Raw genomic sequence first — 71,610 nt, 5'->3', positions numbered from 1 at the left:
GTGGGCCCGCCCCCCACGGGGGAGCCATTGCAGGGGGGGCGCGGTATGAAAAGGGAAAAAACAAAAACAATGCTTGGACACTGCTAGCACGGGGCTCCCACACAAAACGCAAAGGAGGAGATGAAGCATTCTAAGCCACAGAATAGAAAATATGGTGAAGCAAATCTGCCCTTTGGCTTCACCTGCACAAGTGCTGGGTGTAGGAGTGTTTAGCTGATTTTAGAGTTTAGAAATGTGTTAACATAGAATGTAGAACTATTGTAGAGACACTGCCCTCAATATAATAAAGGCCTCACTGTGTCATGAACTTAGGAGTAGATTGTAGGAGACCCCTCCCCCACTTGAACTGTGAAAGTAAAACAGAGAAGAGTTAATGCTGAGTGGAAATTTCCCAGAGAATGTTTGGGTGGGGGTCTCAACATTTGTAACTGGATAACTGTGGTCTGGAAGGGAGATGGGTTTTATGACCTCTAGGAAGTCACCTAAACCCACAGTGTTTTAACTGTCACGCACACACATCCACACTCACTCATGTGCACTCACACATACACACAGGTATGCGTACACAGTCACACACGAGCACTCACATAGACACGTGGGAACGCACACATGTAGGCATTCATGTGCTCGTGCACATAGATACAGACACAGAGTTTGCAGCACACCGTGGGGGGTTTTATGATGGGGACGCCTCTATAAAGCTGGCTGTAACGAACAAAGGGGTGAAGATTTGGAGAGGGACACCGGCCTCGTCTTCCCTTCTAGAAGATGCATGCTTAAATGAGGATAAATGAAGAAGAGTAAAGATAAATGAAGATGAGTAAAGATGAATAAAGGTTTTGTGAAAATGACTACTGAGTCCGGTGCCATCTCTGGATGCTCGAGGAATAAAAAGAACCGGGGTAAAACTGATTTCGCAACATGAGGTAGGTCTCCCTGCAGATTTTCCCTTCGTCGGGAGCAGCGCTGGGCTCTCCAAATCACAGACAAACAGGATCCTACAGCTGTTTATGTTTTTGAACACATTTTGCACAGAGAGGCATTTTTTTGAAAAATGTATTGATAGCAATGTTGAATATTATTACACAGGAAAAAACAACTACATGCACAGTAAAATTCGGAGTGTTAAAATAACACTTAAAGAGTTAAATTTAACACTGGTCCCGAGTCTATTTGGTCCCATTCGGAATTGGTGTTAAATCAACTCTTTCTATAGTGTTAAAATTTTAGAGTAAAATTAACTCTAAATAGAGTAAAAATTTAACACTGAGTAACACCGCAGAGTGTTAAATGAACCTAACACTACTAGTAGTGTCATATTATTTACTCTAACATAGTGATAAATTAACTATTTGAGTAAAATTCCACTGATTTTTAACACTGAATTGAGTTATTTCAAGTTAACACTGGGGGTTCAAATAACTCTGATGAGAGTTGATGTTACTCTATACTGTGTTATTCGTACACTTTTTCTTGTGAAAAATTAGCTCTCATAGAGTAAAATTTTAAATTAATTTTACACCAAGTAGTGTTACTAAAACTCTTCCTCTTCCAGCATGAAAACCTGGTTTCTAATAATGCTTTAAAATATAAAACAAGTAAGCAAAAACCACAACTAGATAATACGTTTAACAGCTTTATTTTGATGTCAGGCTCAAAATATTAAAACATCTCATGTAGTGTACATAAAACACTACACACACAAAAACAGTCATAAAACACTTTAAAACAATGAATTTAGTTCGGCATAAAATGACAATATGGAACCACATACAGGGAGGAATCAGAAGTGCCATACTTCATTTGAAGATCAAATGGTTTGAAGTAACACAGCTCTTTTATGTTCAACACCTTCAGCACCATATTGGGGTGCATTCTGACCTTAAATGCATGATAATGGTCATCAAAACACAGGGTTTCCATCAGTTTTCCACAGAGCAATGCAATGTCATCTTTCACAACAATACTTTTGATCTTATAAAACACTGGAATCTCAGACACTACCTCTGTACAGATGATAAAGACAGGGCGGTACTCTGTACCATGATGTTTTATCCACTTAGCTGAAAAAACACTGGTAGACAACGCAGCTCCAAATTTTAAAGCAATTTCTGGACCTTCTTTCAGCTCTCCAAGTGTCACCATCTTTCCTGGTTCTAAAGCTAATCTTTCGAGGCTAAAAGACTCCCAATAAATGGCCATACAACTTTGGTGTTTCTTGGCCAATGTCATTGTAATGTTTTTAAAGCTTTTTAATTGCTTCTTAAAGAAGTTATGTTTGGCTTTGTAACGCATGCACCACATGTGCAGAATTGGGCCAATATTTCGTATACTGCGAGGGTAATGTATCATGAAGTGATGCTTTGGTAGGAGACTGAGTGTAGGAAATAACTGCTTAAAGAGCTGATGATGATCAATAATTAAATGTTTGAGGTAGATGGTCATACCTTCTGACAGCACTGGTGAAAACACAATATTGACAATTTGTAGAAGCAGAAGTAGAAGATGCCAGTAGCTATCACCCACCTGTACCAAATCGCCAAACATCAAAGGTACATTACGCAATAAGCACCAAGATTGAATTGCATTTAGTCCTAAATCATTACTGCCATCAAACAACTTTACCCTTGGTGGGCGATTTCGCTGCTGATTGAAGCCATAGTAAAAGGCATGTATTCTACCAGCAAGTTGTTCAGCACTTAGGAAGTTCTCCTGAATGTACTGCAGCACAAGTTTCACCTCTAACTGAGCAACTCCCTCCAAAATGTCATGCATGATATCTACAGAAAAATTGTTGGCTGTGTTGAAATATTTAAGTGAATTCAAGAGACAAGTGCGTTTCACACCACATACATGAGGTAGCGTAGGATCTCTTTGTACACTTTCACAGTGCTGCTTATACATATCAAGAGTTCTTAGTGCAACACCAGAATCATCTTCACAGAACACACTTTGAAAACAATCCTTCTCAAGCAGACAAAAACGACAACAATATCGAGCTGCAAATGACTCCACGAACCCAAACAGACTATGCAAGCCAAGATTGTCCCCAGTGACCTGGATTACAGTGCCATGAACCAAGTGTTTAAACATGGGAAGTTTCAGTCCCTCTGTCTCAAGAACTTTCAGATCATTGACAAGTGGCTCAAGGATTGAATTAAAGCCATAACGCTTTGAGTCTTGTGCATGAAAAAGAGCACACAAATGAATATTGACCAACAACGAATTAAAGATTGGAGGAAAATTCCTTAGTGTAAAGTATATTGCACCTAATTTATGTACACCCTTTTTAGAGCCCAGGGGATTTGCAGTTTCAAAGTCATCATAAAACAGTTGAATTTGTAAGGCATCTTTTTCTGCAGAAAATAGGGGACATCTTTTAACATAGGCAGCATCGATTAAGTCTGCATACACACCTTCTCTGGACATATTCCTCGACTTGAACATGTCGACAACATGGTGGTTTTGAAAGATAGTTTTCAGTGTTTCCAAAATAGGAACATATGCAAACCTATCGGTTACAATGACTTGATCAAAAGTCCCTGTGATCTTGTTTCTTCTACTGTCAAATCTTGTGCCAAGCACCATTTCAACAGGTTCAACAGTTGCCCATTTTTGTTTAAAGTGCCTATTTCGTTTAGCTTCTGAATTTAACAGTGTGAATGGGTTTTCAAAGTTTTTGAATGACTGCTCTAATTTCTTTTTACTTGAAGTGTCCTGTGAAGGTAAGCTCTGTAAAGCTGCATCTTTAGCCTGAGTATGAATCTCAAAAAACACTTCCTCCATTGAGGAGACAAAACTATTCACAGTAGATTGGCTTAATCCAGCTGCCCTGAGCTGTGCAACAGTAGAGGCACACATATCCAAAGTGCTCTTATTTGAACTTTTCAACATTTCAGATGTTGTGGGTGTTTCTTCTACATTAGTTGACACCACCTGCCCTGTAGTGCTAACTTCTTTAACTGCCACATCAGGCTGTAAATTAACATCAGTGTCAGCCTGTTGGTCGAAATAGTTAAGGTGTTTGGTATTTAAATGTTTTCTAAAACCTGAAAAAGTGCCAAACACACAGCCACAGTCACGCTGGGCACATTTAAGGCGAAGGTTTCTTCCAGGTAAGTAACCATGGACTAACCGTAAATGCCTAACAAGCATGTTTGAACCAGTAAACTCAGCTTGACAGACAAAACACTTCATGATGGAGAATTAACCTTCAAGCCCTAACGAAGCAACCTTGTCCTTATTTCAGCAACTCTGGGACTTTCTTTGATTTTGCCAACATCTATATTGTACACAGTGGTTTGGATGAACGTGTACATGTTGTGAAGCATGGTGTTGTAAGATGTGCCAAACACAAAATGTGCTTTAAACAGTTCATCAAAAGCACCAAGTGAAGAGGTAGACTTGCATGGTATGGCATTCTTGTCAAGAATAATGAAGAACTGGTGGATGTCATGCTTTTTCACCCCAACAGCCAGGAGGTAGGGTTGAGTGCTGGTAGTGATGGCATCAAGGTGCTCTTGGATATTTGTTCCAGTCTGAAAAGACAAATACAGACAGGCAATAAGAATCAAGTGTTTCTTAAACTGGTAATTCATACCATAAAAATAGAAAAGAAACAAACCTTCTTGAAGACCACAAGATGCCTTTCTGCTTGAGAAGCTGACACCTTTCCTGGTCTCTTCCAACCCTGACCAGATGGTGGAATCAAATGTAATAGCAATAGAATCGCTGAGAGGTCACTGTCCCAGCCTGAAAAAATATATTTGTTTTTAATAAAGTTGAATCATCCTCATCAATAACAAATTTCAATGCATCTGCATTGACAAAATGTTTGAGTAGACCCAAAATACAAAAGGACAGCTGTTCTGTGACAAACATTATATATCCTGTGAATGTTCTAATTAAAGAAATAACAGCTCACCAATGTCAGCATTAACTTCAGTGGCATCCTCAGGAGAGTCAGCTGCCAGCAAGAGTTCTTCCAGGTCACTGGTAGAAGGAAGCTTTCTGCCTTGTTGGATAATCTATCTTTTGAATGTTGTTGGCCACCTCTCCAGCAACCTGCCTGATACATCCTCACCAAACATCAGTACAAAATCCTGTTCGATCTGTAACAGGGATAGAGAACAGAGAATTATATCTGCTATCTGCAAAAAATAAAATGTGTTTACATTGTCAACGTAATGAAAAATATTCACCAAGCCTTTGATATCTTTGAAACGTGGAAACACAGACAGTATGTTGCTTGACAGCAGGGGGTCAAGGACCATGTTGTGTCGATAAACAAATGTCAACTTCATCTTCTTCTTGACTGTGTCTTCATCAGCTGAATGTTTCATCAGAGCGATTGCTTCCTTACACTCATCCTCACTCAGCACGTTCTCTGTAACAAACTGCAACTCTCGTCTGACAGTTGGTACACCACACTGGTCTTCACCCGATGATCCATCTCCTGGTGCTAGACAATATGAAATACAACTTTATCAAAACTAATAATAACATTTGATAACCATTATTAATACAGAACCACAATTTGGAACTGTATTATACGTTTCCACTGAATTATAAGTGTTACCTCCAGATGTTAATCGCCTCTCTTTAGCAGTGCATCTCTGTATGGTTTTAATCCTCCAGGCCAAGTACCCAGTGCCACTCTCGCCATCATAATAATGTTCCTTGGAGAGTGACATATACAGACATTTTGTTTATTAATTTATCAGTAAGTTATGTGACCATGAACAGTTGATAAGGACATACATTTTGGCAGGATTTAAAATTTTGATTTTAGTTGTATCAGTTATTGCTGTTAGCTACTTACATAGCCATTTTTTGAGTACGGGTCACTGAGGTAAGGGAAAAAGGTTACAATTCCTCTGGCATACATTTCTTTTACCTGCCGTGGTGGTGATGTACTGCAAGATCAAAAGGAAAAGAACTAGTCAGCTTCGCTGGAATTAATAGAGATTTAAAATAATTTGAAAATGATAGTAAAAATCACAGGGCCAGAAATAAATTACCCATTTTTTTCTGTCATGTCAGCTACCAGTATGTTGACCATTTTTCTTCTGGTTTCATCCACCAGGGACTTGGTCCGATTGTACTCATTTATTATACGTTCTCCACCAGGTTTGCTTGTGAGAATGGATTCCACCAACTGGAAAACACAATAAAAACATTCTACATGTTGATATAACCACTACAGTTCAGAACACTTAAACTACAAACAAAAAAGACACTATTAGAAGAATGTGGAAATCTGTTAACTCTTACTTGCTTAGCTTCTGCATCCAGCTTCTGACGTTTCCTCAAAGGGCTGTCTGAAAGGATGACCGTATCCTGTGAATATGATGAATGTGGCGATGATAACTGGAACCGCTCAGGAGACACTTCTGCAACAGATGTTTCCAGACCTTAAAAATAGGAGCAAAACAAATTAGTTTACATGGTCCCTCCATAGACTCATTTTATACACTCTTTGATTAAACAATGTAATAATGACACTAAAAAAAAAAAAAGACATCCAATGAAACACAAATCACTCAAACAAACCTGTTTCATATTTGATGGTTAGTACCCCGGTTGAGGGATCTGTTACTATATCCTCAAAAACATCCTCATCCAACTCAGTCCCTGAACTATCAAAAACTTTCACTCCTTCTGTTACGGCTGGCGCACCAAACTTTGCAAATGCTGGAAACAAGCACACAAGTTTGTGTAAACAAAAAGACATGACATTTAATGTTTTGTAGCTTAAAATAAAGATCATTTCAAGATACTCTTTCAAAAATGAGTCAGATAAACAAAGGCTAAATTATTAAGCGCCACTAACATGCTTGATAAGTGGTAGATTAAAAGGAGTGACACTCACATTATGCAGTTTCCCCCCCCCCACTAAATATACATTCATAACTAAGATGCTTCCAAAACACAGATCATTTTCAATTAATCATAAAATGCAGTTTGAAGAGACTAAATAACAAAAAGAACTTAAAGCCTCTTGTACACCTTTTTAATACAATGTTGGTTTCTTACCGGCAATCAAAAACTCCTTAAGGCTTGGCTCAGATACTCTAACAAATTTCTGCACACCTCCGAGTTTTGCTTTAAGCAGCATGCTTCCTGTAGACAGTAATTTCTTATAGTCAGTGCTCTTCATTGAACTACAGTAAACAGAAAATGTGAATATTAAAACAGTCCCATAAACAGCCTTGCAATGTGATTTCTTACACTGTATGTTACTTTTATGTCAGTGTAACAAGGTGTCAAGATATAATCCTCAATACAAAACTAAAATAATAACTACTACTTTTTACCATTTGTCTGACCTAACTTAGCTCTAGGGAGTCAGTATTTTGTTCATCTTTAGTTTAACATACTGAACAGTCTGGTAACCAAAATGGAAAGCAGCAGGGTAACTTTTGTCAATACCATCAACTCACAATAAATACAAACGCTGTCATCTTAAATTCAAACTACTAAAAAAATGCATTAAAAACTGAATCCTGGACATTTTGGATATTTTATCAAGCTTATAACACCTGCTGGTTGTAATCCTGTAACTGTAAAATTGCTGAAGACAGCCGAGTTAAAATAAGACAATAACCTTACTAAAAACAACCTCTATATCTGGTACCTAGGTATCAAAAAAAGAAAAAAAGAAAGATGTAACATTTAGTGTACAATTTTAATTAGTTAATGCTTGAGTTAGGTGATTTAAAATTTAACGATAACTAGCGAATTGCCCGCGCACTGAGGTTAGCCAAAATGCTAGTTAGCTAGCTAATGTTAATATGTAGATCCCAACACATGGAGGGTTTCATTTAATGGAATTTCGAACATGCTAGAACACAACACAATCACCACTACACACTGAAATAAATTTTGATAACAAGCCTTACAGTCCAACACTGATATCAGTCAACTTTTTTAGCTAATTAACAACCTTACATTAGCATACAGATAGTGTCACATTTGCTTCTGGTACAAAATGAAATATATAATAAACATGGACAAAAGGAATGTAAATGTCGAATTGTTGGTTTAATACGTAAATATGCCACACAAGAAATCAAGAAAGATTTAATGTTTTTGAAACAGAGACAATATGAAAGTGGCATTAAATCTACCAAAATATTGGCGTGGAAATTGAAAAAAAAGATAGCGGAAAATACAATTTATAAAATTAGGGACCCAAGTACAAAAGTGATAAAAAATAAATTAAATGAAATACAGGAAGCCTTTGAAAGATTTTATAAAACCCTATACTCTGAAGCCCCGGGCGGGACTGAAGCTCAGATGGATAGCTTTCTGAACTCTCTAGACTTACCCACTCTAGATGAAGAACAAAATCAAGCAATGACAATGAATATAACTGAGGAAGAATTAAAAGCTGCAATTAATAGGCTTAAATTAAGTAAATCACCAGGACCAGATGGTTACACGGCAGAGTGGTATAAAGAATTTAAAAAGGAACTGATACCTGTCTTACTGCCTACATTGAATTGGGTTTTGAAAAAGGCACAAATGCCCCCCAGTTGGAAGGAGGCAATTATTTCAGTTATACCAAAAGAAGGCAAAGATAAAATGGAATGTGGATCTTTCAGGCCAATCTCTGTTCTTAACGTGGACTATAAACTTTTCACATCTATCATGGCCAAACGGCTAGAAGAGTTCCTACCAACACTGATATGTAATGATCAAACAGGTTTCATACATCAACGCCAAACACAGGACAATATACGAAAGACACTACACATTATGGACCATATACAAAAACACAAAATCAAAGCAATTGTGATGAGTGTAGACGCTGAAAAAGCCTTTGACTCTGTCAATTGGAAGTTCCTCTACAGGGTACTATATAAATTTGGCTTTCATGATATGATTATTAAAACGATACAAGCATTATATGATAATCCTACAGCCAGGATCAAAATTAATGGATGCCTATCCAACAGTTTTACCCTAAAAAGGGGCACTAGACAGGGCTGTGCATGGTCACCGTTACTTTTTGCACTATACTTGGAACCACTAGCTCAATCCATCAGGCAAAATAAGGACATTAAGGGAATTTTTATCAAAGGGACACAATATAAACTGGCTTGCTACGCGGATGACATTTTGATTTACCTTGGACACCCAACATATTCTTTACCCAAGCTGATGCAGTCATTTGAACAATACGGCCAATTATCAGGCTATAAAATTAATATAGGTAAAACCCAGCTACTCTCATATAACTACAGCCCACCAGAAGAAATAAAATGTAGCTACTCTCTGGTATGGCAAACGGAGTGTTTTAAATATTTAGGCATAAATTTACCGAAAGACCTTACAAAACTATTCGAACAGAACTACCTACCCTTATACAAAAAAATAAAGGAAGATATAGTAAGATGGAATTTAATTCCTTTCTTTAGTTTTAATTCAAGAATTGATTCTATTAAAATGAATGTATTGCCAAGATTTTTGTATCTATTTCAAACCCTACCAATAGAGATTAACCAAAGTCAATTTAATGAGTGGGATAAAATGTTATCTAAATATATATGGCAAGGTAAAAGACCAAGGGTTCGCCTTAAAACACTACAGCTGGCTAAGCAAAAGGGAGGATGGGGCCTCCCTGACCTCAGATATTATTATTTTGCAGCACAGATGAGAGCAATAATATGCTGGTGTAACCAATCATACACTGCCCAATGGAAAACCATTGAGGAACAAATGCTGTCTATACCTATTCAGGCAACTCTAGCTGACAATAACTTACAAACCTATATAAAAAATACTGATAACATGTGGGTGAAAAAGACCCTTAAAACATGGAGAACTATTATAAAGGAATATAAACTCGAGACCAATATTACAGTTCTTAAATGGTGTGCTTACGACTCAGAGTTCAAACCTAATGAACTGGATTCTAGATTCAAGGACTGGACAGGTAAGGGCATAACAGCCCTGTGCAGTATAATGAAGGATGGAAAATTGTTCAGCTTTGACATGCTTAGAAAAACATTTTCATTAGAAAAAGAAGACTTCTATCGATATCTGCAGTTAAGGCACTATGCCGACACGAAGATGAGAAACGTAACAATGATAAACACACGCTTGATGGAACTGTTTATAAAAAGCTATAACTCAGAAACTATTGATAGAATTGTATCATGTCTCTATAAGGGTCTAATGGATTTGAAACCACATTCGACTTCATATATTAGAACAAAATGGGAGAAGGAAGGAGGGATAAAAATATTAGAGGAAGAATGGACGGCAATATGGAGATATCAGTGGATGTGTACCAGCTCACAAAAGTGGAGGGAATTTGGCTGGAAGTGCCTAATTAGATACTTTATAACACCTTCTCAGAAGTCTCATTATGATGATAACCCCCTGCTTATTGGAGGAACTGTGGAAATCAAAGTGCAAATCATTACCATATTTTCTGGGACTGCTCAATCTTGAGGGATTATTGGAGAGAAATACATAATGCCTTACAGGATATCTTTAAACGTGAAATACCTCTCGAGAGTAAGACTATGTTCTTTGGATATATACCTCAGGAATGGCCTAAATATGATAAACATTTAATAAATATTTTATTGGTGGCCTGTAAAAAGAATATCACCAGAAAATGGTTATCCCCAGAGAGCCCAAACATAAGTACATGGATGGAAATCACAATGGAAATTTATAACATGGAAAAGATAACAGCTTCTGTTAACCACAAGCTGGAGAAATTTACATCATATTGGGAAAACTGGGTTAAATATATCACGCCTCATAGGCCAGATTTTACTATTACAAACCAATAATTATGATGTATGTATATATATTTATAGGATCACCCCATACCAACACATCCGTGTTTTTTTTTTTTTTTTTTTTTTTTTCTCTTTTCTTAGGTTTGTTAGTTTTGTTTTTTGTTTTTTGATTTTCGGATTATGTGATGGTTTCAATTACTTCTATCGTTGTAAGTATTCTTCCCTTATGACTTGGATGTAAATTAAAATACTATTTCAGTATTTAAGGCAGATAACCTAAGTATGAAGAATGCTTACATGATGTACATACTGTGAATGCCTGCTTTTGAAACCTTAATAAAAATATGAATTAAAAAAAAAAAAAAAAGTAAATATGAACAACTTACCCTGCAACTGATGTGAAGAAAATGGCGTCGTGAAAAATCCTCTTGGTTTGAAAACCAGTCTGTGGTGGGAGGAGCTTTCTAGAGTAACGCTGACACTGTCTCTTTTAACTCCAGGAATCATCACCCACACTGGGGGGCGTTTTGCTCCAGCTGTTGTTATAATGACTCTATTAGAGTAAATACACTTTAACACTGCTGATTTAACACTGGGAAATTTACTGTGTGTAAAACAATCACACTGTGACGCCTCTGCCTTTGTAAATGGAGGGACAGTAACTGTGTGTAAACCTGCAGATAGAGACAAAATACGGTTGATCTGAATATCTGCCATTCTGCAATTCATCTCATGTAAACAATAACGTGGCCACAGCGTGACGTGAAAAAAGGCACATACCTTTGACGCTGCGTGACGAACTCTGTATTCCTCGTCCACACGTAAACGCAAAAAAGGAGTTTAAAAAATCTCAGTTTTCAGTGATTTGAAACGCCGTTTACGTGGACGAAACAGCTGTGTTTTCAAAATCACCCGTGTAGGTGCGGACGCAGCGTAAAAGAGTTAGTAGTTTATTTTCTTACTACCTGTAATTTATTGCAGATTACCTGTATTTGCTTAATTGTTCACTAAATGTTTGAGGTCGTTCTCTGTCATGATGGGAAAATATTCCTCTTCTTCTGCCCTTTTTCGGTGTGGTGTGCCCCAGGAGTCGGTATTGGGTCCTGTGTTGTTTTCTCTGTATATGCTGCCCTTGGGCTCCATTTTTGAAAAACATAATGTCTCTTTTCACTGCTATGCTGATGATATTCAAATCTACCTCCACCTGACTGGGGATGTTTCATCTTCACTACATCTTCTGTTTGATTGTCTGAGCGATGTCAAAGACTGGTTATCACGTAACTTTCTTACTTTAAATGAAAAGAAGACAGAAATGATTGTTTTTGATAGAAATATGCCTCTGGGACAACTGACTGGCACATTCGGGCCTGTTGCTAACCGCCTCACTGATACTGCCAGGAATCTTGGAGTTTTCATGGATAGCTCCTTCAAACTAGATAAACAGGTCTCTACTGTGGTAAAAACCAGCTTTCACCAACTACGCCTAATTTCTAAGGCTAAACCTTACATACCACACAAAGATCTGGAGAAACTCATTCATGCTTTCATCACTTCAAGACTGGATTATTGTAATTCTCTCTACTTGGGTCTACAATCTTCTCTTCTTCAGCGTTTGCAACTGGTCCAAAATGCCGCAGCACGTCTCTTGACCGGCACTAGAAAGTACGATTCTATCACCCCTGTTCTGGCAAATTTACACTGGCTTCCTATTAAATACCGAATTGATTTTAAAATTTTATTGTTTACTTATAAAATTCTTAACAATATGGCACCTGACTACCTAGCTGATCTCCTCTGTCTGTATAGCCCTCAGAGAGCGCTAAGATCATCGGGCCAGCTGCTCTTAGTGCAACCTAGGTCTCGGCTGAAGACCAGAGGAGACCGTGCTTTGCCTTTGCTGCACCCAGGTTATGGAATACTCTTCCTCTTCATATTCGCGCATCAGATTCCATTCAGTCTTTTAAATCACGTCTAAAAACGTATTTGTTTAACTTGGCATTCAAGGTGAATTAGTGTAATTTACATCTAGCTTTGCATTTAGATTATGTAATTATTTTATATTTTATTTATATCTGTAATTTATATTTTATATTTTGATTTTTATCTGTATCATGATTTTACTGGAAAGCACTTTGGTGTACTTCGGTCTTTAAAAATGTGCTATATAAATAAATTTTGATTGATTGATTGATTGAAATAAACCGCAATGAGGCAAAATATGAGACACGGACTTCAAAGTAAAACAGGAAACATAACACAAAGACGCAGACCTGACAAGGGGACACAGCAGCCAGGGGAGAGAGAGTAACTATGGAACACAGACAGAAACCAGAAGACAGAGCTCTAATAAAGAAACCAAAGACTAGAAATGATAAATAATATCAAAATCAAAGTTCAATAATAATGAAAACTCAAAACTGCGTTGATGACCCAGGCACCCTAACAGTCAGCAGCATTCATTTTGACAGAAAACTTTGATGTAGTTTTACTCAATTAATTAAGGCATCTAAATTCTTTGAGTCTATTTTTAGTTGACTGAATAAAATATAGTAGAGCTACAGTGAATCTGAAGTTGATTCAGTTGACTAAAGCATAAAGTACGTTGTGTTTTGAACCAGTGAGAGTTGCTCCTCACGGTTTATAAAGTATCTTATCTGCTTTTTCATCAAATGTGGAATGTGCACATTTGATACTATATACTTCCAGGTATTCACATTTTGTCACCTTTTCATGAGAAACAAGGAGCACGGGAGCATCTCTACCAAACTAACCTTACTGCATAGGGAGATAACTTCTGCTTGGATCACTTCCAAACTCATCCCCTCTTTCTACACATCTTAATTAGTTTTAATTGGATCTCATCACTCCAGAACATTTACATCTCATTTTTATTACTCGATGAAAGTGTCAATAAGTTTCATCATAGTTTTTGTCATCGTGTTATCACAGTTGTGTTTTCGTCAGAAAAAAAAGGTTGACAAAAACTATTATGAAAATTATTAGTCAACGAAATTAACAATGCACCAACAAAAAGACAGGAGGCAGAACTAGAGATGACAGAGTTAAAAATGCTAAGGTCTTCATTGGGAGTGACGAGGTTGGTTAGGATTAGACATGAATACATCAGAGGGAAAGCTCAGGTTGAACATTTTGGAGACAAAGTTAAAGGGAAAAGGTTCGGACATCTGCAGGGGAGTGGTGGTAGATATATTTTGCAAAGGATGTTGAATATGGAGCTGCCACGCAGGAGTTAAGAAGGTAGATTGCAGGAAAGATTCACAGAGGGTTGATGTTACAGGAAAGAATGGTAGAGATAGGGCAAGATGGAGGCAGGTGACCCACTGTGGCACAAAGAAGAACAAGAAGATGAAGAAAGGATACCAAGCTTTCCATCACTATGGTTGAAAAACCATATCAGGTCGTATCTGCTGTCATCTAACCAAACCACAATCAGTCTATATTACACACCGTAAATGATAGTGATGTGCGATACCACTGATTTCCTTTCCGATCCGATACCAAGTAATATTCAGGGTGGTATCGACGATACTGATCCGATACCGATGGGGCGATTGTGGCTCAAGAGTTGGAAGTTCACCTTGTAATCGGAAGGTTGGCGGTTCTAGCCCCGGCTTGGACAGTCTCGGTCATTGTGTCCTTGGGCAAGACACTTCACCCGTTGCCTACTGTGGTCAGAGGGCCCGGTGGTGCCAGTGTCCGGCAGCCTTGCCTCTGTCAGTGCGCCCCAGGGTGGCTGTGGCTACAATGTAGCTGCCATCACCAGTTTGTGAATGGGTGGATATGTAAAGCGCTTTGGGGTCCTTAGGGACTAGTAAAGCGCTATATAGGCCATTTACCGATACTTTGTACAAAAACTTATTTTATTAATTGTATCTCAAATTATAGCGTCATAATGATTACAGGACATCAGATTACTTGTTCTTATCACTTAATAATGCAGAGTTCATCATATAGAAATAAAAACCTGAAGTTGTGCATATTTGAACACGTTGCCTGCCTGCAGCACTAAAGAACTCCATGAGAGACGTCTGTCTCGCCCTAGCAGCACCTGTCCCTGTCCTCCTCTTCAGTTCGTCTCAACATACGCTCGTCATATTCTGTGATATGATTTACTCTGAGGTGTTTGACAAGGTTAGTGATGTTGCCACAACCATACATGCCAACCCTCCCGATTTTTCCGGGAGAATCCCGAATTTCAGTGCCCCTCCCAAAAATCTCCCAGAGCCACCATTCTCCTGAATTTCTCCAATTTTCCACCCGGACAACAAAATTGAAAAACCATATCGCAGAATTCATAGCGCGGCCCAGCCAATTCCAGTTTCCAACAATGGAGGCAGCGACTTAGTTTTAATATTACTCTTATTTCTCTTTCTGGGTCGCAAAAAAACTTTTAACATATTTTCAGAATGTAGCTGTGTAAACTTCAAATATCTGAGCCGACCGACACATCGTCTTCAAACCCCCGCAGTCTTTCGCTACTCGGGTTAAACATGATATATAAGTCACTTTGATAACTTAAAAATGTTATTGTTTGGCTTTTTCAGTGTTTTATTTGTTCGTGATTAAATTGGTTTGGCTGAGATTAAAGTTATTAGATTAGATTAAATTACATGTAACTTTATTAATCCCTCGGGAGGGTTCCTCCGGGTTTTCACACAGCTGAATAAAACTAAATAAACAAAGTGTTAGACAGTCGAGAGTTTACGTCAGCGCCCGGTTATATTTTAGAGAGCAAGAAGCAGACGGCAGAGTTTCACTCCACCGAGGGAGCTCGTGAGGTACTACCTGGCTTTCTTTAGACCGCGAAGGCCGGGTCCTCAGGTGGAAGCAGCCTCTGAATTTGGACACCCCCGCTGTTTCTGGGCCGGCCAATAATAACGGTGACATTTAACGTATTTTATCCGATAAATAAACACTGTAATAAACAGCCCTTTTGAATGTCTCCCTGATTCTGAGGTCTCAAGGTTGGTAAGTATGGCCACAACACCTCACTTTTTTGCCACATGTATGCAAACCACGTCTCAGCTGTTTGTGGAGGTAAAATACGTCCACACAATTACGCTCAGCCATTGTTGTGAGTGCGCACACCAGGGGCTGCGAGACATTTATACAGCCGTATTTCGCACATGACTATGAAAGGCGGAAGAGGAAGTAGTTCCTTTGAATGTAGGCAATTAGAATGTTATAGTTTCTTTCCACTGTGTTCTTGTTAATGATAAACTACAAATTTACCCTAAATTACTAAAATTTTGATATTTTAATGTGAGAATCGATTCAAGAACATAAATGATTGGTATCGGAGGAATCGATATTTCAGGATCGATCCGCACATCACTAGTAAATGAATGAGAGTGGAAATCACAATAGAAATACTAAACAAGAACCAGTTCATCACAGTTATCTTGTTTCTAACTTTATTGTTAAAACGGTAACTTCAGTCAGTTCTCATTTCTTTTCAAAAGCCAGACCACATCAGAAATCCTGAGCTCCTGTCGCATGCCAAATGATAGTCATGCAAAGATAGTCATGCTTTTGTTTTCATTTTATGTCTTTGTCCTTGTTTGTATCCAACTTGAATCAGTGCAAAGCAGCAATAATTCAGCATTCTACGTATTATCTCTAACAACATAAAGACATGGTTTCACCTTGGTACTGCTGGATAATAAAACATGAAATAAACACGTATGCTGTCCATTTAGCTGTAAGGTTCAATAGAAAATGCCCCTGAGTCATTGGACTTTGTCATGGTTTGTCTGAGAGACAGTTGGGAACGATACAGTCCATTGCCTTCGGATGGGTTGTCGGACACCTACAGAAAGAGAGAAAAAGAGTTTGTATCATTATAGATCCAGACCCCTGATCTTCAGTTCGAGTGAGACAAAACAAATTGTATTATGACTGCTGGAGGTTCTGGAGAACCCAGCCAGCTTCATGTTTCGTCTGCTGGAGGTTCGGGAGAACCCAGCCAGTTTCATGTTTCGTCTGCTGGAGGTTCAGGAGAACCCAGCCAGCTTCATGTTTCATCAGCTGGGGGTTCAGGAGAACCGCACCAGCCTCATGCCACATCAGCTGGAGGGCCCGAGGAGCCCGTCCAGCTTCACGCCTCGTCAGCTGGCAGGCTCGAGGAGCCCGTCTGGCCACCTTCTGTTTCACCACCTGTGGCTGCAGCGCCACCACCTGCGGCTCCCGTGCCGCCACCTGCTACCGCTTGCTGCTTCTGCGCCTCAGCCTGAGGACGACGCCTCGCCTGGTTCTGCCACACCTCAGTCTGAGAACTCATACAAACTCATTTCACCCACTATAGACTGTGTGTTGCTGCAACTTACACAGCCTCCTGCCACGTCAGCTGGAGGGCCCGAGGAGCCCGTCCAGCCACCACCTGTGGCTGCCTCACTGTCACCTGGTTCTGCCTCTGCTTCGCCTGGTCCGGCTCCGGCTTCTGCTTCGCCTGGTCCAGCTCCAGCCTGTGCTTCGCCTGGTCCGGCTCCAGCCTGTGCTTCTTCTTTGCCTGGTCCGGCTCCAGCCTGTGCTTCTGCTTCGCCTGGTCCAGCTCCAGCCTGTGCTTCGCCTGGTCCAGCTTCGGCTTCGGCTTCTGCTTCGCCTGGTCCAGCTTCAGCCTGTGCTTCGCCTGGTCCAGCTTCGGCTTCGGCTTCTGCTTCGCCTGGTCCAGCTTCAGCCTGTGCTTCTGCTTCGCCTGGTCCAGCTTCGGCTTCGGCTTCTGCTTCGCCTGGTCCAGCTTCGGCTTCTGCTTCGCCTGGTCCAGCTTCAGCCTGTGCTTCGCCTGGTCCAGCCTCAGCTTCTGCTACGCCTGGTCCAGCTTCTGCCTCTGCTCCTGCTTTGCCTGGTCCAGCTTCTGCCTCTGCTTCGCCTGGTCCAGCTTCGGCTTCTGCTTCGCCTGGTCCAGTTTCTGCCTCTGCTTCGCCTGGTCCAGCCTCAGCTTCTGCTACGCCTGGTCCAGCTTCTGCCTCTGCTCCTGCTTCGCCTGGTCCAGCTTCTGCCTCTGCTCCTGCTTCGCCTGGTCCAGCTTCTCCCTCTGCTTCGCCTGGTCCAGCTTCTGCCTCTGCTTCGCCTGGTCCAGTTTCTGCCTCTGCTTCGCCATCGTCAGGTCCAGCATCAGCCTCTGTTCCTGCTTCGCCTCCGCCTGGTCCAGCTTCGGCCTGTGCTTCGCCTGGTCCAGCTTCGACCTTAGCTCCTGCTTCGCCCTCGCTGGGTCCGGCTTCGGCCTTGGCTTCTGCTTCGCCCTCGCCTGGTCCGGCTTCGGCTTCTGCTTCGCCTGGTCCAGCATCGGCCTCTGTTTCTGTGTCGGCCTCGCCTGGTCCCGCGGCTGTGCTGCCGCTGCCCAAGCCACGTTTTGCCCCTCGGAATCGCCGGCTGCTTTCCGGGCCATCAGCTGGACTTCGTTGCCATCGGGGTCAGCCGCCTGAACTGATGAACTGTGACCTGCTGTGCTCTCGACCTCCGGGTCGGCCCCCTGAACCTTTGACCTCTGACCTGCTGTGCTCTCGACCTCCGGGTCGGCCCCCTGAGCTCATGGATTTTGGACTGCTGGACCGTTGGCCTCCTGGTCGGCCGCCTGAACTTTTGAACTTTCTTTTGTTTTGCTGTCAACCTCCGGGGCGGCCACCTGAACTGCTTCGCCATTCACTCCTGTTCTGCCGGGTTCATGGTCGCCCTCCTGGAGCTGGGTCTCGGCCTCTTGTGCCCTTGTTGTGTTTGCTCTGTGTTTTCGCTTTGTGTTTTGTGGTTTTGTTTCCAGCCCTCCGTCCTGGTCCCCCTCCGCCCACCCTGGGTGGGTTGTTGTGGTTTTGTTTTTGTGTTTGTTTTCTGGTTGTTTTCGGGCGTCTGGAATCCGCCCTTGAGGGGGGGGCTCTGTCACAGGCTGGGTCTCTGACCCAGCACTCTGAGTTCATGTTTGTATTTGTCTCATTTTGTTATGTGATTAGTTTTGTGTCATTTCCTATCTGTCTTTAGTTTGGGCAGTTATTGTTTATTGTTCCTCTGGTTTTCTATGTTTTGGGTTCTTGTATCATTCATCACGCATTAGGTTTGTTAAGTTTGTATTGTCATGTCTAGTTTTAGTGTTTCCTGTTTTATTCTGACAGTGTCATGTGTTCTTTGTTCATTGTATTTAGCTTTCCTCTCCTGGTCCTGTCATTAGGTTTATGTCAGTCAGCTGTTCCCCCATGTGTCTCCACTTCCCCTGATCACCTCATGTATGTATTTAAGCCCTTTGTTTTCTGCATGCCATTGTCGGGTCGTCTGTTTATCTCACCAGAGTTACAGTTATAGTCTTAGTCTTAGCCTGTTATTTTCCACCACAGTTATAGTTTTTGGTCTTAGTACCTCTTAGTGTTTTGTTTCTTAGTGTTTTGACAGTTTGCTTTGGTTTCCTGGTTTTTCCTTGCCGTTATCATTAAAGGATCACTTTTCCGTTAAAACCTTACTACTCCTCGTCGTCATCTGCTTTTGGGTCCTGTTTCCACACACATCGGCGCACCCCGCCGTGACAAAAACACATTTCTAGCGTTAACTAAACTTCCAAAACAGCTACCTAGATCATTTAAATTACACAACTGAAAGCATATGTGTATTGTTTGTGTATTTATACACAAACACTCATATATATTCAAATGGTTTTTTAAAAAGTGTTCATTTACCTGTTACTACCACACACCAAATCTGGTCGTTGATACTTGCTGGCTTGTGTAGCCACTAGGATCCTGGAGCATTTCTGCTGTGTTTTGGAATTTGTACATGATTTGTCTCTAGGGGCCACTGTAAATATACTTTTATTTATTCACTCCACATAAAATGTCATAAATAAATTATAAAATACAATAAAACAACTATTTACATTTCAACTTTTAACTATTTAAATTTTCAGCTTTTTCCTTTTAAACAAATTTAAAGCGTAACAAAACAAAACAAAAAGAAGATGCACATTCTCAGTCATATAGGCCTAGGGTGTTTCCTGCTTGGAATTGCATACATAGGCTTCAATGCATGAATAAACTTTCTGAATCCTTTATCATCTGCAACTGAAAATAGTTGTGGATGATTACTATACCTTTCTAATGTGACGTTGTTGTCCCTGGCTCTCTTTCTCTCTCTGTGCTACTGCGACAACCCGTTCTCACTCCCAAAGCGTAACATTTTACGCTAGGTGACAAATCATCACCATATTACGTTTTCGGCTACCCACCACGTTCCTAAATGACGACCTCGGAAAAAAGAGGAAATATGCGAACCGTCTGGACTGAATCTACACATGTTCGCTCTTTTTCTTCAAATAGCTTAGAAACACGCTATTTAACATCATTAAAGTCCTGGTTAAGGTCAGGAATAAGGTTATGGTCAGGGCTAGGGATAAGGTTAGGTTTAGGGCTGGGTTATTACCGCGGGAGCGTCATTGCACTGGATTCCAGCCATGACCCGCCGCGTACCATAAGAACGCCGAAGGTCTCCTTTCGCGTTCCTCAGGAACGCCGCGGGACGTGACAAAACGTCGACATGTTACGCCTCGGGAGTGAGAACGCTTTGACTGCGAGTGTAACTACCGCCCCTCTTCCCAGCGTAAAGCACAAGGCTCGCATGCGGAGTGAAGCCGAAAAAAGTGCGAGAGAGAGGATGGGAGAAAGAAAAAAAAAAAAATCACGGCTCCCAATTAGGAGCCGGCTCGCATCGTTCACTTCAAAGAGCCGGCTCTAAGAGTTTGTTCGTTTGGGACCAACACATCACTAGTGTCGTGGTAAATAATAGACAAAAATACACCTTTATTTAGGTGAGGCAGCAAGTCCAGCTGGCTGAAGAAACCAGGTTTTAAAGGTAGTCCTAAACAGGGGCCGCACAGCAAAACGCTTAGACACAAAATATAAAAAGGAAAACTATGGGCTTAAATACACACACATGAGATAAGCAGGGAAAGAGAACACAGCTGCACACAGGACCGGGCTATCACAATAAGAAACTTGTCATGATCCTGGGTCCTTTTGACCCAGCGTTTTGTGTTTTCTCTTCGTGATTGTGGTTGTGTTAATTCTCTGGTTAGTGTTTACTCTGTTCTTCCCGTGTGTTCCTGTATCTAGTCCACGTTTCTTAGTTTGTGTCTTTTCTTGTGTAAGTTCCTGTTTTATTGTGAAGGTCTGTGTCTTATGTGAGTGTTTTCAGTTTGCCTCCCTAGTCTCGTCATGTTAATCACTCCCAGCTGTGTTCCCACCTGTATGTAATCTCCCTGTGTTCTCTGAGTGTATTTAAGTTATGTCTTCTGTCATAGTAATTGCTGGTTCGTCTGTGTTATTTCCCTTCCACCCTTCTGTGTTGATTCTCTGGTCATTCTCCCTGCAAGTCACGTTCGTATTCCGGTTAGTGTTTTATTTAGTTTTCCCAGTTTAGAGTTTTCACCGTTCTGTTCCTCGCCACCCTGTCTGTTGTACCTTTTGGTTGCAAATAAACTCACCCTCCACTTCAGCAGCCTGCAGTTTGGATCCATTATTATTCACACGGCTTGCCCCGGCAAACTGTGACAAAACTAAACTGAAAATTTGTCTGAAAAGTCAAATGATGGCAAATGAAGTGAACTTTTCAAAGTGGTTTCCTTTTGAAGTTTTCACACCTCAGTAAATATCAGTAAAGATAGAGCTTGAATAACCAACAGAATAGTTTCTGGGTTTTTCCAAGCATAGCTGCACAGATGCACACTCACTCATTTTTGTTGCATTTACAGTAAGGTTGTGTGAGATTATAATATTATCTTACGCCATGTTATGCCCCTGATTAAGGATTGTGAAGCTATTATGTAGTTTTAGTTTGCATTCTCCTGAATTAGAAGAAGGTGATAACTATTACATGTGTTAAACTTATTTGTATTACATTAGACTGCTGATTTATTGTGAATGAATGATATTGTTTATGATGCATTATACAGGGAATGCAGAATTATTAGGCAAATGAGTATTTTGTCCACATCATCCTCTTCATGCATGTTGTCCTACTCCAAGCTGTATAGGCTCGAAAGCCTACTACCAATTAAGCATATTAGGTGATGTGCATCTCTGTAATGAGAAGGGGTGTGGTCTAATGACATCAACACCCTATATCAGGTGTGCATAATTATTAGGCAACGTCCTTTCCTTTGGCAAAATGGGTCAAAAGAAGGACTTGACAGGCTCAGAAAAGTCAAAAATAGTGAGATATCTTGCAGAGGGATGCAGCAGTCTCAAAATTGCAAAGCTTCTGAAGCATGATCATCGAACAATCAAGCGTTTCATTCAAAATAGCCAACAGAGTCGCAAGAAGCGTGTGGAAAAACCAAGGCGCAAAATAACTGCCCATGAACTGAGAAAAGTCAAGCGTGCAGCTGCCAAGATGCCACTTGCCACCAGTTTGGCCATATTTCAGAGCTGCAACATCACTGGAGTGCCCAAAAGCACAAGGTGTGCAATACTCAGAGACATGGCCAAGGTAAGAAAGGCTGAAAGACGACCACCACTGAACAAGACACACAAGCTGAAACGTCAAGAGTGGGCCAAGAAATATCTCAAGACTGGTTTTTCTAAGGTTTTATGGACTGATGAAATGAGAGTGAGTCTTGATGGGCCAGATGGATGGGCCCGTGGCTGGACTGGTAAAGGGCAGAGAGCTCCAGTCCCACTCAGACGCCAGCAAGGTGGAGGTGGAGTACTGGTTTGGGCTGGTATCATCAAAGATGAGCTTGTGGGGCCTTTTCGGGTTGAGGATGGAGTCAAGCTCAACTCCCAGTCCTACTGCCAGTTTCTGGAAGACGCCTTCTTCAAGCAGTGGTACAGGAAGAAGTCTGCATCCTTCAAGAAAAACATGATTTTCATGCAGGACAATGCTCCATCACACGCGTCCAAGTACTCCACTATGGGCAGAAATCTGTGCCATCAGAAACTGAATTTGAATAAGTTCAATTTGAATTTGAATTGCTCAGATTGAATCTGAATTGTAACTTGAATAAATGCTTTTGAAAACTGAATTTGAATTAGTCTAATTTGAAATTGAATTTATGGTTTGAAAATGATCATCACTAAATTGAAATTGAATTTTATATTTTGAAAATGAATTGATTTGCTTTGAAACTGCATTTTATCCTTTAAAAATTCAGCTCTCGAATAATTTCAGTTTCACTTCTCACCATTCAGTTTCAGTTCTACAATTCAGTTTTTTGGAACTTACATCCGGTTCCGGTTCAAGCGCAGATTAATAGAACTGCGTTTTACTAGCGGACCGAAAGTGTTACTGACGGGAATCTACAGCGTCTTGAGCTGAATTAAGACTTCAGAAGTCATTTGTCATGTCGAATGACCAGCGGATGAACTCTTAGGTTGGTAATAAATGTATTACATGTATAAGAACAAGCGTCATGTTAACAAATGATAGCCATACAGTAACTGTTATGCTTATTGTAGCTGTTAGCTAAAAACGGTAATTTAGCGTAGTTTGCCCTGAATTCAGCTTTGACAAACAAATATGATCGACTGTTTCTAGTAGAATTCCAAAGTTGTCATCTTGGACCCTCTCAGAGTACCCCTCTGTATGCTTGCAGAGACCCCTACAGTAGGGAAACATGCAAAACGGTGTCCAAACCTTTGTGTTTTAGCTTTATTTATGTCTTACACAGCATCCCAACTCTTTAGCTAACTTCATAACTTTAGCTAAAGTGAATAGTTAGTCTAATTCATTAGTGCAGCATTACTGGATCACCTCTGTTTGAAGTGATATAATGTGATATATAACTATCACTGTGTTTAACTACCATAATAATTTTTAGGGTACTGAGTGCATGCTTAATTAGATTTTTTTTTTTTTTTTTTTTAAACACACTGCTCCATTACTATGTTTGACAGGCTGAAGTTGTCGGGTCACCTCCTAAATCGACCATCTTTTACAGGTGTTTTGTGCCAGAAATGGAGTGTCCACTGAAGACTGAAGATACTGAATCTCTACGCCTTGCCATTGATCCCTCTTGTGCCTTCATCTAGACAAGAGACAAACTTAACCACTCTCATATGCTCTGAACCTACATCACCTTCCCTGACAGTCGTAGCTTGGCTCATCTGAGGGTGAAATTATAATTCCCGTCAGTACTTTCGGTCCGCTAGTAAAACGTAGTTCTATTAATCTGCGCTTGAACCGGAACCGGATGTAAGTTCCAAAAAACTGAATTTTGGAACTGAAACTGAATGGTGAGAAGTGAAACTGAAATTATTCGAGAGCTGAATTTTTAAAGGATAAAATGCAGTTTCAAAGCAAATCAATTCATTTTCAAAATATAAAATTCAATTTCAATTTAGTGATGATCATTTTCAAACCATAAATTCAATTTCAAATTAGACTAATTCAAATTCAGTTTTCAAAAGCATTTATTCAAGTTACAATTCAGATTCAAGGTTCAAGGTTCAAGGTTCTTTATTATTTGTCACATGCATAGTTATACAAGTATAACACACAGTGAAATGTAGCCTGACACGCTCCTCGACATGTGCAAAAATTGGGGGGGGGGGGGGGGGTGTAGAGGAGGAACATTATATATATATACACATATAGTATATACACTGGGTGAATGTGCAGTAGTAGCAGCAAGCAGGTGAATTCTGTACATTAATATGAATAGATATCTGACTATTTTACAGGATAGACAATATAAACATATTTAAAATTAAAGGAACTGAAATGTACATTGTGCCTTGGTTTAGAGTGTCTGGAAGAGTCCTGACTCAGTCAATTATAGATGATGTGAGAGGGCGGGTGTGTGTGTTTAGGGCACGGATGGCTTGGGGATAGAAGCTCCTCTTGAGTCTCTCTGTCCTTGCCCGGAAGATGCGGAACCTTCTACCAGATTGCAGAAGTTGGAACAGTTTGTTGCCAGGATGGGACGGGTCCTTCAGTATCTGCGCTGCTCTAGTCCGGCATCTCCTGGTGTAGGTGTCCTGAAGCGGGGGGAGAGCAATCCTGCAGCAGCGTTCTGCTGTACGGATCACTCTCTGGAGAGCTTTTTGGTCCTTCACACAGCTGTTCCCAAACCACGATGTCATGTTCTGTGTGAGGATGCTCTCCACAGCGCCTGTATAGAAAATCTTTGGAGAGACCCTGAACTTCCTCAGTTGTCGTAGGTGATACAGGCGCTGCCTAGCCTTTTTGGTCTGGACCTGAATGTGGGCAGCCCATGTCAGGTCTGAGGAGATGTGGACACCAAGATACTTGAAGGACTGCACCCTCTCCACTGGAGCTCCATTGATGATAATGGGCTTGTAGTCTCTGTGCTGACCCCTTCTGAAGTCCACCACCAGCTCCTTGGTCTTGCTGACGTTCAGCTGGAGGTGGTTGTCCTGGCACCACGATGCCAGATTCTTCACTTCATCCATGTAGGCCGCCTCATCGTTGTTGGAGATGGCACCCGACACCACTGTGTCGTCAGCAATTCAAATTCAAATTTAACTTATTCAAATTCAGTTTCTGATGGCACAGATTTCTGCCCATACTCCACAGCGTGGCTGGCAAGAAAGGGTATAAAAGAAGAAAAACTAATGACATGGCCTCCTTGTTCACCTGATCTGAACCCCATTGAGAACCTGTGGTCCATCATCAAATGTGAGATTTACAAGGAGGGAAAACAGTACACCTCTCTGAACAGTGTCTGGGAGGCTGTGGTTGCTGCTGCACGCAATGTTGATGGTGAACAGATCAAAACACTGACAGAATCCAAGGATGGCAGGCTTTTGAGTGTCCTTGCAAAGAAAGGTGGCTATATTGGTCGCTGATTTGTTTTGTTTTTGAATGTCAGAAATGTATATTTGTGAATGTGGAGATGTTATATTGGTGTCACTGGTAAAAATAAATGATTGAAATGGGTATATATTTGTTTTTTGTTAAGTTGCCTAATAATTATGCACAGTAATAGTCACCTGCACACACAGATATCCCCCTAAAATAGCTAAAACTAAAAACAAACTAAAAACTACTTCCAGAAACATTCAGCTTTGATATTAATGAGTTTTTTGGGTTCATTGAGAACATGGTTGTTGTTCAATAATAACATTATTCCTCACAAATACAACTTGCCTAATAATTCTGCACTCCCTGTTATAGTTATAAGAAATACTGTTTTCAGAGAGTCAGGACTTTGCTTTTTCTGATAGTAGAGGAGACAGAGCACATTCCACGGGAGCTTCACTCCCACCGTTGTTAAAGGCAGACAAAATAGGGAGCCAAGGCCATAAGTCAGGCTCGCTAGGAGTTAGGAAAATGTGAATGTTTAGGCTTTTACGACTAGGTGGGGGTCAACAGTGGCTATAAGAGTTTGAGTAATGCTCCACCATTTGGAGATCGATGCTGTCTGTGTGCAGTGTTCATCTCCCCACGCATGTGTTCATTAAAATCATTGTTTGACCGAAGCTCTTCTGGACCATTATTGTTTTTGTGTTCACCCTCAATATCTGAACCCGCAACAGTTGTTCTTTAAGCAGGCCTGAAATCTGATTAGTTCAGAAAAGAGAGTCAAGAGTTAAATATGATCTAAGACCCCAAGAATTTGAATGAATTGCCAAAAGTGAAAGGGGTTCAAGCTGGGTGTCCTTTTTAAAACCATTTTTTAAAAAGCACTTTTTCCAAATTGCGTTCTGCTGAACTTTGAGCCTTTTTGTGTTTTAATGTAATAATGTTTTAACCTTACATGTCAGCAACATGGTCACCAATAAAAATCAGATAACGTGCACATTAAAACGTGATTAAGAGCTGGGTATTTTACCTCTTCAAATTTCTTGGCCTTGTATTGCTCCGCACCTTTCAGGAAGTTGAGCAGTATGATGTCACACAGCACTGTGCCCTACGTAATAATAATAATGATAATAATTATAATTATAATAATAATAATTACAAGCAAGCCCCTTCAACCTCCAAAATGTCACTTGTCACCACCCCTTGGTCCACAGCTTCATTTCCATTTAGTTTCAGTTCATTTTTTCTGGTATTTAAGGCCAATAAAAATCAAAAGTCTAACCTGATTGAATTTTTGATGATCACCAGTTTAAGATCATTTTCTAGGACATGTGCAGACATCTTCAAGCACAGCTGCTATTTTCAGATTGTTCTCTAGCTGTCTGTTTCTGAACACTGAGCACTGATTTCCCCACTAACCTTGAACTTCTACTGAGAAATAAAATCAACCTCTTTTCCAACCTAACCAAAATTTTGTGTGAAGCATCATGGATGCTTTACCTTTTTGTCAATATTCATCAATTTGGGACTTTTTTTAATCACACCTCAAATGTAACCCATTATGTATTTATTTAATAATCCTGGCTTCCAAATATAAGTGGCCTAAATAAATATATTAACTTCCTAGGACCTGGCGTCCACATATGTGGACATCACATTTTGGGATATCTAGACCAAAATACAAAATGTTGCTCTACAAGGGCCTGATTTCCAATTACGAGGACATTATACTGCCTCTGTTCTATCAAAATTTAAAGCAAATATCCTCATATGTGGATCTCATTTCTCTCAGAAAGAAAAATCAGGTAAAAAAAATCTGGTAATTCTTTGTTTTTACATTAAACAGGTCCCAAACAGCCTAAATAGCAAAGAGAGTTTAAAAATGCATGCCATGAAAGAGTTCGGGTCTAAACATAGAAAATCTATTGTAAGTTTAGAAAACAACAGCAAATAAACTAATGATATGAATGTCCCTTAATTTGGAAAAATGAAGCGGTGTTGCACATGTTGGTTGTTTCATCCTGAAAACAAGCAGTTGCAGATGTTTGATATATTTTTGACTGACAACGATGACACTAATGGATCTTCTCTAATTTCAGATGCAGAAAATGCTCATGAACTCACTTTCATGAGCATTTTCAAAACATTCTTTAAATCTAAATTAGAAAGTAAGAAGAAACAATAATGGTCATTGAAGGGAATTACAGTAATAAAGAAAATTGGAAAGATTGTGGTCCAGGAACTTCTGATAGGTTTTAATATGTAATAAAAGGCTTTTATTTTCATGGGATAGGGACACCACACACACAGTGGTGCGAATACATGTTTGCCCCCTTCATGATTTCCTATTTTTTTGTATGTTTGTCACACTTAAATGTTTCGGATCACCACACCAATTTAAGGGGGGGCTGTAATTCAGGTGGTAGAGCAGGTCACCTACTACTTGTAAGGCTGGTGGTTTGTTCCCCTGGCTGGTCCAGTCTGCATGCCAAATGTCCTTGGGAAAGATACTAACCCCAAGCTCCTCTCTGATGCATCCATTGGAAAATGAATGTGTGTGAATGTTAAATAGAAAAAGCAGTTATAGTGGAAAAGTGCTCTGTAAGAACCAGTCCAGGTACCAAGATAACACAAGTACACAAAATGAAGGTATTTATTATTACGGGGAAATAAAACCCAAACCTACATGGCTCTGAGTGAAAAATTGATTGCTGACCAAAGATACCCCAAAGGTGCTACAACGACTGATCCAGCAGGTCACAAAAGAGCCCAGAACAACATCCAAAGAACTGCAGGCCTGACTTGCCTCAGTTAAGGTCAGTGTTCATGACTCCGCCATGCAGGCCATTGTTGCCCAGATGGCAGAGTTCAAAGACGAAACCCACTGCTGAGCAAAAGAACCATAAAGGCTTGTTTACCAGAAAACATCTTGATGGTCCCCCAGGCTTTTGGAAAAACACTCTGTGGACTGACGAGACAAATGTTGAAGGTGTGTGTCCCATTACATCTGGAGTAACAGTAACAGCATTTCAGAAAACATCATACCACAGTAACATATGTTGGTGTCAGCGTGATGGTCTGGGGCTGTTTTGCTGCATCAGCACCTGGAAGACTTGCTGTGGTAAATGGAAGCACGAGTTCTGCTGTTTACCAAAACATGATGGAGAATGTCCGCACATCTGTTCAAATTCCCAACCAGTTGTTAGGCTTAGGGGACAATGAACTTTTCACACAGGGCCAAGTAGCTCTGGATTTTTTCCACTTAATAATAAAGACCCCTTCCTGATTTTTGGCTTACATTTGAGGTGTAAGCTGCTTCAAAGCCACCTTCAGTTCTTAGACCAAAATTTTTTATGTCAGGCTTTCCATTTTCCTTTTTAAAGGGTAGAAAAAGATAAGAGGAAAACTTTTGCTTTTTAGAATTGACTAATCTTAACAAAACTCCTGAATTAAACATTTATAACGATTTGATTAAATCTAAACGTTAACTCACCACTCCCACTGATGTAAAGGCTGCAACCATGTTAATGAGTGTAGGGATCATGTTGAACTTTCCTGCCTGCAAAACAAGAGTATGAGTCAGGTTCAGTTTCCTGGAGAAGATCGGTACAAAAAAGTCCTGGTGTTTTGTGTTTTCTTCTTTTATTCACAAACAACAACAGAAACATGACAATCAAGACTATAGATGTATCATTTAAAAATATATTTTAAAAAATTACACACATATTTATATTCCTGTATCATTAATGTGTTTGTGAAATAAAGGTAACTGGATGTAAACTTCTTTATTCAGTGAACTGACAGTGAAACTACACACTCACATTTCCATTGACCAAGACGTCAAACCTGATAGCATAGGCTTTGACCAGAGTGCGGTAGTCAGTCCCATTTTCCATCTTAAAATACTTTGCAAATCTAAATAGAAAGAAACATCACATCATTCTTATAGTGACATCTATTCTGTTCAATTTACTAGAAGGTTCATGAATGATCAATAAAACAAGACAAAAAAACATTTCTTGTAGAGATGTAGATATGATTAGACAAAGATCAAACACTGTTTTTATATGCCACAATTAAAGCTAGTTTTTACTTAATGCTATTTGGCCACATATAATAATGGATTGCATTTATATAGTGCTTTTCAACCGCTTTACAATTCCACTATTCATTCAATCTGAATAATAAATAAAGTTGCGTATAGGGAGTCCACCAACCAGTTTTTTTAGGATCATCTATGTTAAAATTCATGGACATTATGTATTGTAAAACTTTAGAAATGATATATCGAGTGATGAAAAAGAATGTTCCACTTTGTATTCTAAGTATGTTTAAACTAAGAGATGGAAAATATGATTTGAGGGGGTCTTATAAGTTTGAAATACCTAAAGTGGAAACCAATGTTAGGTATAGATGTGCCAGTTTTGGGAGTGAAATTATGGAATGGACTTAATGATGAACTGAAGATGTGTTTTTCTTTGTCATTTTTCAGGAAGAATTTAAAAATTGGTATCATTCAAGCTTATGGAAATTTGGTTTGATGAATAACTTTGTGTTGATTTCATTTCTTGATTTATCATTGATTTATTTTCAAACTGTTATATAACTTATTTGTCAATGCTATTTATTTTCTTGGCTAAGGATTTGATTATTCCTATGGGGTAAAGGATAGGATAATTATAAGCCACAGGCTGTATGATTGAGTACTTTTATGTAAAATGATAATCTGTGTTGTTGACCGAAATAAATTTCACTTCACTCTCACACACTGGTGGAGGCAGCTACAGGTGTAGCCACAGCTGCCCTGGGGCGCACTGACAGAGGCGAGGCTGCCGTATCGCGCCATCGGCCCCTCTGGCCAACACCAGTAGGCGGTAGGTGAAGTGTCTTGCCCAAGGACACAATGACCGAGTCTGTCCGAGCCAGGGCTCGAACCGGCAACCTTCCGATTACAAGACGAACTGCCAACACTTGAGCCACGATCGTACCTTATCGTAACTTAAATATACTGCTCCAAAATACAATTAAAAGAACAGTTTTTATCAGAGTACAGTCAGTTAAACTTCTGAGGTAATTACCTGGTCAGTTGAGTACCAAAGGAGTTTATCAGTTTCAGCAGCTTTGGTGTTAATGAAATAATCAGCAGGCATAGTTTTACAGGTGGAGGCCACTGACATTTGTCCCTCCTCATCTTTTCTGACTGTTTTATCAGTATTTCTGCATTTGAATAGGGTGAGCATTGCTACTGGTAGCATGAGGAGATACTTGGACCCTACAGAGGTTGCACGGGTAGTACAACTCCTCTAGGATGGCACATCAATATGTGTCATTGCCAGAAGGTTTGCTGTGTCTCCCAGCACAGTCTCAAGAGCATGGAGGAGAGTCCAGGAGACAGGGAGTTACTCTAGGAGAGTTGGACGGGGCTGTAGAAGCCTTTAACCGATCGGGGGGACTGATATCTCCTCATTTGTGCAAGGACAAAGAAAATGAGCATGTCCAAAGCTCTACAGGATGCCCTCCAGCAGGCCACCAGTGTCAATGTCTCAGACCAAACAATTAGAAATGGATTTCATGATCGTGGCCTGAGGGCCCGACGTCCTCTACTGGGCCCTCTGCTCACTGCCTACCACAGTGCTGCTCATGCTGCACATTATGCTTTACAAATTAAAATGCACAAAAATGATGCAATAAAAGAGAAGGAATAAAACCATTAGACACAAAAACCAACTACAACAACAATGACTAAGGCTGTTAAAACAAAGAGAGGTTTGGGTCAGTGTGTGCTAACCCAAACATGTGTAGATCTAATATGTAGAGGCAGACTCTTCCAGAGTCTGGGACCTGCCACGGAGAAGGCTCTGTTGCCACCAGATTTAAGACTGTGAAATGGATAGCATTCGTTTTGACCTGGACCTCGTGGTTCTTTCTGGAGCTCAGACAGGTAAGAGCAGGCTCGACTGTTCAGTGATTTAAAAACAAAAAGTTAAATTTGGATCCTATGAGGAACAGGAAGCCAGTGTAGAGAGGCCAACACTGGGGTCACAGGCTCCTTCCTTTTAATGCCAGTTAGCAGACGAGCGGCGGCATTTCGGACCAACTGGAGATGATAAAGAGAGGCCTGTGCAGAGAATGGCAGTAATCTTCACATAATGAAGAGATGAATAACACACTGAAAGACATTAGCTGGAAGGTCTGGCTTTACCTTGGCTACCTGTCTCAGATGGAAAAAGCTAGATCGGACTACTGCGCTCACCTGCCTACACAGTTTGAAGGAAGCATCACAGCACACCGAGGTTTTTAACATTTGTCTTACAGTGAAAGGATAAAAGGCTCAACATCAAGAGGGCAGCAGGGCTGCTACAACCCAGAGTTAAGAAAATGTCATTAAAACATTCAAAAGTGCTGTCTCAGTGCTGTGTAGTGATTTAGAACCAAACGGAAACTTTTCAGAGATCTCATTAAGATCAAGGTGAGCCTCCAACTGTAAGCAGATCACTGTCTCTAGAACTTTTGAAAGAAAGGGGAGCTTCAAGATTGGCCTGTAATTAACCAGAACAGTTGGGTCCACAGTGTGATTTTTAAGAAGAGGCTGTTTAAAAAATGATGGGACACAAAGTGTCAATTAATTTCTGGATATAAAGCCCAATTATGTTTAAGGAGGTTTGGGGGGAGACGATCTGATGGGCAGTGTGATTATCTTAGGCGATGAACTACCACGGATCCTTAACTCAGGGAAACAGGCTCAAACTGCTCCAAGACAGCTGAGCACACAGGAGGAACACTGACGATTTTTTTGGCATCTTTTACTGACCAAGTTTCAGCTATTAGGTCTTGTGTCTCGTCACCTACTGCCTCACACATACTAAGCTCCAACATTATTACTTGTACTGATGATATGATTAGGCTTGTGGCTATTTGGTAAACAGAGAGACAGTCCCTAAGTATCTTTATAGAAACATACATCCTATCCTTCTTCCATCTACCTTCAGCACATCTACAATCATGTCTAAGGGTGCACCTATGTTCACTGAACCATGGCTCTGACAATGGCTTAGCGCAGACAGTCTGAGTGGAGTCCAAGATATCAGTGCAGGCTGAAGGACAGATATTAGAACAGTCCTCAAAGTTCTCACAGCTTCCGTTAATTATTCCAGAATCAAGACATGCAACAGAAAACTGAGGCACTCTTAAAGTATCGGGTGTCCAGCTTATCCAGAGAGAAGTGCAGCATTATAGTGAACGTGCACACATCCATCCATTTTTTATAGCATCATGGAACACAAACAGATTCATCAGGCTGTTGCAGTCCGGTTAGGCTTGATCTGCCCTAAATATCAGCAGGATTTCAGTTTTCACATTTCCTGCTGGATGTTAGTGAGCTGTTGTCGTGGTGCTTTGTTTTCAGTTTTTGCTTCCCTTGGCTCATCTGCTGCAGTCTAGTTCACCTGTGATGTGTTCTCCACACTTGTCTTGGCCTTTGTCAGTTTGTCTGTTCACTGTTCCCAGGATTGTCCAAGATTTAAATTCCCTTTGTGAACTTTATGTTTGTACTTGGTATCTTCATCATCAGCCAATAAACAGCTTGCTTTTTGCTGAACGCACCCCACCTCCATGCATCTGCATTTGGGTCCTCCGCACAAACACCTTGTCTGCACGCTGACTTTCCTAATCAAACCTACCATCTTGTAAATGACCGTACATTTGTTGGTTGTAATTTCTGTTGTCTAAAAACTTTAAACTGTCTAATGAATTGTGTCTTTTTCCAATTGTCAGCATTTATATTGACAGTACCTGTTCTAAAGACACTGGAATACTGATGCATTCATCAGAGGATAAATGAGCATGTGTGAGTGTTAGACGTGCTGCTTAGGCACAGCACTGAATGAATTTGTGTCGGGTGGTTAACTGGAGTAGGAAATACCTATATTAGCACCAGTCTATTTACCAGTTTCCTAACAGTGGTTATAACTTTAACAGTTACGCTGATGACACTCAGCTGTACATCTCCGTGTCTCCTGATGACACCAGACCAATGGATGCTCTTTTTAACTGTATCTTGGATATAAGATCTTGGATGGCAGAAAACTTTTTACAGCTTAACCAGGACAAAACTGAAGTTTTAATCGTCGGTCCTGAGGCTCAGAGAGAGAAACTCTTGCCTAAATTAGAGGCATTTTCACTATGTCCTTCGCTACAAGTGAAAAACCTGGGTGTTATTTTTGACTCTGAGCTTGGTTTTATCCCACATATTAAACATGTGACCAAAATTGGATTTTATCATCTAAAAAATATAGCCAGAGTCCGCCCTATTCTCTCTCGGGGCAACACGGAGATGCTGATGCATGCTTTTATTACCAGTCGCATTGATTACTGTAATGCCCTGCTCTCTGGTCTTCCTAAGAAGAATATTTCAACTTTACAACTTTTGCAAAACTCTGCAGCTCGTGTGCTGATGAAGACCAGAGGGCGGGCCCACATTACACCGGTTTTAGAATCGCTGCACTGGCTCCCCGTGTGTTTCAGGATCGATTTTAAAGTTCTTTTATTGGTTTTTAAATGTCTTAATGGTCTTGGGCCTTCTTATCTCTCAGATCTGCTTTTACCATATGAGCCCTTGCGGACCCTGAGGTCCTCTGGTACTGGCCTTTTGATTGTCCCTAAAGTCAGGACACATACTCACGGAGAGGCAGCTTTTCAGTGGTATGGTCCTCGTCTGTGGAACAGCCTGCCGGAGGAGCTCAGGGCCGCAGAGAACGTACATGTTTTTAAGAACAGGCTCAAGACCACCTTTTTAATTTAGCTTTTACTTAGCGTTTATTTATTTTATGCTTATTTATTCTATCCTGTTATTCTATTATTAATTTAGACTTTACCTAATATTTATTGATTTTATTCTTATCCATTTTTTTATCTTCTTACTCTATTTATATTTATATTTATATTGTATCCCGTTCTTATTTATTTTATCATTTTACCCTGTATATATCCTATTGTGGCATATCTCCAGTGTTTCCTCGGAGGGGGCTCTCTGCACCGGGGCTGTGATCGACCGTGGCTGCTGGGGCTCTGGGGGTCCTCTCAGCCTGGCTGGGGGGCTCCTGCGCCTCCCTCCTGCTGTGTGCCCAGCCTGGAGGTCTGTGACCGGCTCCCGGTGCAGACGGCTCCCTGTGATAGTGTTTCCTCACCTGGCTCATATGTGCCCAGCCCAATTTCACTCTCTAAGTGTGTGTGTGTGCGTGTGTGTGTGTGTGTGTGTGTGGGTGGGTGGGGTGGGGGGGGAGATATGTGTGTATTCACATCATTTATGTTAATGAGAGTGTGGGGAGTGAGTTGGAGGGTGGGGTGGGCTGCTTTTAACTATGTAAAGCACTTTGTGTTACATTTTTTGTATGAAAAGTGCTTTATAAATAAAGATTGATTGATTGATTGATTGATTGATTGATTGATTATAATTGCAGCTGAGAAAATCAGAGATTTTGATTTTTCTGATATTTATAGTAGTCTCATATTTCCTCTGTAAATGTGGAGTTTCATGGTCAGTCAGAGTCTGCATATTTCTTGGCATTAATACCTGAAATTGTAGCCAGGTGAGACAGTGTTGTTCTGTGACATAGCATCCAGTCGGGTGAATGAGTACGAGGGGTTACAGTGGTCATCCGACTTGTCCAGATCGCACATCCAGCCGATCTTTATTCCAATCACTCCTCCCTGACAGAAGTACATACAGGCTTTATTGTGTAAGTGACACAATCACTTCAGGTCCAGTCTTGCTACTTTGACACATGTAAACGACTTCCTTTTCAGTCACTGGGTTAGTTCAGCTGACTCCCTGCAGCACCTGTGGGCAACGACCTGGTAGCAGCTCCTCCAAGAACTACTTTTAAGGTCTGCTTTCTGTTTGCATTTGCACTATGAAACTATGAAGCCTCTTAAAGACTATTCACTACCAAACAGGTTGGAGGCTGACTTGTGGTTCCTAGAGTTTCTAAAAGTTAAATGGGAGGCAGACCTGTTAGCTATGAGGCTCTTCTCCTGTGGAACAAGCTTTCAGTTTGTGTTCAGGAGAGAGTCCCTCATCTGCTTCTAAAATTAGGCTTTATTAAGTTTTTTCTTTATAAAGCTTATAGTTAGGGCTGCATAAAACTGAAGTAAAGCAATAGCTAACCAGCACTCGTAAGTCAGTTTCCATCCTGGTAAAATCCCACCAAAACCAGTGGACACCCCCCCCCCCCCCACACACACACACACACACACACACACACACACACACAGGCTTGGTCTGTACATGTTCTGCCAGATTAGTGAAGTTCTGCTGGGCGTAGCGGACGACATCTCCCACTCTGAAGATCGGGCAGTAGGTGTTGTTGACCATGTCAAAGTTACACTCACTGATATATTTTTTCGTGATGTTAGGAAGGAAGTTCCCTCTGCCAACAAACACATCAATATGTCAGCCTTAAATATGACAATCATTCTAACAGTAAGATTTAATCATTTCTGGGCTCGACACTAACTTTTGTGGCACCTGCCCTTTGGACAAGTACATTTCCTCTCAGTTGGCCTGGTACAAAGTCCTTTGTCTTAAATGAAAATGTCTAAAATATTACTGCATGTTGTGGTTTGCAAATGACTTCAGTAATGTCACCAAATGATCACCAAAAAGTACATGCTACAGCTGTGCATAATGGCCACATGCCAAAGCGTCTCTGAACTATAATTGTGCCATTTTCAGATTGACTTTTACAAAAGTATAATTGTGGCTTAACTCTGAACAGATACAGTGACATGAAAAAGTATTTGCCCCCTTTCTTATTTTCAAGTTGCTTCATATTTGTCACACTTGCATGTTTCGGATCATCAAAAAATGTAATATTAGACAAACATAACTTGACTGAATACAAAATGTGTTGTTTAAGTCATGATTTTATTAATCGGAGGATAAATGTTGTTCGATTATGTACTACTGTGGTTAACCGCTTCTTTTGGAAAGCAGAGTTCACTTTGTTCGACTCAAATCTGATTAAAGCCAGAACTGTTGATTCAAGAAATTACCTGATTACCTGTCTAACAAAGTGAAGTAGCCTAAGAGTTCTCAAACAGCAGCATGCCAGTACCTAAAGAAACAGCTCAGAATCAAAGTCATTGATATCTGTCAGTGTGGAAAGGGTTACAAAGCAATTTTCAAGGGGTGGTGCAAAGATTGTATTTCTTTTGGAAGGTTTGCATCCCATTAAAGGTTTGGTATGATGTGCATTTTGTAAAATACACATCAAACATAGTGGTGATGGTGGTGTGATGGTCTGGTCACTACCAAAAAGTCCTGAAGCAGACTATTCAGCCAACAAGCTGTGCACTCGGTGCAAGCAGGACATCCAAAACACACCAGGAAGTCATTCTCTGAACACCAAGTCAAATTCCCGACTTCTGCCAGATTGAGATGCTTTAGTGTGACCAGTTATCACAAACTCTTCATTCCAAGCCTTGCTGCCAACGTAGCAAAACCAGTTATTAGGTTTAGTGGGCGATTTTCTCCACACAGGCCAGTTTTGAACGGTTTTGTTACATTTATAAAAGAAACAATCATTAAAAACCTCATTTTGTATTCACACAAGTTATCTTTGGCTAATATAAAATGTGTCTGATGATCTGAGACGTGACAAGTATGCACAAAGATGGAGACTCCTCCTGTAGCACACACTTCTCTGTGATAACGACATAACAGCTTTCAACTGAATTAGCCAGTGTGTCTCATCCTGTCAGAGCAGGCTGCCGTTGCTCAGTCTGGTGCTTGGCTAACATTACACTTTACATTGAAGCATGAGTGAAACAGTGAATTACACAGATGCTAATGCTAGCTAATTAATGTCACCTGTTGGGGTTTCATCCCTGCAAAAACAGCAGAACCCTTTCCTGCTCAGTGAAACTGATCTCTCCATCTATTCACAGTCCTTAATTTTCCCTTTAAATTGGCGGTACTGTGCAGTTATATCAACACTGATTCATATTCATTTTGCATCCTTGGCTTGAATGCAGAGCTGACAGTGTTTTGCATTGAATGCTTTGCAAATGTCAACTCCAGTGTTAGTGCCAGTGCATTCAGAGTGACAGTTATCGGGGATAAAGCGTTCTCTTCACAACTCAGTAGTCTGAATATAACATTTCTTCATTAAAGTGAGCAATAATGTGAAAACAGAATAATTTGTCCTTGTTAAACAAACAAACAGATGTTCCAGACGAGCCTTAATGTCAACATATAAGGGTGTGTGATACTTGGTGTAGTTGAAGGTCGGGAAGCGGATGCTGTTTTTGATGAAGATGGTGAAATTTTCTGTTTCCATCATTGGTGTGCTGCATAGGGGAGAACAGACAAACATGAAAACGTCACACAGAGTCACAGGAAAGACAGAATTTACTTAACATATATTTAATTAAAAAATGCACCGACTGACTGCCGGGGACGAGAACCGGACGATGTTCTCGGCTGGTGACCGGCTCGCTTGTATCATGCTTGTCCAATTATTAGCTCATCCATTTCATGCATGCACAGCACCCACACAGCAGCCCATGCAAATAGCCGTGCACGCACTGATATGTCCTTAGTGTGGAAGCTCTTCACTGTGAGTGAAGATGCACAGACCAAAGTAAAATGCAGGGGAACCACTGTGATAATGTTCATAAGAACAAACCTAATCAGATATTATACTCATGCAGCTGAACATGGTTATTTTAATTGCTAAAAAATGCAAAGTGGCTAAAACTAAAGCTGGAGCTTGAAGCCAGCCACAGGCTAGCACAAATAATCAATAAGATAAAGCAGGTGTGGGGAACTCCAAGCCTCAGGTGTGCCGTCCCAGGGGGACATCTAAAACCTGCAGGACAGTGGATTGCCCCGCCCCTGAGATAAAGGATCCAGTTATGAGGAAAATGAAAGACATGAATGAAAAAGAGAAACAGGTATCTTTTAAGGCATCTTGTAGGTATGTGATACAAATGTTGCTACATAAATCTGCTGCAACTGCTTTTGTTGGGTGAGGTAAAATAAGACGGATGAAAGCAGAAAAATCTATAACCTGCTGCAGTTTGGCAAAGTTGTAATTCTAATCATTACTTTAGCTATGAAAATAATACCTTACACTAAAGATAAGCATATTTCCTTCTAGTTATTAGAAAGAAAACCAGTATAAACACAAACTGGTTGGTCACACTAACAAAAACGTTGGAAAACAGAATCGGCCAACAAAACTCTGCATTTCTATAAAAATAAAGCTAGAAAAATATAATACACAAAACTGCAGTTTAATAGTGTTACAGACACTACAGTAGGGGTGCTGAAATATTTTTTTTAAAAGTCTATTTTCCCTCCTCGTTTACACTGGTGGACCAAAGTTAGTGATTTATAAAACTTGTCTCTGATTCTGTTCATCTGGATGTTTGAGAAACGTTTCATCTTCAGTCTCAGCTGACTGCAGGTTTCCAACCTTATAAACGGGACATTTGCATGATGACTGAAACTAGCAGCACTGAAGGAACAATGGGCTGGGAGGTCAGTTTCAACACTGACCAGTGAGCATTGGTCTCACTGGTCATGGATCATAGTGTTGCAGAATTGTTCTTGCTATCAGGATAACTGTGACCTCTCACGGTTGATCTGATATCCTCGTGTTGGTGTTGTTCCCAGATCATCATACTAAATGTTGTTCCAGGATCAACATTGCAAGTGACCAATCAGAATGTTGTGACGTCATACCTTTGCGACTTCGGGAAAAACCGGCGTAAAACAAAAAACTGTACTTAAGCTGCGTGAAACCGCCTCTGTCCGCCGATCAATGGACCCTGACCCTAACCCTAACCGTAACCCTTTAATAAACAGTAAGCAGAATTAATATTGTCCTTGCAACATTGGAATTTCATAAATTCACGAATGGCTTGGCGCGCAAAGGAATAACGTCACAACAATGTGATTGGTCACTTGCAATGTTGAACCTGGAACAACATTTTCATGATGGTCTGGGAACAACACCAACACGAGGATATCAGATCATCCGACCTCTCACACTGTCAGTGTTTTTATAAGTGTCGCGCTGACCTAGTAGGTGTGGCTGTTATTCCTCTTTTCCTCCTCCTGCCCTCTACCTGTTCGGTGCTGCTGCTTACCCATGGCCGCTGATTAGACCTTGGGTGCAATCAACAACTAAGCACGGCCTGGTGTGCGCCGCCCTGCCAGGTGAGCCACATTAGAGCAATCAAGGGTGGGCGTGCCGAGTAAACCTTTAAATGCATGCAGCAGTCATTTGACCCGGGTGCAACATACTGAGAGGACGGCAAACAAAGCACTTTTCCACTGTGAGGAAGACTTTGAACAAGACAGGCTATCGGTAAGCTCTTGAGTTCACATTTTGCTTTTGCAGATGTATCTGGGACTATGGAAGCTCAGTTGTGCAAATGTTTTACGCTTAGGGAAATAGTTGCTGCATTTAAGTTTAATTATATTGACAAAAATGAATGTTTAAGTTTGAATAAATTGTTTGTGCAGTTAGTGTTCCCACATATTTATGTTAATTAATATTAAAAATAGTTACCCCAAATCCTTGGGTGGATCGTAAAACTAGTGAATAAATGTTTGGTTTTGATTTAAAGAAAATAATTCTTTGTAAAGAAAATCCTTAGTTAAAGTCTATTAAAATGTTTGTGAACGCTAAAATGTATACTTTAAAATACAATTGTTTATAAAAAAGTGTTAAATGCAAAGAAGACACATTGTGTATATTTATTTAAGAACCACAGTTAAATTAACACAGTTAACCACATGGTAAATGGCTTTACTGAAGTGTATTTTGTTATTTCATCTGTCTTCTGTGTAATTTATCTGAATGGTTAATGAAATGTTCTTTATTTTTGTGTTGAAAGGTTTTTTACCTGCTGCTACCTACCAGCTATCAAACTAGTTGGTCTAAATAAAGTTGAGTGAAATTCAAAGTCTGGTCTTTTTCAAGTGTGGACACCTCACAGTCAGAGGAACACTTGACAGTAAAAAACCGGCCTGGCCAGTAGAGAAACCGGCCTTGACCAGTGAAGACTCCACAAAAGCTCACCACAAAGACGGAGAAGACTCCACCTGGGGGCCTGGAGGAAATTGCACACCGTTTGCCTGTCCAATCAACAACCGAGAAAACAGCATGGCTGAGTCCAAGTCACTCGAAGAGCTGAAAATAGAGCGAACCACTGCAAAGAGACTGTTTTCCAGACTCACCAACCATATAATAAGGACCCACATGGATATGTCTGTAGAGGAGCTGCAGGATTCCTTCAAGAGACTCACAGTAGAGGGCTCCAAAGTGATTGACGCGAACGAGGAGCTTGAGGCCGCCTACATCACGCAGTGTGAAGCAGAGGGCACACCGGAGCTGATGGGCCAACAGAGAGCAGACGTCGAAAAAACGGAGAAAGAATGTGAGCAGAAGTTGAAGGAGGTGAAGCACCTGATTAGAGAGACACTGTGGACATCATATGGTGAAAAAGAACTGACCCTTGCTCTAAAATCAGCAGAAATGGCGTGTGAGAACGTCACATCCACTCAGCCTGATACACCGCTGGAGGCATATGATTTTATGCTCCACCATCTAGAAGAACTGGTGAAGAAAGCTAAGCAGGCACACCAGACATGGAACCGCTGGGCTCCACCTGCTGAGAGGCGAGATTGTGATCGTCGACTGATGGAGCTCCAAACCTGCCTTCCAAAGCTGGTGTCAGGGAAGGCAGTCCTGATCAAAGCAGAGAGGATTAAAAGAGATGCCGACCAAGCAGTTGTCACAGTCCGCAACGCAGCCTCGGTCGCAGCCATAAAATTGAAAGCCACAGCTTTACCAAAGTTCACCGGCAGCCAGCGTGAGTTCTACAGATGGCGGAAGGAATGGGAGGCTCTGCAAAAGCAAGGTGAACCAACCGGGTCCGTGGAAGTAAAGAAATTCCAACTTCTCGATAGCCTCGATGATAAAGTGGCCAAAGATCTGCGCCTGTCCACATACACCTCAGCCGATGAGATCTTCAGAGTCCTCGAGAACCGCTATGGAAATCAAGCCACCATCGCCATTGAAATCATTGAGGAGCTTCAAGCTATCCCTCCTGTCCGTAGCAACCAGCCTAGAAGAATTATAGAGCTTATCCACGCAGTTGAAAAGGCCCTCTATGATTTGAGTGAGCTGGATGAAGCAAATGCCATAAAGAACCTCTTAGTAATAAAGTCTATTGAAAGCAAGCTGCCTGAGTCCCTAAAGAAAGACTGGCTTACCCACGCTGCTGATCCAAAGAATGCTGTGACTCATCAGAACCGGTTTGACAAGCTGCTCGCATACCTCCAATCTCAAGAGTCCATCTACGAGCAGTTAGACCAGCTGAGAGACATCGACCCTGCCAAGGAGAGAATAAAGTTCCCAGTAAAGTACGCCCGTACCAAGTCAGTTAAATCCAGTACTGATCCAGCAGGCTGCATCATCTGTGGGGACCCAAAGCACAAGAGAAAGCTCTACATCTGCAGACGGTTTCGAACCAACACAAAGTTACAGGAGAAAGAGGATGCAGTGCAGCAACTTGGAGCCTGCAAGAGATGCCTCGAGATCCACGATGAACCCTGCAGAAAGACTACTTACCTGTGTGGAAAACCAGAGTGCAAAGACCAGCATCATTACCTTCTTTGTCCCTTGCCACGACCCTTATCACAAAGGCCCAAGTCTGGTCCGGCGAGAGCTGAGGGGAGGAGGTATACAGAGGTTCAAGAAGAGTTCATCTCTAAACTATCGCCAGAGCTAGCGCAGGAGTGTCGGAAAGCTTTCTGCAACGTCTCATCACGAGCCTTCAACTCCATGGCAGCAGAGAGAGGTCTACTGGAGGAGACTGGTCTAAAAGAGTACCCTGTGATCCTGATGCTCCTTGACGTCATCGCCAATGATGGGCAGAGAATTGGGACACTAATTGATCTAGCATCTGACACAAACTACATAACCCATAAAGCCGCAAGTAAGCTCAACCTTCGCAGTGAAGACGTCATGCTTGTCATCCAGGGTATCGGAGGTATGAAGGTGTCTGTGGCAACCAAGCGCTACCTTCTCAAGATCCGTGTCAACACCTCAAGAGGAACTTTAAAGCCTCACCAGTTAGTTTGCTATGGTCTTGACAAGATTGCTGAAGTGACAAGACATGTTCCACCTCAAAAGCTACAGAAGATCTTCCCTGACATCCCTCCCCAAGACCTCATCAGACCCAGAGAGATCCAGCTTCTAATCAGCCATAAAGAAGGCCAGCTGGTGCCCCAAAAGATCCGTTCCATCGGTGACCTGGTTCTCTGGGACGGTCCACTTGGCAAAACAATCGGGGGCACGCACCCAGACCTCTTTGAGGAAGTCACTTTGATGGCCCACACCTCCAAAACTCACTTCGCAAGATCAATGAGAGCTGCTGCACTCAAGTACCAAGAGTTCACTAAAGACCTAGCTTCCTGTCAGCACCCTGATCACCCTGAGACTCTATCCACCACAGCTACCAGCAGCAGAGACTTTCTGAAGTGGTGGAGGTGGGAAAGCATCGGAGCCGCTTGCCAGCCGAGATGTGGAGGGTGTCGTTGTGGGAGCTGCCAGCCAGGGGGTAAAGAAATGACGCTTGCAGAAGAGAGGGAGATGGAGATCGTGAGAAATGGCCTGACTTACTCAACTGGAGATGCCCACAACAGTGAACCGCATTGGCATGCTAAATACCCATGGGTAGAAGATCCAGCAACCTTGCCAAATAACAGGAAAGCAGTAGAAGCAACATTCATCAGAACCGAGATGAAGCTATCTAAAGAACCTGAATGGAAGAAGGCCTATGCTGCACAAGTTCATGAGATGGTAAACCGCAGAGCTGCAGTGAAGCTGTCCAAAGAAGTCCTGCAGAGTTGGACTGGGCCAGTATGGTATATAAGCCACCTCATCGCGCCAAATCCACACTCTGTCTCTACCCCAGTGAGGTTGGTGTGGAACAGCAGCCAGAAGTACAGAGGCCTCAGCCTGAATGACATCCTCATCAAAGGTCCTGATGTCCTGAACCCGATAAGAGCTGTCCTGCTGAGGTTCCGAGCTGGTGTCTACGCCGCCCTTGGTGACGTCCGCAAGATGTACAACTCCGTCTGGCTGGAAGATCGAGAAGTCCACTTGCACAGATTCTTGTGGCGTGACACAGAAGATGCTGACATAGAAGACTATGCCATAACAAGAGTCAACATTGGAGACAAACCTGCTGGTTGCATAGCCCAAGTCGCCATGAGAGAAACTGCAAACCTACCTTCATTCAGTCACTTCACAGAGGAGAAACGTGTGCTGGAAGAAGATGCTTATGTCGATGACATCCTGACATCACACAATGACCTCGACCATTTGAGACGCCTAACAGCCAACATCGAGCACATCCTGAGAGCTGGAGGATTCTACATGAAGCCTTGGGTCTACTCCAGTCAAAGTGGGAGGGAGGAGTCAAAGACAGAGTTGCCTCGATCAGAGCCAAAGACTATGATCCTGCCAAACCAGCTGACGGAAGATGACAACAAAGCCCTTGGCCTTGGCTACACCATCAATGATGACAAGCTTCATGTCATGGTCGCAGTGAACTTCTCAAAGAAAAGGAGGAAAATGCGCCTTGGTCAAGACCTGCTCAGAGAAGAAGTCAGAGAGCAAACACCTGATCCACTCACCAGGCGAGAACTGCTAAGCCAAGTCTCCGGCCTATACGACCCACTCGGTCTAGTGACTCCCGTCAAACAAAAGGGTGCCATCCTGGTAAGGAGAGCTTTCCAAGAAGCAAAAGTAAAGCACTGCCTCGAAGACACATGGGACGCAGCCTTGTCTGAAGGTCTCCGAGAAGACGCTATAAAGCTTCTGGAAGAGTATGCTGACCTGAAGAAACTGCATTTCACTAGAGCCCTGACTCCACCAGATCCTTGTGCAGAGCCCAGTGCCATCACGTTCTCTGATGGCAGTGAACATGCATATGGTGCAGTGATGTACCTTCGCTGGAGCTGCAGCCATAGTGTCATTGTGAGACTAGTAGAGTCCAAAGCCAAACTGACGCCTCTCAATCACAAAGGCGATCCTGTTAAAGCAGAGATGTGTGGCGCAGTCTTTGCTGCCCGTCTGAAGACCTACTTCCAGAGACACTGCAGAATCCAGGTCAAAAAATGGTACCACCTCGTTGACAGCCAGACCGTCTTGGGTGCAATCCAGCGTGAGAGCTACGGTTTCCAGACCTTCTTCGCAAACCGCGTTGGTGAAATCCAGAGTAGCACTGATGCCCAGGATTGGTGGTGGATTCCTGAGTCAGCAAACATTGCAGACATCCTCACCAGAGGGGCCAGTCCAAATGCCCTAACCGAGGACTCCGAGTGGCAGTCGGGTCCAAAGTTTCTCCAACTTCCTGAAGATGAGTGGCTGAAGAAATCCGCCGGAGAAGTCGCTGCCCAAGCTCGAGAAACGGTCACAAAGCTACAGAAAAAGACTTTTGTTGCGGTCCTTACCAGAATGCACATCAAGGCGGCTCAGGACTCAGTACACGTAGAGTCGAGAAGACCACGAGGAGTAGCAACCCAACAGCTAATCGACGAAAGGCGATTCAGCAACCTGAGAAGGCTGATTGGGACCGTGGCGTGGGTCTGGAGGGTTGCCAAAAAGTTCATGAGATCAAAGACCAGAGACCAAGAAAAGTGGGAGGTAGTACCATCTTCGGGTGTCCTCACAGTCTGCGAGAGACAAGATGCTTTTCGAGACCTTTGCCTAGCAGCACAAGAGGGCGTCAACTTCCCAAGCACCACAACAGACAGACTAGTCATTTACAGAGACCAAACAAGTGGACTTCTAGTTTGTGGTGGCAGAATCCAAACCTTCAAAAAAGACCGCAAAGCCGTTCCCCTTCTACCATTCCAAGCCTGGCTATCCACCCTCCTTGCCAGAGAAGCACACAGCGAGGGACATGGCGGAGTGGCAGAAACCTTACTGCGGATGAGAATGAAGGCTTGGGTTGTCAGAGGAAGAATTATTGCCCAAAAGGTCGTTGACCAGTGCATCATCTGCAAGAAGGCAAAGGCAAGAACCTGCAAGCAAGTAATGGGGGACTTACCTGAAGAGAGGTCAAATCCTGCTGCACCATTCGAATTTACATCTGTTGACCTGTTTGGACCCTATCATGTGAGGGATGATGTCAAGAGAAGAGTGACTATGAAAGTTTGGGGAGTTGTGTTTTGCTGTATGGCAAGCCGAGCCATTCATGTCGAACTAGCGAGCACACTATCAACAGAGAGCTTCCTGCTTGCCTACCAGAGGTTCACTTCTGTCCGAGGCCATCCCCGAAAAATCTGGTCAGATCCTGGTACAAACTTTGTCGGCGCCAAACCTGTCTTGGAAGAAATGTATGCTTACCTGAGACGACAAAACAAGGAGTCGCTTGAAGAATACTCTGCCAAAAATGAGACCATCTGGGCATGGAAGATTCTTCCCGCTGACTCACCTCACCGAAATGGGGCCGCCGAAGCTGCTGTCAGAGTTATCAAGAGAGCCCTCCATACTCTCGGCAATACAGAGGCTCTTACCTTTAGTGAGTTTCTGACAGCACTCCAGCTAGCCGCCAACCTTGCAAATGAGAGACCCATTGATGCCAGAATTCAGAGCCGAGAAGATCGCATTGACTACATCACGCCGAATAATCTGTTGCTTGGTCGAGCCACACAAAGTGGGGACTTCAAAACTGTCGACTTCACAAATTATCCTTTCAAAAGGCTGAAGGAAATACAAACCATAGTCAACAACTTCTGGAGGTCCTGGAGCCAACTCGCTGGACCAAACCTGTTCATCCGCAGTAAATGGCATACTGCAGAGAGAAACATTGCTGTTGGAGACATAGTTTGGCTCTGCGACCAAAATGCCCTTAGAGGGCAGTTCAGACTCGCAAAAGTCATTAGCGTGAATCCTGATTCCAAAGGGATCGTTCGAGATGTGCATGTGAGGGTCTCTCCAAGTTCCAGCATTGCGATCAAGAGTCCAAAACCCGCTACCACAAGTCCTGAGCTGGGCACCACCTTACATCGGGACATCCGGCGTCTTGTGGTCCTTTTACCGGTGGAAGATCAAGGGACCAGCCCACCTGAGTGCGATCTTTCCAGACAGTGCTGAGCAAAGATCGAGTGGGAGGTGTCGCGCTGACCTAGTAGGTGTGGCTGTTATTCCTCTTTTCCTCCTCCTGCCCTCTACCTGTTCGGTGCTGCTGCTTACCCATGGCCGCTGATTAGACCTTGGGTGCAATCAACAACTAAGCACGGCCTGGTGTGCGCCGCCCTGCCAGGTGAGCCACATTAGAGCAATCAAGGGTGGGCGTGCCGAGTAAACCTTTAAATGCATGCAGCAGTCATTTGACCCGGGTGCAACATACTGAGAGGACGGCAAACAAAGCACTTTTCCACTGTGAGGAAGACTTTGAACAAGACAGGCTATCGGTAAGCTCTTGAGTTCACATTTTGCTTTTGCAGATGTATCTGGGACTATGGAAGCTCAGTTGTGCAAATGTTTTACGCTTAGGGAAATAGTTGCTGCATTTAAGTTTAATTATATTGACAAAAATGAATGTTTAAGTTTGAATAAATTGTTTGTGCAGTTAGTGTTCCCACATATTTATGTTAATTAATATTAAAAATAGTTACCCCAAATCCTTGGGTGGATCGTAAAACTAGTGAATAAATGTTTGGTTTTGATTTAAAGAAAATAATTCTTTGTAAAGAAAATCCTTAGTTAAAGTCTATTAAAATGTTTGTGAACGCTAAAATGTATACTTTAAAATACAATTGTTTATAAAAAAGTGTTAAATGCAAAGAAGACACATTGTGTATATTTATTTAAGAACCACAGTTAAATTAACACAGTTAACCACATGGTAAATGGCTTTACTGAAGTGTATTTTGTTATTTCATCTGTCTTCTGTGTAATTTATCTGAATGGTTAATGAAATGTTCTTTATTTTTGTGTTGAAAGGTTTTTTACCTGCTGCTACCTACCAGCTATCAAACTAGTTGGTCTAAATAAAGTTGAGTGAAATTCAAAGTCTGGTCTTTTTCAAGTGTGGACACCTCACAGTCAGAGGAACACTTGACAATAAGCATAGCAGTCAGAGCGGGTGTACGCCTACCAGCTCACTGTGTCTTTGGTGTTTCGCTAGCTTAGCTTAGCTCGTAGCCGACTCGTTAGCACCATGGCTACTTCACCTGTCCCTCCTGCACTTTCCTGCTCATTGTGTCAGATGTTTAGTTACTCCTCGGCCTCCTTTAGCAGTAATGATATCTGTAACAAATGTAGCATATTTGCAGCTCTGGAGGCCAGGATTACTGAATTGGAGACTCTGATTCGAACCCTTCATTCACCCGTAGCTAGCCAGGCCCCTGTAGCTGGTGCAGCCGAAGATAGCGTAGGCCCCGCTAGCTGTTTCCCGGCAGACCCCAAGCAGCTGGGGAAAGAGGGCGGCTGGATGACGGTGAGGAGGAAGCATAGTCCTAAACAGAAGCCCCAGGTACACCACCAACCCGTTCATGTGTCTAACCATTTTTCCCCACTCGGCGACACACCCGCCGGGGGTCAAACTCTGGTAATTGGTGATTCTGTTCTCAGACATGTGAAGCTAGAGACACCGGCAACCATAGTCAATTGTCTTCCAGGGGCCAGAGCAGGCGACATTGAAGGAAATTTAAAACTGCTGGCTAAGGGTAAACATAAATTCAGTAAAATCATAATTCACGTCGGCAGTAACGACACCCGGTTACGCCAATCGGAGGTCACTAAAATCAATATTGAATCGGTGTGTAACTTTGCTAAAACAATGTCGGACTCTGTAGTTTTCTCTGGTCCCCTCCCCAATCAGACCAGGAGTGACATGTTTAGCCGCATGTTCTCCTTAAATTGCTGGCTGTCTGAGTGGTGTCCCAGAAACGATGTGGGCTTCATAGATAATTGGCAAACCTTCTGGAGGAAACCTGGTCTTGTTAGGAGAGACGGCATCCATCCCACTTTGGATGGAGCAGCTCTCATTTCTAGAAATATGGACAAATTTATTAAACCCCCCAAAATATGACTATCCAGAGTTGGGACCAGGAAGCAGAGTTGCAGTCTTACACGCCTCTCTGCAGCTTCTCTCCTCCTGCTACCCCCCCAAAAACCCATCTCCATAGAGACTGTGTCAGCTCCCAAACAGACAAAAAACAAACTAAAAACCAGCAACAAACAACTTAAACATAAACAATTACAAAGAAAGAACAATACAGTATCCACATCTGTACCAAAGAGTAAAACAGTGAAATGTGGATTATTAAATATTAGGTCTCTCTCCTCCAAGTCTCTGTTAGTACATGACTTAATAATTGATCAACAAATCGATTTACTCTGCCTTACAGAAACCTGGTTGCAGCAGGATGATTATGTTAGTTTAAATGAATCAACACCCCCGAGTCATTCTAACTATCAGAAATCTCGAAGCACAGACCGAGGGGGAGGTGTGGCAGCAATTTTTCACACCAGCCTATTAATTAATGAAAGACCAAGACAGACTTTTAATTCATTTGAAAGCCTGATGCTTAGCCTCATCCACCCCAGCTGTGAAACTCAGAAACCAGTCTTACTTGTTATCATATATCGTCCACCTGGGCCTTACACAGAGTTTCTGTCTGATTTCTCAGACTTTATATCTAATTTAGTTCTGAGCTCAGATAAAATAATTATTGTGGGTGATTTTAACATCCATGTAGATGCTAAAATGACAGCCTCAACATGGCATTTAATCTGTTATTAGACTCAATTGGCTTCTGTCAAAATGTAAAAGAACCCACCCACCACTTTAATCACACTCTAGATCTTGTTTTAACATATGGCATAGAAACTGAACATTTAACAGTGTTTCCTGAAAACCCTCTCCTGTCTGATCATTTCCTGATAACATTTACATTTACAATAATTGATTACACAGTGGTGGAAAGTAGACTTTATCACAGTAGATGTCTTTCTGAAAGCGCTGTAACTAAGTTTAAGAATATAATCCACCCACTGTTATCATCTTCAATGCCCTGTACCAACACAGAGCAGAGCAGCTATCTGAACGCTACCCCAACAGAGGTCGATTATCTTGTTAATAATTTCACCTCCTCACTACGTACAACTCTGGATACTGTAGCTCCGGTGAAAACTAAGGTCTCTAATCAGAAGTACCTGACTCTGTGGAATAATTCTCAAACACGTAGCCTAAAGCAGACGACTCGTAATCTGGAGAGGAAATGGCATGTCACAAATTTAGAGGATCATCATTTAGCCTGGAGAAATAGTTTGTTACTTTATAAGAAAGCCCTCCGCAAAGCCAGAACATCTTACTATTCATCACTGATTGAAGAAAATAAGAACAACCCCAGGTTTCTCTTCAGCACTGTAGCCAGGCTGACAAACAGTCAGAGCTCTGTTGAGCCAACCATCCCTTTAACGTTAACTAGTAATGACTTCATGAACTTCTTCACAAATAACATTTTTATCATTAGAGAAAAAATTACCAATAATCATCCCACAGATGTAATATTATCTACAGCTACTCTTAGTACCATTGATGTTAAGTTAGACTCTTTTTCTCTAATTGATCTTTCTGAGTTAACTTCAATAATTACTTCCTCCAAACCATCAACGTGTCTTTTAGACCCCATTCCTACAAAACTGCTCAAAGAAGTCCTGCCATTAATTAATGCTTCGATCTTAAATATGATCAACCTATCTCTAATAATCAGCTATGTACCACAGGCCTTCAAGCTGGCTGTAGTTAAACCTTTACTCAAAAAGCATCTCTAGACCCAGCAGTCTTAGCTAATTATAGGCCAATCTCCAACCTTCCTTTATATCAAACATCCTTGAAAGAGTAGTTGTCAAACAGCTAACAGATCATCTGCAGAGGAATGGTTTATTTGAAGAGTTTCAGTCAGGTTTCAGAGCTCATCACAGCACAGAAACAGCTTTAGTGAAGGTTACAAATGATCTTCTTATGGCCTCTGACAGTGGACTCATCTCTGTGCTTGTCCTGCTAGACCTCAGTGCAGCGTTCGATACTGTCGACCATAATATCCTATTAGAGCGATTAGAACATGCTGTAGGTATTACAGGTACTGCACTGCAGTGGTTTGTATCATATCTATCTAATAGACTCCAGTTTGTGCATATAAATGGAGAGTCCTCTTCACACACTGAGGTTAATAATGGAGTTCCACAGGGTTCAGTGCTAGGACCAATTCTGTTTACATTATACATGCTTCCCTTAGGCAGCATCATCAGAAGACATAGCATACATTTACACTGCTATGCAGATGACACCCAGCTCTATCTGTCCATGAAGCCAGATAACACACACCAATGAGTTAAACTGCAGGAATGTCTTAAAGACATAAAGACCTGGATGGCCGCTAACTTTCTGCTTCTTAATTCAGATCAAACTGAGGTTATTGTACTCGGCCCTGAAAATCTTAGAAATATGGTATCTAACCAGATTCTTACTCTGGATGGCATTACCTTGGCCTCCAGTAACACTGTGAGGAACCTTGGAGTCATTTTTGACCAGGACATGTCCTTCAACGCACATATTAAACAAATATGTAAGACTGCTTTCTTCCATTTGTGCAACATCTCTAAAATTTGTTTGTGCAACATATCTAAAATTAGAAATATCCTGTCTCAGAGTGACGCTGAAAAACTAGTTCATGCATTCATTACTTCCAGGCTGGACGACTGTAATTCATTATTATCAGAAAGTCCTAAAAACTCCCTGAAAAGCCTTCAGCTAATCCAGGTCTTAAATAATCAGGCCCCATCTTATCTTTGGAGAATTCAAATTAACCAGAACTCGAACAACCCGTAAAGGCTTTTGTGTGTCTGTATGTGGTGTGAAAATCTGGAACAGTCTGAGTTTACAATGAAACAATGCAAAAATATTCATAGATTTAAATTTCTCTACAAACAGTTGGTCTGGTCACAGTATACTCAATGATGGGTTTTAGTGTGCTCTGTAATGTCTGTCCTCTTACCATTGCTGGTATGGATTCCAAAATAAAAAATAAAAAATAAAGTGTGCGTATGTATGTACATATATGTACTTGTGTGTGTAGATATATATGTATGTATATGTATGTGTGTCTGTTACTTGTAGTTATTACTGCCTGTTACCTGTGGTAATGCAATTTATAATTTATATATTCTGTATTCAGTTATGAAGGCTCTAATTGTTGGTTGCGAGCTGCCGCTTAGATGCTTGTATCTGCCCGGGGCTGTTGATGGGTCTGTATGCAATGATGGGCGTAGCTGCGGGAAGTTTATTGTTTTTTTTTGTTGATGAGTGAGTATAGGGGTGGGATTTAATAAGTTTTCTTCGTCCCACTCCTTTTTCAGGCAAGTTTTGTTTTTTGTTTTGTGTATTTTATGTTCAATATAGGTATTTGTTGTGCCTGAAAATGAATAAATAAATGAAATGAAAATGCTGCAGCAAGAGTCCTGACAGGGACTAGAAAGAGAGAGCAGATTTCTCCTGTTTTGGCTTCCCTTCATTGGCTTCCTGTTAAATCCAGAATTCAAAATCCTGCTCCTCACATACAAGGTCTTAAATAATCAGGCCCCATCTTATCTTAATGACCTTGTAGTACCATATCACCCTATTAGAGCACTTTGCTCTCACACTGCAGGCCTACTTGTTGTTCCTAGAGTATTTAAAAGTAGAATGGGAGGCAGAGCCTTCAGTTTTCAGGCCCCTCTTCTGTGGAACCAGCTTCCAGTTTGGATTCAGGAGACAGACACTATCTCTACTTTCAAGATTAGGCTTCAAACTTTCCTTTTTGCTAAAGCATATAGTTAGGGCGGGACCAGGTGACCCTGAATTGTCCCTTAGTTATGCTGCAATAGACGTAGGCTGCCGGGGGATTCCCATGATGCATTGAGTTTTTCCTTTCCAGTCACCTTTCTCACTCACTATGTATTAACAGACCTCTCTGCATTGAATCATATCTGTTATTAATCTCTGTCTCTCTTCCACAGCATGTCTTTTATCCTGTCTTCCTTCTCTCACCCCAACTAATAACAGCAGATGGCCCCGCCTCTCCCTGAGCCTGGTTCTGCTGGAGGTTTCTTCCTGTTAAGTTTTTTCTTCCCACTGTCGCCAAAGTGCTGCTCATAGGGGGTCATATGATTGTTGGGTTTTTCTCTGTATCTATGAAGCGCCTTGAGGCGACTTTTGTTGTGATTTGGCGCTATATAAATAAAATTGAATTGAATTGAATTGAAAAGGAATAGTAAAAACTTGCATCAGATGTGGCCTACTTCATATAGTGAATCATATAAGGCTTATATGATTTACTCATGTGGCCACTTTCTCATTACTTTCAGATATTGTTCCAGGAAGTATCCAAAACATACAAGTTTCATTTATCAAATTTTTCTAGGGATCTTATATCTGTTTTCACTCTTGTATGCTTTTCGTACAAGTTTCACACAAGACAGATACAAACTTTATAAGATTTATAAATATCTTTTCCATATGGGAAAGCCTGCTAAAAGGTAGTGATGGGATTTTCGGCTCTTTTTAGAGAACCGGTTCTTTCAGCTCCGAACCGGATCTTCAGGTTGTTTTGTTGCTTTAATTAATTTATTATTAACAATAATATAAAATTTTGCACAAAAGGAATTACTAATGTAAAAGAAAAAGTGGTTTTATCTATGTATGTTTATATATAAATATATGCGGTGCCCCCTAGAGACAAAACACGTACAAACTCCAAAAAGCACGTACAAACTTGGTACTTCCTGGCTTGTGTAGCCACTAGGTAACAAACGCTCACCACTGCGCCCAGCATTCTGGAGCACCGCTGTTGTCTTTTGTACAGTTTTTACATGTTTTGGAGTTTGTATGTGCTTTGTCTCTAGGGTACCGTAAATATACTTTTATTTATTCAATCCACATAAAATGTAATAAATAAATCATATAATACAAAAACCAACTATTCACATTTCAACTTTTAACTATTTAAATTTTCAGCTTTTTCCTTTTAAACAAATTTAAAGTGAAACAACACAAAACACTGCAAACCACAACACAATTAAATATAAATTAAAATATGAAAACAAAAAGAAGATGCATATTCTCTGTCATATGGACCTGCATGAATAAACTTTCTGAATCCTTTATCATCTGCAACTGAAAATAGTTGTGGATGATTACTATACCTTTCTAATGTGACGTTGTTGTCCCTGGCTCTCTTTCTCTCTCCTTCCCTCCCGCTCTGTTCCTGTGCTACTGCGAGTGTAACTACTGCCCCTCCCCCCTCTGCCCAGTGCAAAGCACACGGCTTGCATGCGGAGTGAAGCGGAAAAAAGTGCGAGAGAGAGAGAGAAAGAAAAACCCCACGGCTCGCGATAAGGAGCATCGTTCACTTCCGACACATCACTACTAAAAAGCTCTTTACCACATGCAGAGCATCATCTTACGGCTTGATGGTGTCGATCTCAGCAGGACACCAACCCTTAATCTCACACGTCTTGATCATGGCATTAAAAGGAACACACCTCCCTGTAGCAATTCCTGAGTAGAAAAGAAAATACAGGTACAAGGTCCAAAGTAAAACACTACAACATATTAATGCACATAAATCTAGTCATCAACAGATCATTTTAACGTGAAATATTGTTACTGCATGATAAAGACAAAGTATCTCACCATAACTTGCCGGCTTATTGATGTGCTTTGTGCAGTTTCTGTCGTCTGTACAAAGAAACTTTCTTTTTTCACTCTGGATAAAATACAGTGACATGTGAAGAGAACATTAAAGCTGCATCACAGCTGTTTTACAGTACAGTGTTTGGTTTTTTACATCCCTCAAATACGTGCATACATTTTATAATTAATTTTTAATTTTCTCATCATGTGCAGCAGTTGTATTGACACCGACGTCTCTCTAAATCCACTCACATAGCATAGCATAGCATCTTTATTTATAACGCACTTTACATCCAACTATGTTGACCAAAGTGCTACAAATATAAAACAGAGAGGAAACAGTTTAAATTACATATAAAATATCTTAAAATTAAAAGTAATATAATTAATAAGAAACGTATTAAGAGACATCAACAAGTCCTGCTGTGCTAAAAGCCAAGGTAAATAAATATGTTTTAAGACGTGATTTAAAAACAGATAAGGAAGGTGCCTGTCTAACATGTAAAGGCAACTCATTCCACAATTTTGGTGCTGCCACAGCAAACGCCCGATCCCCTCTGAGCTTACGATTAGTCCTGGGCACACTCAGGAGGAGATGGTCTGCCGACCTGAGGGACCGGGAAGGTATGTATGGATGAAGAAGCTCAGAGAGGTACACAGGGGCAGCATTGGACAAACATTTAAAAACAAATAAAAGCATCTTAAAATGGATCCTAAAATGCACGGGCAGCCAATGAAGTGAATATAAAACTGGGGTGATATGCTCGTATCTATGAGTGCCAGTTAAAAGGCGTGCAGCAGCATTCTGGACTAACTGCAGTCGAAAAACAGAAGACCGACTCACCCCAAAATAAAGAGAATTACAGTAATCCAGCCGAACGGTTACAAAAGCGTGGATTACTGTTTCAAATTGCTGTCTCGTAAGAAAGTGCTTAATTTTGGCCAGTTGCCTCAGATGAAAGAAACTAGACCTTACAACCAACCCAATCTGGCTTTCAAGCTTAAGCTCAGGATCCATTTTAAAACCCAGATTAACAATCTCTGGTTTACAGAATGATTTCAGGGATTGCAAATCAACACACGGAACAGCAGTGGAGGCAGGTCTGAACACCATTACTTCAGTTTTAGAACCATTAAAACAAAGAAAGTTTAGCGCCAACCACGACTTGACGTCCTCCAGACATGTTTGTAAACGATTTACAGACGACCCATCTTTCTTTTTAAGAGGAACATAAATCTGGCAGTCATCTGCATAACAGTGAAACGAGAGTCTGTGTTTTCTAAAAATTGAGCCCAATGGAAGTAAATAAAGTGACAACAGGATAGGGCCCAGAATGGAACCCTGTGGTACTCCATGAGACAACGGAGCTCGGGAGGACTCACAGTTTCCTAAGCGAACTGAAAAGGTTCGGTTTGTTAAGTAAGACCTGAACCATTTCAGAGCCACACCTGTTATACCGACCCACTGCTCCAAACGTGAGATTAAAATTTCATGGTCTACAGTGTCAAATGCAGCAGTTAAATCGAGTAAAATGAGAATGACACTTTCACCAGAATCATATGATAAAAATATATCATTAAAAATTCTTAAAAGTGCTGATTCAGTGCTATGCATTGCTTTAAAACCAGATTGAAAAATCTCCTGAACATTTTGTGCATTCAAGTATGAGATCAATTGGTCATATACAATTTTTTCCAAGACTTTAGATAAAAAGGGCAGCTTAGATATTGGTCTAAAATTCTCAACAGCGTTTGTATCTAGCCCAGGTTTCTTAAGAAGTGGTTGCACAATTGCATCTTTGAAATTCTTTGGAACCACACCTGAAGTAAGGCTGCTATTTAAAATGGTTAAAATGGTTGGACCTATGGTAGAAAAAACTTCTTTCAGAAAAAGGGGAGGGATAGGATCATAAGGTGAGCCTACAGGCTTTAAATGAACTACCACCTCCTGTAGCTGAGCAAGAGTAACCGACTCAAACTGTTGAAAGACAGCTGAGAAAACTGGAAGATCAGAGGGGTCAGATGTGGGCAAAATAATCTGCGCCCTAGCCGAGGCTACCTTGTTTATAAAGAAGTGCAGAAACCTTTCACACATTTCAAGTGAAGGCTCAAAACTAAGAGCAGAGGGAGAGCTTAAAATAGTCTCAATTGACTTAAACAATATGTGTGGTTTCTGATAATTCACCATAATAATGTTTGCAAAGTGTTTCCTCTTTGCTTCTTTTATTGTAAGCTGATATAAGGCCCAGCACTCTCTTAAACTTTGTAAAGAGACCTGTAAGTTATCTTTTTTCCATCTCCGCTCAGCCCTACGACATTCACGCCTCGCAGCACGGGTTTCATCGTTCAACCAGGGTTCAAGCTTTGTCTTAGGATGCTTAATTTTTAGAGGAGCAACAATATCCAAGACAGTCTGACAAGTGGTATGAAACCAAAAACTGAGTTCCTCTACGTATTGGAGTGTCTCAGGAATGGAGAACTGATTATAGTAGGTGGAGAACCGTGCTGCCGTGGAAGAATTTAACAAACGAGATGTCTTTGCAGGGACAAGCCCCCTGAATTCATTTCTAGATAAAGAGATGTCAAACAGAACCGGCATATGATCAGAGAAAACAGGATCGGAGACTTTCAGATTAAAAACAGGCTAAAACCAGATCGAGAGTGTGGCCACACTGTTGCGTGGGTGCAGACACACATCGAACTAAATTAAAAGAATCAGTAAGATTCAAAAAGTCTTTAACCATGGGCTTATCTGGACAGCACACATGAATATTAAAATCCCCAACAATAAGAAAGGAGTCATATTTTATCGTGACTTCAGTTAGAAATGCAGCAAATTCCTTTATATCTTTATATCACATCACAGCAGCTGGTTAAAGTAATGGAGCGCTGTCCTTTTTTGTACAGGGTGAGATACTATTGCTTTTTCCAAAAGGGAAAGCATTGTGTTTACAACTAGCACGTAGCCAACATTGGCTTTGTGTATCTGTAAAGTAAATGAGCCCCAGGACTGAGTGATGATCTGTTAGTCGTGGTGATGATGACTTACGTCAGGACAGTATCCTTGGACTTGGTTCTCTGTAGTAATCAGTTTAGTGATGATGCAGAACACCGAAGCTCCCTGCAGGAGATACAAATGCAGTCTGTCAGTATCTCATCTTCACTCAGTCAGTCCTTACATTCGTCCATACACACACACCTGTGTAGGAGTGACGTAGTCTGCTACATCCATAACCTTGTTATTGTAGATTCCAAAGCCTTTGACCTTGGTCATCACAGAGGATTCAATCGCCGTGTCTCTAATCTGGTAGGCCTTCTCAGTGAGAAACACCCATCTGAAACATTACATAGAGAGTGATGCATGCCAAAATGTAATCATAAGCATCATTATACTTAAAAAAACAACCCTTCTTGCCACTAGCTACAATCAGGGATAGTGCACTGAAAATGCTCGCTGTAAGACACTACAAAGGAATTCAGTTAGATCTGCTAATCTGTGATCATTAGCTCAGAGTTTTCTTTTCAGAATAATTAAGAGTTGAGGTCTTTTGATTGGAAATAAATAATGAAATGAATGACCTATTGAGAAGTCACTATGAGAATTTGCAGAGCAGACAAGTGTGATTACTCTCATATTATTCTCATTATTCTCAGTGTGATTTAGCCTCTAGTGAGGCAGTATAAAGATCAAAAATCCACATTAAGAAACAGAAGTTGTTAAATGTGAAACTTCAGCCAGGAGAACAGGATTCATACTACCAATGGAAACCATGTTTTCTGACAGAGTTCACTAAGTATTCAGGTTTATTGGATTCTTACCTTTGGTGCTTGTTTGCTGTGGTGTGTGCAGCAAAACTGTCAGTTTAATAAAACATCTTGTTTAGGTCTAAAATGAACCCTTTCACAGTTTTGACTGCATGTTAGAACGGATGGTTTATGGGCGTCCGTTCCCACCAAAGCCATTTGGACTTATTGCATGTTCTACTTACAGAACTGCAAGACGTCACCTGAGAGTTTGGAATTTTTCAACTTTAAAAAAAATCTGGCGACCCTCTGAAATGCTTTGTACAGGCCTTTTCATCGCTTAACCTCCTAGGACCTGGCGTCCACATATGTGGACATCACATTTTGGGGTTTTTAGGCTAAAATACTCAATTTTGCTCTACATGGGCCTGACATCCACTTACGAGGACATTATACTGCTACTGTTCTATCAAAATTTAAAACGAATATCCTCATATGTGGCTCTTATTTTTCTTAAAAACAAAAATAAGGTTAAAAAAGAATCTGGTAATTCTTTGTTTTTACATTCATTGGGCCCAAATATGTCCAAATATCAAACAGAAATTAAAAATACATGTCATGGAAGAGTTGGGGTCTTAGGAGGTTAAAAACCTTTTGTGTTATGTTAAATAAATAAATAAAAACAGAACGTGATACTCATGCTCAGTTTTGGCTTCAGTCAACAGCAGCAGCTAATATCAAATTAGAAATGTAGTCTACTAATCCCTAACATCGAGATATCATGAGCTGATTCTGTAGCAAGATAACTTTTTACGGGGTGCATGCCCATTCCTTCTAACCTCTGGGTTTGGGACAGGCATCAGTGGCTACTGAGCAACCATGTCGTAGACTGAAGTGAAGACATTAAAGATCTGAACATTGTTGGCATCATCTGGGAAGCTGAGCTAACCACAAATGACCGGAGTCGTTGGAAGTCATTAGTTATCCTATGTGCCAATCGGTGTAGGAGAGACTAAGTCTAAGAAGGAATCGCTAGCATAAACAATTCAGTTCAGTTTTCTTCATCTATTAGTGTTTTTTTCTGTAGTTTAACTAATCGGTGTGTCTCATATGGCTTCATGTACAGATAAAGCTGAGTATCATCTGCATAGCAGTAATAATGTAAAATAATGTAAATATGGCCTGTATTTATATAGCGCTTTTCTAGTCCCTAAGGACCCCAAAGCGCTTTACACATCCAGTCATCCACCCATTCACACACACATTCACACACTGGTGATGGCAAGCTACATTGTAGCCACAGCCACCCTAGGGCGCACTGACAGAGGCGAGGCTGCCGGACACTGGCGCCACTGGGCCCTCTGACCACCACCAGTAGGCAACAGGTGAAGTGTCTTGCCCAAGGACACAACGACCGAGACTGTCGAGAACCTTCCGATTACAAGGCGAACTCCCAACTCTTGAGCCACGATGGCCAGACAACTGGTCTCAGCACAGAACCCTGTGGAACTCCATAATTAACCTCGGTATGTGAAGAAGACATTTACATAAACACACTGGAGTCTGTTACATAGACATGATTCAAACCACTGCAGTGGCCTTCATACCCACGGCATGTTCTAATCTGTGCAGTACAATGTTGAGATCAGCGATGGTCTACCAGGACATGCACAGGCATGAGTCCACTGTCAGAGGCCGTACGATTATTCAGTATTTTCACTAGTGCTGTTTCTGTGCTGTGATGAGCTCTGACTGACTTCAACAAAACCATATATCTACAGATGAACAGTTGTTTTACAACTACTCGTTCAACAATTGATAAAAGGAAGGTCAGAGATATATAAGACAGCTGGTCACGTGATATTAAGAGAAGTTAGGGAGTAAAGATATTTTGATCATATTTAAGATAAAGGGATTAGTTAATGGTGGGATGTCTTTGAGCAGTCTTGTAGGAATGGGGTCTAAAAGATATGTTGGAGGAAGTAATCAAATTACTCAAACAATCTAAGAAAACGAGTCTAAATAAATATCAGTAGTAATGAAAGTTTTGGACATAATGTCTGTGAGATGGTCATCAATATTTCTTTCTTTAATGGTTAAAATGTTATCTGTGAAGAAATTGATGGAGTGGTTACTGTTTAAGGATAAAGGAATGCTGGGCTGAACAGCGCTCTGAGTTTTCATCAGCCTGGTTACAGCTCTGACGAGAAACCTGGAGATGTACTCATTTACTTCACTCAGTGATAAATAAGTCCTATCTTCACTGATGGCCTTAAAAAGAAAGAAAAAACGAATTTCTAAATTAGTGAGATGCCATTTGCTCTCTAGAGCTATCTGCTTTAAGGCCCGTGTCTGTAAGTTGTACAAGGAAGTCAAGCACTTCTGATTTGAGGTTCTCTTTTTTTTTCTTGTAGTCCATTTTTGCACATGTAAACTTTATTAAGAAAAGATCAGACATTAAACAGTATTCACTAATGTCCATTTCCTATGCCTTGTGTCAGAATGAGGCCCAGAGTGTGATTAAAGCCAACTGGGTCTAATAATAGATTAAATGCAGTGTTTAGGCTGTTGATTTCAGTACCTATACGAAAATTTAATCACCCACTATAATTATTTTATCTGAAATGAGCATTAAATCAGGTAAAAGAGAATTCAAATAGAAACTCTGATTAAAGGGGATAAACAACAGAAAGCAACAAACAAAACTATTTTTAGAGTTTTTTAATTAGTGTATTCGAGGCTTAGAGTCAAGCTTCCAAATGTAAACTCCTGCTTCCTGTCTGGGTCTTTGGTTATTTCATGAGCTGGAGTAAAAGATAGCTGCCACCAGTCCTCCCCGGCCTGTGCTTGAAGGAGGAAACATGGCTAGCTTCCAGCATGACAGAGACTCCAACAGAAATTGGGCATAAAAAAAGTGGCTTCTCACAGTAACTGGTTGGAAAAGCATTAGTGAGGAAGCTAAGCTCAGAATGTTCACATCAGCACCTCAGTGTTGGAGACTGTGATTAAAAAAAGGCAGGGTAAGTGTGGACACCACATGCTCAGAGGCTAATTACTTCTTAATTGCAAGACATTAGCCAGTGGGACTGGACAATCCTGTTTGTTGACCTCTACAGTCACAGGAAAATATGTACAAGTCTTTTCAGAACCAGAGGATTCTGCCCCCTGCTGGCTACTACAAATAATTCATGTTCAAGGTACTTTCAGACCAAGAAGCTATTTCCATTTTTCATCAGCTATGGACCAAAAGAACAATTCTGACTGTTCTCCACAGTATTGCTATTATTATTTTTACCTTTATGAAAACAGGAAAACGACAAACTCTTCACATTAAAAATCTCTTTTACCTGGCCAAGACGGACAGCAGGACAATCATGCGTTGCATAAACTAATAGAGCATGCATATCCATACAACAGTAAAGCACAGTCAAAGAGCCTGAATTAACTGCATTCAAGTTGTTTACATTTACTTTAAATTCATTGAGTGAGACCAGTTGGTTCCCCAGCTGATTCCAGGAGGAAGGAGCTGCATGCTCTTTTTCCAAATTTACTGTGAATCTCTGAGAAAGAAGAACAATTCTTGGCACCCAAAACAGTAGCTTCCCATACTTTTTTGATGGGTGCTAGTTTGTAAATAAGAATAGCCTGATAAATAAGAACATACCAGAGGTTGAGTCTACGACATAACCACCCAACCCGACAGTAAGAGGTTTAGAGTGTGTAAGGAAGCTCACAATGAACAGAATCCAGCATAAGCAGAGCATGCATGCATACAAATCACATCTTTCTTGCCTCAAATGACGAAAAGGATCAAGTTTCAATTTCAATTTTTTCACCAGTTGCTGACGTTTAAATTAGAGCGAGTAATCAGTTGTAATTCCTAAGTACTCGGACTGAGACACTAACTCTCAGAGCCACAAACTGTAGTAATACATGAAGGTTTGTTAGATTTACAGTACATCTGTATGAAGACCAAACCTAGTACACTGACTAACAATGGCTCGTGAGCTCAGTTTCATGATCATGACCATTCAAAATGCTACGTTCAAATGAGCCAAATCAACTTTCTGGGGTTTCCTTACTTGGATGATTAAGCATGCTTCGTTAGCTTTCTTTTACAGCTGAGTGAATGGGTTACTTTTCCTAGTAACAAAGAGGTTTTATGTAAAACATGAACGATGTATTTAACCAACACAACTGTGGCTTTATAAAGATAATAAAATATAAAGTAATAAAGTGAAGAATTAAACCTTCCTAATGTAACAACTAATCCAGAACACTGAACAGCAAAGCCTTTAAAATACATGTTTGTGTTATGATGTTTTATTCAACCAGATAAATGTCGGTACTGTCCAAGTCCAAGCAAACACTCACCCAATGAAGTAAGTGATGATGAGGAGCTGGACAACACGGTTGATGATTCCAATAGTCCAACTTTTCACAACCACCGACTTAGTGGTTTCATAGGTGAAGAAGTCTGTGATGCAAGACCACATCCTGGCAGTATTTGTGCTTGACAAGCCTTTGTTAGAAAAATAATTCCACTGTGTGAAGAATCGAAATAAAAAAAGCTGGAAGTTGACTCCAGATGATCTGAAAATAGGAAAGATAGCGACAGATTTAGATCCAAGACAGAACGCAGGAGCTGCAGCTCATCACTGTGTGAAGGAGCTCAGTCACTTTTAATTTCAGCTGCTCCTCTTCACTCGTTACTTCAGGCTTCATGTGTCGTGAAAAATGAGTTATTAGTACGAGCAGCACATTTAGCAGCGCCTTTCTATGCCATTACTCCTCTCTTCATGCAAAATACCAATCTCGTTTCCTCTCTCTCTCTCTCTCTCTCTCTCTCTCTCTCTCGCTCTCTCTCGCTCTGTCTCTCTCGCTCTCTCGCTCTCTCTCTCTCGCTCTCTCTCGCTCTGTCTCTCTCGCTCTCTCTCTCTCTCTTCCTGTCTCTGCTCAGAGCACGATGGACATTTTCTGTGTGAATCAAATTGTGATGTTGTAAAAGGTTTTAATCCTATTACTGAGAAAATGTGTCCAGTTTCATTACTTAGATAAATGTTATTATTGTTTTTACCTTCATTTCAGCAGGAACAGCAAACATGTGGGAACATATGTCAAACTGAATATGAGTTTTTGATTGTAATGAGACAAATCTAGTTAAATAGTAATAATTATAATAATAATACATTTTATTTGAGGGCACCTTTCAGAAACCCAAGGTCACCTTACAAAAAACACAATTAATAAAAGGAACAATAGTCATAAAATACATAAAATAAGTTAAAATTACAAAACAGAGCGTGACAACAGATAAAATCAGCATTAAAGCAAATAAACCAGTTCAAACAGATGTGCTTTGAGCTGTGTCTTAAATGTGAAGAGGGAGTCAATATTTCTTAGTACAGGAGGAAGAGAGTTCCAGAGCCGAGGAGCAGAGCGACTGAAAGCTCTGCTCCCCACAGTGATGAGATGTGAGGATGGAACAGTAAGATGAATAGCAGATGATGATCTAAGAGGGCGGGAAACAGTGGTGATATGGAGCAGGTCACACAAATATGAAGGAGCAGATTTATGGAGACACTTGTATGTAAGAAGTAAGATTTTAAAGTTTATCCTGGCTTCTACGGACAACCAGTGAAGCTGCTGAAGAACTGGGGGAATATGAACACTTAACGGAGTGCAAGTTATGACCCGAGCTGCAGAATTTTGAAGAAGTTGGAGTTTATGAAGGGACTTTTTAGGGAGACCAAATAGGAGGGAATTGCAGTAATCAATACGGGACGTAATAAGACTATGGACAAGGACGGCAGCAGCATGGGGAGGAAGGAAGGGGCGGAGTCGGTTAATATTACGTAAGTGGAAGTAAGCAGACAGGTTATATAATTAATGTGAGACTGGAATGAAAGAGTATTATCAAGTATGACACCCAAACTCTTAACCTGAGGGGAGGGAAGGGTGGGAGAATTTTCAATGTTAATGGAAAAACTGTGGGATTTGGATAAGATAGATGGTGAACCAACAAGTAAAACTTCAGTTTTATTACTGTTGAGTTTGAGGAAATTGGAGGAGAACCAGGGTCTAATCTCAATAAGACAGTTTGAGAGGGAGGAAGGTGGGAGGGATGAATTGGGTTTAGAAGAAATGTAGAGCTGGGTGTCATCAGCATAACAGTGAAAATTTATATTATATTTTCGGAATATATAACCAAGAGGGAGCATGTAAGTAATGAATAAAAGAGGTCCCAATACTGAACCCTGGGGCACACCAGCAGACACAGGATAGAGAGTTGAAGAATGGGATTTAAATTGGATAAACTGAGTGCAGTCTGAGAGATATGAGGTAAACCAGGCAAGGGGGGTGTGACTAATACCAATGGAAGCTAACCGGTTCAGGAGAATATTGTGAGAAATGGTATCAAACGCCGCACTAAGATCAAGAAGGATGAGGATGGATAGGAGACCAGAATCAGCTGCCATCAGAAGGTCATTGGTAATCCTTAGCAGAGCAGTTTCTGTGCTGTGATTGGGGCAGAAACCAGATTGAAATCGTTCATAGAGATTATGGTCACTGAGATGTAAATGAAGCTGGGCGGCGACAACTTTTTCAAGAATTTTTGAAATGAAGGGGAGATTTGATATTGGGCGAAGATGATCAAAGTTATTGGGGTCTGCACCAGGCTTTTTGAGAGTTAGGATAACAGAAGCCTTTTTCAGTGCTTCAGGAACAAGTCCAGTGTTCAGGGAGGAATGAATAATATTGGTTATGAGAGGAGCTAACGAGGGAAGACAGGCTTTAACTAACACAGTAGGGAGAGGGTCAAGTTGACAGGTTGATGACTTAGATTTTTTTAATGAGATTAGATACATCAGTTATGGGGGGAAGAGTAAAGCTTGAAAATAACTGACAGGAAGACAGTGGGGACCATTTTTAAAAAGATCCTTCAAATGGTTCTTTAAAAAACATTTTAAATCTTTCAAAATAAAATGTATCATAAATTGAATTTGAGTAGGGTAAAAATAAATACGAGCACAGCATAGACATATTAATGGTTTATTGTCATTTTGCAGTTACCAAAAGACAAAAAGGCATTTTAACCCTCAGCACAACATCACTACTAATACATGTCACATATTAGTGTTTTAAACAGTAATAATTAAATATATTTGCTATACTATAAATAAATATATATAAATACTATATCTACAGATAACACAACAATTAATGCATATATTGTTTAATTAATAAAACATCAGAAAGTGATAAAAACACATTAGAAATAGCAATAGCTTCATAACAGACCAATAAATCAACACATTTTCATCAGCAGATGTTCAGTAAACTGCATGTTCAGTAAAAACATTTCAACAACAAGTTTATGATTAAAATGATCAATGAACTTCAGCCTTACGCTATGTAATGTACGTTTCATGTTGTACTCATGGTCCTTTGTTAGTCCAGTTTAGGACAATGTCTCTGACGTATGTATCATATCAAATATATGTCATATCAAAACAAGCCCACACCTGCAGTTGTTTCAGTTTTTCACAGGTGTTTCCTGTCAGCTGGTCAACCTCACTCAGGCGGACATCCATATCAGCCAACCAAACGACAAGTTCCTCCCTTTGTGCTTCAAATCCCTCCCACTCTGAGACAAGGAGCTGAAAGAGAGAGAAAAGAGTCAATTATAAAGAAGAGAGAAAAGTGAAACCCTCCTCAGAAGGTCTGACTCGCATACCTGCAGTTGACCTGTGATGGACTCCAGTTTGGCGTTCACGTCATCCCTCGCCGATGCCAACAGCCGAGTCTGCAGGGTGCCCTGGAAGAGCTGAGTTAATGTTCGACTCCTCCTGGTCAGGCTCTCCAGCTGGATGAGCCGAGGTCTCCCCTCTCGCCGCTGCCTCTGAACACAGAAACACAAATTGCATCTGAAGCAGGAGGTGCAGATGTTTTTTGCTATTCTTTTCTAAATCCAGGCTAGATCACGTGGAGGTATTTGGAAAACTTTTTTGGCCAGCGGACGACTGTTGCCTTGCAGAAAGTCAAATCAAACATATGCGATACACAATCAATTCACAAGAACACATAAAAAAATAAGTCCAGTTCTTGCCTGATTTCAAATGAATTCTGCATCAAAACAGGGTGACAGAAGTAAAACGAGTGCACAAAGCCTCACTTTGTACAAGCCTGCTATTACAGTTCTCCTCTATGCAGACGACTTTCCTGTTTTCAAGGCACAACTTGGATCTGCTGTACGAATCTTATGGATACACACTAAATGAAACAATAGTGTGCATGACTCCAGATTCTGATCCCTCATCCTAATATGGTCCCAACATAGCAACAGCAATAAAGCAAATGTTGAGGCTTCAAAATACAAAGTCCATAAACCAATGGCTGACATGGGTGTCATCATAAGGGTGATAAATATACAGATTTCAGTCTGTCTTAGAGATTTGATGTTCATTTACCTGCAGATGCACTATACGTACCTGCTCCATGGTTTTTCACAACATTTTGCACATCACTATTTAATACAGGAAGTAGGTGAACTAAAACAAGTCATCTCTCTTTGTGAGAGGACCATATTAATGAAACAAACCTCAATGACATCATAGGGATCCCTAAAGATGCTCCTGCTGCTTTTCTTCCTCCTCATCCTAAGCTTCCTTCTCCTTGTCCTCGCCTTCCATCCAATTGTAATTCAACCTAATTGTGTTTCTCCCCCTCCTCTTCCTCATTTTGTTGGAGCTGTGAACACAATTAATGTGAATCTGGATTAATTTGTGCAAACAAGAAAAATCTACAGCTTTTTGGTCAGAGGTGCTCTTGTGATTTAAGCCGGGTAGAGTAGATTTATGTGTTGATGCTACCTGCTTCAGCTCTGGCTGCTGAGTGATATTTACACCCTGGCTGGATTACAAACTTTAACCATGTGCTGAACTTTGGCCCAGCGTTGATACCTCTTGTTAGTATAACGACCTCTTCTTAGCTTGTATGTATGATGTATGATGGTGGATAAATGAAATATACAAAGAAAATTTAACTATATTACAAAAGAACATTAGCTTGGAAACATCAAATGACCAGAGCATAACTTGCCAACTAGTCCAAAAATAAGTTATGCAGGTACAGTCAAAGACACACCTTCTCATGTCACATTTCTATTCATTTCTATATTAGACAATAAAGAGTTATCTAATCTAATTATTCATTCAAAACACTTATGCATAGCTGTATTTTATACAGCTCATACAGAATTCAAAGTGCAGGTTCATGTGAGTATTTAATGTATGGCTCAGATCTACAGAATTTCAGAGTTTCTAGAGCAGACACAGAGCTCACGCCACAACAGGCTTCAGGCGCCATTTTAGTGACTTTAACAATATATTACATTTTAATTTCGGTCTAGCTGACATTAGGTTATGTACGTGAAGTTTACAATAACTAGTATTATCATTATGCTATCCATCCATCCATCCATCTTCATCCGCTTTATCCGAGGCCGGGTCACCGGGGCAGCAGCCTAAGCAAAGAGGCCCAGACCTCCCTCTCCCCAGCCACCACCTCCAGCTTATCCAGGGGAACACCAAGGCGTTCCCAGGCCAGCCGAGAGATATAATCTCTCCAGCGTGTCCTGGGTCTGCCCCGGGGCCTCCCCCGGGTGGGACATGCCTGGAACAGCTCACCCAGGAGGCGCCCAGGGGGCATCCTTGTCAGATGCCCGAACCACCTCAGCTGGCTCCTTTCGATGTGGAGCAGCAGCTGCTCTACTCTGAGCCCCTCCCGGATGGCCGAACTTCTCACCCTATCTCTAAGGGAGAGGCCAGCCACCCTTCGGAGGAAGCTCATTTCTGCCGCTTGTATCCGCGATCTCGTTCTTTCGGTCACTACCCACAGCTCGTGGCCATAGGTGAGGGTAGGGACGTAGATCGACCGGTAAATTGAGAGCTTCGCTTTTACACTCAGCTCCCTCTTCACCACGACGGACCGGTGCAGCGTCTGCATTACTGCAGCTGCAGCCCCAATCCGTCTGTCGATCTCCGGCTCCCTTCTCCCATCACTCGCGAACAAGACCCCGAGATACTTGAACTCCTCCACTTGGGGCAGGAACTCATCCCCGACCCGGAGTGGGCACTCCACCCTTTTCCGGCTGAGAACCATGGCCTCAGATTTGGAGGTGCTGATCCTCATTCCCGCTGCTTCACACTCGGCTGCGAACCGTTCCAGTGCGAGCTGGAGTCCCTCACCCGATGAAGCCAACAGAACCACATCATCCGCAAAAATCAGAGATGAGATTCTGAGGCCACCAAAGTGAAAGCCCTCCGCCACTTGGCTGCGCCTAGAAATCCTCTCCATAAAAATTATGAACAGCGCTCCGCCAGCACTATACACAGTGCAGGTAGAGCACCGCTTTCCTCTCCTGAGACGCCTGACGGTTTGCCAGAATCTCTTCGAGCCAGTCCGAAAGTCTTTTTCCATGGCCTCTCCGAACTCCTCCCACACCCGAGTTTTTGCTTCAGCCACTGCCCGAGCCACATTCCGCTTGGCCTGTCAATACCTGTCGGCTGCCTCCGGAGTCCCACGGGCTAACCAAGCGCGATAGGACTCCTACTTCAGCCTGGTGGCTCCCTTCACCTCTGGTGTCCACCATTTGGTTCGGGGATTACCACCACGGCAGGCACCAACCACCTTGCGGCCGCAGCTCAATGCAGCAGCTTCGGCAATGGAGACGCTGAACATGGTCCATTTGGACTCAATGTCCCCAGTCTCCCTCGGAATGCTGTTGAAGCTCTGCCGGAGGTGTGCGTTGAAGATCTCGCAGACTGGGGCCCCTCTGCTAGACGTTCCCAGCACACCCTCACTACGCGTTTAGGTGCACCAGGTCTGTCCAGCGTCCTCCCCCGCCACCTGATCCAACTCACCACCAGGTGGTGATCAGTTGACAGCTCAGCCCCTCTCTTTACCCAAGTGTCCAGAACATATGGTCGCTCTTTGTCTGGTCCCTCACCCAGGACCAATTTGCCATGGGAGACCCTACCAGGGGGCAAAAGCCCCCAGACAACATAGCCCCTGGGATCCCTGGGACACACAAACCCCTCCACCACGATAAGGTAGCGATTCAAGGATATTATGCTATATTTTCAAAAATATATAATAATCTCAAAAGTAATGCCTTGGAGTAGAAAATAGTAATACCTTATTAAAATTTAAAACTAAAGTACAGTATTTGAATGTGTGTATTGTGTCTACTGTTTGTTAACTCACCATATTCATAATGGGTTTGCGGGGTTAGGGGTGTGTGTGTGTGTGTGCCCCCCCCCCCCCCCCCACCCCTACCTAAATATTTATGCCATTTACACCATCAAACTTAGATAGCTAAGGATGAAGAACCTTTTGTTCTTTAAAGAACCATTTGTAATAGCTGAAGAACCATCCACAAAATAAAAAGGTTCTTTGACGTATGATGGTTCTTTAAAGAACCATGAAGACATCTGAAGAACCATTTAAGAACCATAATTTTTCTGAGTGATAGGGTAACAAAGAGAGACAGGCAACCGTTCGCAGTCACATCACGCCCATGGACAATTTAGAATCACTAATTAACCTAACACCATGGACTCCATGTCTTTGGACTGTGGAAAGAAGCCAGAGTACCCAGAGAGAAGAGACAATATAAACTAGCTGAGGTACCCCTGAGCAAGGTAACGTCCCTACACACCGCTCCCTGGGCACCCAAAGGCTGCCCACTGCTTCACTGAGTGAATGGGTTAAATGCAGAGAGGAATTTCCCCACGGGGATCAATAAAGTGTACATTATCATCATTAAATAAAACCAGAAGTAGCTAACATTGAGACCAAGACGTACAAACAGGGAAACCAGATGAGTAAAGCCTGTTATTACTAACACACCTATTTACTGGAAACCAGTGCAAGTAAACCAGTTTAAAACTGTTAGAAAGGGGCCTATTTTCCTTTCAAACAGTTGCAGTCAGTCAGTAAGTAAAATTTTTTTATATAGCGCTTTTCGCAGATAAAAATCACAAAGTGCTTTACAACAAAGAAAATGAAAAGAATGGAAATACAACAAAATACAACAGCTGATTTATTTCTGTTTGCATCATTGACTGTAAAGCTTTAACATGCTGATGGCTGTTTATTACACACTCTCATAGCTGGCACCGTACCCTAACCACAAAAACATCGAATGCAAACTGAATCATTTCAACTTCATAATATGACTTCACTTACAGAGCCAGTGCAGGACAGCACTGACTAATTCCCTAATAAATATTTAACAATGCAAGGTTTGTGATGTCCATTATGTCAAAGGCTCACCAAAGCGAAGAGAGCAGAAGTCATTTTGTATGAGAGGCTACTTTCAAGCTTGTGGATCAGTCTCCACATCCAGATACACACCACAAACCACATCCAGGAGATAGTATTTCCCACTAATTTAATAGCTGCTTATGTAATGCCATTGAAACTCACTGAATGCCTCCATTACAAAGCAGTCACTTACTAGGAGTCGATAATGGTCTGACACTGGACACGAAGCAAAAAGCTGCAGAAGCACTGAAGGCTGAATTAGTGTAGAGCGTCGTGGGGCTGAGCGACTGGTTATAAAAAGATCAAAAAGATCACGATGTGGATGGAGAGGTGGTTTACACAAATGTCAAAGAAAAACTGTAGAAAGCTGCTTCGTTTCCAGTCAGGCGGACGACCTTTGAATTTCTGATGCAAGTGCACAGTCACACCCACATGTCCATGTATTCCTGACTTCATGGATATTAGACTAATTTCCTGGAGTCTATAACTGGAACCCGTCACAATTACTAGCAGAACTTCAACCCTCATCCATTATGCAGATTAAACCTGAGAATACTGTACTGTTATTTAGTCACGAGCATAAAATATTGTCTTTGATAACTTTATACTGACAGAATCTCTTTGTGTTTCTCATGGTTATCTGATCATATAGTGATTGCTCATCCCTTATGTCCAAACTGTCTAAAAGGGTCAAAGGATTTCACACGAGGTGGCTGTAGCTCGGGATAGGGGAGGTCCTGTGTTAGTGTTTGAATGTTAGATTCAACGCAGCTCTGCGTGGGAAGAGTGCTCTGAGTACTGATATGAGAATCAGTCCATTTACATCTTTGAGAGGATTGTTGGTGTAAACAGGAAAAAACAAATGTGCATTTCCTACACTTAAAATAACCGTGTTAAGGTTTACTATTATCTCTTTATGTTTGACAGCCATAAAAATGAGGCAGTCTACCCAATTACTCTAAATGTGTAAATTTGGAGAAGGCTTATGATCATGCTCTTTGGTTTGTCCCACCTACAGTGGACTTCATGGCACCATAATTGTGTCCATTGGGATCTGACTTGGGTTAGGCAGAGTGAAGGATTATGGGTGTGCAACCAAAGCAGAGAGCCTTGCATGCAGCCCTCTAAAGAGCCAACAGTGCACATACTGATTGATCATTTAGTTTGAGCATATGCGTACATATATAAAAAATCAAGAAGATGTGCTAAGCAACGGTGTAGTATTACACAAAGAGAAAAGGGAGCA

General features: G+C 41.4%; 3 protein-coding genes across 4 annotated transcripts; all 3 read right to left on the bottom strand.

Moving 5' to 3' along the window:
- Positions 1 to 1,623: 1,623 nt before the first annotated feature.
- LOC146707042 (uncharacterized) lies at positions 1,624 to 12,251 on the bottom strand. The gene is made up of 11 exons (XM_085458359.1): positions 11,147 to 12,251; positions 7,036 to 7,122; positions 6,553 to 6,693; positions 6,274 to 6,413; positions 6,021 to 6,157; positions 5,822 to 5,915; positions 5,579 to 5,678; positions 5,202 to 5,461; positions 4,925 to 5,111; positions 4,625 to 4,752; positions 1,624 to 4,538 (listed from the first exon to the last, which is right to left on the bottom strand). The coding sequence occupies exons 1-9, from the start codon at positions 11,487 to 11,489 to the stop codon at positions 5,028 to 5,030; spliced, it is 1,386 nt and encodes a 461-aa protein (XP_085314485.1). The 5' UTR covers positions 11,490 to 12,251; the 3' UTR covers positions 1,624 to 4,538; positions 4,625 to 4,752; positions 4,925 to 5,027.
- Positions 12,252 to 16,188: 3,937 nt separating this feature from the next.
- On the bottom strand, positions 16,189 to 62,603 carry p2rx3b (purinergic receptor P2X, ligand-gated ion channel, 3b). 2 transcript variants are annotated; one of them, XM_085458357.1, is made up of 12 exons: positions 62,409 to 62,603; positions 57,490 to 57,625; positions 57,340 to 57,411; positions 54,291 to 54,363; positions 54,062 to 54,155; positions 37,788 to 37,865; positions 35,803 to 35,944; positions 35,089 to 35,225; positions 29,339 to 29,432; positions 29,011 to 29,076; positions 26,548 to 26,625; positions 16,189 to 16,590 (listed from the first exon to the last, which is right to left on the bottom strand). In XM_085458357.1, exons 1-12 carry the CDS (start codon positions 62,528 to 62,530, stop codon positions 16,477 to 16,479), a joined length of 1,206 nt encoding a protein of 401 aa, XP_085314483.1. In that variant the 5' UTR covers positions 62,531 to 62,603; the 3' UTR covers positions 16,189 to 16,476. The 2 variants fall into 2 exon arrangements, with proteins under 2 accessions (XP_085314483.1, XP_085314484.1); XM_085458358.1 differs by lacking the exon at positions 26,548 to 26,625.
- Positions 62,604 to 65,384: 2,781 nt separating this feature from the next.
- On the bottom strand, positions 65,385 to 67,065 carry LOC146707040 (uncharacterized). Its single transcript, XM_085460832.1, has 3 exons — positions 66,637 to 67,065; positions 65,773 to 65,937; positions 65,385 to 65,695 (listed from the first exon to the last, which is right to left on the bottom strand). The coding sequence occupies exons 1-3, from the start codon at positions 66,691 to 66,693 to the stop codon at positions 65,528 to 65,530; spliced, it is 390 nt and encodes a 129-aa protein (XP_085316958.1). The 5' UTR covers positions 66,694 to 67,065; the 3' UTR covers positions 65,385 to 65,527.
- Between the last annotated feature and the right edge of the window lie 4,545 nt (positions 67,066 to 71,610).

Source organism: Copadichromis virginalis, linkage group LG6 (assembly GCF_057382275.1).
Source record: "Copadichromis virginalis isolate Kocher_CV1m ecotype Utaka linkage group LG6, C_Virginalis_male_GT1.1, whole genome shotgun sequence".
Lineage (NCBI taxonomy): Eukaryota > Metazoa > Chordata > Actinopteri > Cichliformes > Cichlidae > Copadichromis > Copadichromis virginalis.
Note: the sequence above shows the minus strand (reverse complement) of the source record. Positions and strands in the feature narration are given on the sequence as shown.

What these genes read in the sequence shown, in the direction of transcription:
- LOC146707042 (XM_085458359.1), bottom strand. Translation starts at nt 11,489, where the DNA reads ATGAATTGCAGAATGGCAGATATTCAGATCAACCGTATTTTGTCTCTA. An exon ending in GACATGACAGAAAAAAATGG is followed by an intron (nt 5,916 to 6,020) that starts GTAATTTATTTC and finishes TTGATCTTGCAG; the next exon opens with TACATCACCACCACGGCAGG. An exon ending in TCAAAGATATCAAAGGCTTG is followed by an intron (nt 5,112 to 5,201) that starts GTGAATATTTTT and finishes TCCCTGTTACAG; the next exon opens with ATCGAACAGGATTTTGTACT.
- p2rx3b (XM_085458357.1), bottom strand. Translation starts at nt 62,530, where the DNA reads ATGTGGTCTTGCATCACAGACTTCTTCACCTATGAAACCACTAAGTCG. An exon ending in ACTACGTCACTCCTACACAG is followed by an intron (nt 57,412 to 57,489) that starts GTGTGTGTGTAT and finishes TATCTCCTGCAG; the next exon opens with GGAGCTTCGGTGTTCTGCAT. An exon ending in AGGCCAAGAAATTTGAAGAG is followed by an intron (nt 16,591 to 26,547) that starts GTAAAATACCCA and finishes CTCTTTCTGTAG; the next exon opens with GTGTCCGACAACCCATCCGA.
- LOC146707040 (XM_085460832.1), bottom strand. Translation starts at nt 66,693, where the DNA reads ATGAGGAGGAAGAAAAGCAGCAGGAGCATCTTTAGGGATCCCTATGAT. An exon ending in ATCCCTATGATGTCATTGAG is followed by an intron (nt 65,938 to 66,636) that starts GTTTGTTTCATT and finishes TTCTGTGTTCAG; the next exon opens with AGGCAGCGGCGAGAGGGGAG. An exon ending in CCATCACAGGTCAACTGCAG is followed by an intron (nt 65,696 to 65,772) that starts GTATGCGAGTCA and finishes TCTCTCTTTCAG; the next exon opens with CTCCTTGTCTCAGAGTGGGA.